General features: G+C 35.3%; 3 protein-coding genes and 1 long non-coding RNA gene across 4 annotated transcripts; 2 read left to right on the top strand and 2 right to left on the bottom strand.

Moving 5' to 3' along the window:
- Positions 1-8,819: 8,819 nt before the first annotated feature.
- Positions 8,820-13,107, bottom strand: LOC123665854 (zinc finger protein 569-like). The gene is made up of 3 exons (XM_045600089.1): positions 13,090-13,107; positions 10,891-12,321; positions 8,820-9,616 (listed from the first exon to the last, which is right to left on the bottom strand). Exons 1-3 carry the CDS (start codon positions 13,105-13,107, stop codon positions 9,140-9,142), a joined length of 1,926 nt encoding a protein of 641 aa, XP_045456045.1. The 3' UTR covers positions 8,820-9,139.
- Positions 13,108-19,120: 6,013 nt separating this feature from the next.
- LOC123665978 (phosphatidylserine decarboxylase proenzyme, mitochondrial) lies at positions 19,121-20,741 on the top strand. The gene has a single exon (XM_045600196.1). It carries the CDS (start codon positions 19,260-19,262, stop codon positions 20,400-20,402), a length of 1,143 nt encoding a protein of 380 aa, XP_045456152.1. The 5' UTR covers positions 19,121-19,259; the 3' UTR covers positions 20,403-20,741.
- Positions 20,742-34,103: 13,362 nt separating this feature from the next.
- Positions 34,104-52,766, top strand: LOC123665979. The gene is made up of 3 exons (XR_006745140.1): positions 34,104-34,115; positions 36,662-36,666; positions 52,559-52,766. It is a non-coding gene; the product is annotated as an uncharacterized LOC123665979 (long non-coding RNA).
- Positions 52,767-54,661: 1,895 nt separating this feature from the next.
- Positions 54,662-63,380, bottom strand: LOC123665977 (solute carrier family 25 member 44). Its single transcript, XM_045600195.1, has 7 exons — positions 63,254-63,380; positions 60,229-60,380; positions 58,686-58,775; positions 58,013-58,132; positions 56,858-57,041; positions 55,768-55,895; positions 54,662-54,875 (listed from the first exon to the last, which is right to left on the bottom strand). The coding sequence occupies exons 1-7, from the start codon at positions 63,363-63,365 to the stop codon at positions 54,681-54,683; spliced, it is 981 nt and encodes a 326-aa protein (XP_045456151.1). The 5' UTR covers positions 63,366-63,380; the 3' UTR covers positions 54,662-54,680.
- Between the last annotated feature and the right edge of the window lie 8,709 nt (positions 63,381-72,089).

The following is a 72,089-nucleotide window of genomic DNA, read 5'->3' as shown; positions in this document are numbered from 1 at the left end:
AAGCATCTTTGTCTTGTAAATCTAACGATGGACGTAAGTTATTGTTTAATCCATCTGAATTTAAAGGTGTCTTATAATTTTCAACACCGTTCGTATCTTTCGCATCCTCGTTCTTTATGCTCTCTTTTCTTATATTTGCTAATTCAGTTTCTGTAACATTTAGTTCATCAGAAACTACATCTTGTTCATATTTTTGACTTTCTTTTATAACTTCCGTTTTTGTATCTTTCCTTATTTCATTATCATCATTAATATAAAAATGTAGAAAATCCTTTAAGAATCTTTCCAAGAAAAGGGAATTTCTGTGTCCTGTTGTCTGCTTGTGCGAAGTTTCATCCTCGCTGTCGATTACGATTGAGCATTCCGTGCAGAAATGTTTGGAAGGAAGGTTTTCGTTAAATTCAATGATATCATCCTTGTTAACATATAACTGGAGTCTTTTTAACGCAGTATCAGCTATTTTTCTGTTGAATTTATGTCGGAAACCGTTTTTGTGTTCGTTAAAATATCCTTTCGGCACATTCATATCACACATATGACAGGTAACGTTCTCGATAACAGGCTCATTTAGATCTGGAAACAACAAAGACTTGAAATAAAAAACTAATTGATTTAAGAAGGGGTCGACCAATTTTGTCTTTATTGACGATTATTTTTTCTAAGTTAATTGAGACCGGATGGAAAGTAAACTATATATACGAGGAATGTCCCCTTTCATAAATATCAAGGAGTTCTGGCGAAAAATAGAGTCATTTAGATTCTCGTCCATTGTAGAAGTCAATTAAGACATAATTATATCAAATGATAATTAAGTACACTCATTTGTTTGTGATCAGTAAGCTTGGTAGGTACTTCCCCAAACGGCTGACCCAGATTTCGGGCAAGATATTTCATGCTGTGCCCAACCTCATTACCAAGGTAGCCTTAACTGATATGCTGATTATTTTTATATAAATAAATCTATATTACTATTAAAAAACAGACCAAGAACGAAATTGCTTGCTCAAAATCTGGAGCAACAAGACTAGGGACTTGCCTCGACATTACAGAAGGACACTAACGGCTACATAGTACTGATTTCAAGCAATATCGTGTTCCTGTGCTGAGTGCAGTGATCAGAGCTCCTAGGGAGGATTGGGGGTAGGGTTGCAATGCTTTTGATGTTGCAAATTTCTATAGGCAATGGTACTCGCTTACCAAAGGTGAGCCATATGTCTGTTTGCAAACCTAGTGGCTAGTTGTATAATAAAATAAAAATAGCAGCATGACTATGGCCCGCAAGAACCTTGGATAGAGTACCTATGATCATGGCTGAATAAAATGAAAATGATCGCTATTTTAAACTCACCTTTTTCGTCATCAGATTTAATTACAAATTCATAGTACTCATTTCTTCTCAAATCCAAATTGCTGTTACTCCACAGCGGCACAGCTTCACCATCCCTGTGTGTCTGTGATATTGGTAGGAAGTTTAAATCCACAGCATCCAGTGATATCACGTAGACGTCATTTGTCGTATTCATTCTGTAATCTACACAAATAAATATGTTTAGTAAGCTAACCAGACCTAGCTGAGAGAAGTTTACATTTAAATGTTGTCACAGGTGGAGATGTGGAAAACATGACTTCATTTGATTTGACAAACACCTTCTAATATAATCAACTTATATAAAACATATTAAGTTTACATAAATGTGTTATAGTCGTCACAAAATAAGAGGCCGTTCGGACTTTTGACAAATACCCTAGAACTTGGTACAAAACTATAAGAAACTTTAAAATAATTATTAATAACATAGTGTTTTTAAAACATACGAACATTTTTTGGTGCGTTAAATAATATGATAGAATATCATCATCATCATTTCAGCCTATCACAGTCCATTGCTGGACACAGGCCTCCACAAATTCGTGCCAAAAATGGCGTAAACTCATGTGTTTTAGTCACCTATATGGGCAGGCGGGTTGGTGACCACAGGGCTGGCTTTGTCGCACCGAAGACGCTGCTACCCGTCTTCGGCCTGTGTATTTCAAAGCCAACAGTTGGATAGTTATCCCATATCGGTCGGCTTTTTTAGTTCCAAGCCGGTAGTGGAACTATGTTATCCCTTAGTTGCCTTTTAAAACACCCACGGGAAGAGAGGGGGTGGCTATATTCTTAATGCCGTAACCACACAACACAGAAGGGCCAACAGCAGTACATAATTCGAAAAAAAAAAGCCGCGGCGTTTTTTACGTTAGTGTAACGGCAATTTGCCACGGGAAGAGAGGGGGCTAGAGAGGGTGGCTATATTATTTACTACCGTAGCCACACAGTAATGATCGAATATATTGGGAGTATTCTTTTCGTGCTTACTTTATAGTAGCATGCAATTTCTAATTATTATGAAACGTCTCAAAAACAGTAACGTTCTGTCTTTTTTAACCGACTTCCAAAAAAGGAGGAGGTTCTCAATTCGCCTGTATTTTTTTTTTTTTATGTATGTTACATCAGAACTTTTGCCCGTGTGGACCGATTTCGACAAATTTTGTTTTAATCGAAAGGTGGTGTGTGCCAATTGGTCCCATTTAAATTTATTTGAGATCTAACAACTACTTTTCGAGTTGTATCTAATAATGTGTTTTTACTTGACGCTTTTTTCGTCGACCTACGTTGTATTATACCGCATAACTTTTTACTGGATGTACCGATTTTGATAATTCTTTTTTTGTTAGAAAGGGGATATCCCTAGTTTGGTACCGTGATAAGGAAACTAGGATCTGATGATGGGATCCCAGAGGAATCGAGGGAAACTCTCGAAAATCCGTAGCAACTTTTTACTGGGTGTACCGATTTTGATAATTTTTAATTTAATCGAAAGCTGATGTTTATCATGTGGTCACATATAAATTTTATTGAGATCTGATCACTACTTTTTGAGTAATCTTTAATAACGCGTAGTTGCTTGACTATTTTTTCGTCGATCTACGTTGTATTACTTGTCGATGTAATTGAAGTCGGTTTTTTTTTCGTTTGCGAGCAAACACAATTATTTTTTAAACACTAGTGCTGGAACTAATTAATTACTGAATTTGACCAGCTTCATTCGATTTTAATCGTAATTAAATGTTGAGTCGTGATCTTTACTGAAAATAATTGTGTTTGCTCGCAAACGAAAAAAAAAACCGACTTCAATTACATCGACGAGTAATACAACGTAGATCGACGAAAAAATACTTAAGTAACTGCGCGTTATCAAAGATTACTCAAAAAGTAGTTATCAGATCTCAATGAAATTTATATGTGACCACATGGCAAACATCAGCTTTCGATTAAATTAAAAATTATTAAAACCGGTACACCCAGTAAAAAGTTATTGCGGATTTTCAAGAAGTTCCTTCGATTTCTCTGGGATCCCATTATCAGATCCTGCAGGCCTAGCATGCGCGCCACGACAAAATTTTGTCTACCCCTTTTCTCGTATTATCTCTCTATGTCTACAGTAGCTCACATGCGTGCACGCGATACTCTTCTCGTTACGTCAAGAAGAGATAATCATTAAATTTTAGTGATCTGTGATATTTATCTCTACGGAAGCTAACATGACATCGTAATTTTGTCGAAATGTCGACGAGAAAGACGATAAATAAAAAATAAATAAAACCGGGTGCCTATTTTTTGTATACCATGGCGTTTCCCTATTATAATTATATAATTTCGGTATACGAAGAGCGGGAAATGCGAAAAGTCGAGTGAAGTGTGCCATATAATGACACAAAAAACGTATTTGCGCCCTGTTGCTTCTTATTCTAAATAATAATAATAATAATACTTTATTTCAGACCAAAGTATAAGTCCATATTGGGTTAGTACAACAAGACAAGACAACATTCAGAATAAAAAACAAAACAAAATTATATTTAAAAAATCAATAACTAAAAATAAAATTAAATAGAATAAAAGTAAAATCAATAATCAAAAAAAAATTCAAAAATTCAAAAAATTTTAAAAATTAAAAAAAAAAAAAAAAAACTGCGTGATAGAATTACAATTATCTAATGTGCGACAAGATATAAAGCACAACACGAGCATATTGTTTTACATATATAATTAAATTCATTTACTTACGCCGTTTTATTTTCCATATTAGATTTTTTAAATTAGATATACACTTTTTATCTTAGCCAAAAGGCCGAGAACATTGTTAAATAAAACATGTGTCACTCGTTTGAAATTGGTCAATAACCTTGTAAATTCAACTTTACGACATAAGAAATAAGAATGATATTCAGTTGTGATTATGGTTGATAATGTTTCTCTACTCGACAAGGCGAAGTCTTCGGAAGAGAATTTTGTCTCTCGTAGTGCGCATGTTAGGGTAATCGAGAAAATACTCGATGTAGACATTATCTCTCTCTCTCGTCAAGAGATATCTCGTTGTATGCATGCTAGGCCGGCTGGTTTCCTTATCATGGTACTAAACTAAGGATATTTTCTTTCCAACAAAAAAAGAATTATCAAAATCGGTACACCCAGTAAAAAGTTATTGCGGATTTTCAAAAATTTCCATCAATTTCTCTGGGATCCCATCATCAGATCCTGGGTTCCTTATCATGATACCAAACTAGGGATATCTCCTTTCCAACAAAAAAAGAATTATCAAAATCGGTACATCCAGTAGAAAGTTATGCGGTATAATACAACGTAGGTCGACGAAAAAAAGCGTCAAGTAAAAACGCATTATTAGATATAGATCGAAAAGTAGTTGTTAGATCTCAAATAAATTTAAATGGGACCAATTGGCACACACCACCTTTCGATTAAAAGAAAATTTGTAGAAATCGCTCCACCCAGTCAAAAGTTCTGATGTAACATACATAAAAAAAAAATCAATAAAAAAATACAGTCGAATTGAGAACCTCCTCCTTTTTTGGAAGTCGGTTAAAAAGAGCTTGGCGCTCAGTCGTAAATAAAATTTTGATTTGGCTAATAAACCGCAATAAAATCTAAAAAAATTGTTTCATTATAATGATTAAAATTCGTGTCAACAATAGAATACATAATAGAAAACAATATAAAAATAGTTATTGTTCTTTGGGACCATATGTCTTGAGAAATTTTATTAGAATTAAATCGGCGATTAATTCAGAGCATGTAATTCTGTTCGGACGTGTCCGTTGTAATTTTAAATAATTTTTAATTAAATAGTTTTAGTGTAATTATTGTAATATTTTTTAAAAAGTCCTTTCGCGCTCCCGTAAACTTTTCTAAATATAAAATAAATACAAATTGACCTTTTGTACCAATGTATTATTTCAAATTACCCTCAATATTAAAGTTTAAGTTAAATTTCTGAAATTTTTTTATCAAATGCACTTTACATTTCAAAGAGCCAGCTTATTAAGTATCATAGTTGGTTATAAGCAAAAGCACAATTAATTTTTTACATAATCTTCAGTTATAAGTATGGAAGTTTTTTTGTTTTTTAATTTATTCAATTAGGGAACGAGTGTATGGCTCAACAATAATAAGCAACTACCGTAGCTTATAGCTTATACCGTCTGCAACACCAGAAGCATTGCTTACCGACAATCTAACAACCCAATTCCCCCTAGGAGCTGGTCCCCTGGTCACCTTACAGGAACTCAACACTGCTTGGAAGCAGTATTATTTACACCATATGTTATTGCTTACTTGATATACAATTTGTATTTATGTTTACTGTAAACGTGATTGTCTGTGTTGATATATTTTAATGGAATATGAAATCAAAAATTACTTTATTCTAGAAGGGTTCAAAAGCACCTGTGAAATCATTTTACAAATTTAAATTATACTAGCGACCCGCCCCGGCTTCGCACGGGCGCAATGCTGATACTAAATATACTGCAGAATGTCTTTATTTATAGTGTGAAGCTAGCTTATAGCATGGTTATTAATAACATAATAACAACAACATTCAAATATGCGTCATTAGATTACACGTTGTTACAGAATTCGTTGAAGAAATAAAGGTTCACTGCTCGTTTCCCGTAGGTGATAGTGTCATAATTTGTAGCCTATATGTTGACCCGACTTCTTAATAATATTCGTGCCAAATTTGAAGTAAATACATGCAGTCGTTTTTGAGTTTATCCCGGACATACATACAGACAAACAGACAAAAATTCTAAAGACAATATTTTTGGCTTCGGTATCGACTGTAGATCACACCCCATGTATTCTTTTAAAAAAATATTCAATGTATAGTTTTGACTTTCCTACCATTTTATTATATGTATAGATTAGTTTTGATCAATTAACTACCAACAAAAGTGAAGCTACCGTCGATACAGAATGTAGATTTTGCAGAGAAAAATTGGCGTAAAACTCAGCAGTTACTCTTTTAATACTTTTCATTATTTATAAGATTCTTAACAGGAAAAATTGGACTATTTTTTTTTATTTGATTTTAATGACGAAACATTAAAAAAACCATTATTTTACCCAGATAATGCTATTTTTCAATAACTGATTGTGAGTGACATGACATAGGCTACATTTATAGCTAGTCATGAAGGGAATTTTGGTATTTCATGCAATGTAGGTAAAGTAGAGAAATTATATGAAACTGTATCATCTATGAAACGATGTATGTTTACAAGTGTAATGAAATTACGTTAGACGGTTAGAGCGTGGCTTCTATCAAAAAATTTTTATAAAATAATCATAAAGAATCATTCTAAAGAAATTCAGAAGTGTTTTTTTTTGTAATTTAAGCGCAAAGATAGCACAAGTTCAACTTTATTAAAAAGTTTGTATATCTCTTGGTACACGTGGTATTTAAATCTTTTAATTTAATTTTTAAAAATTATATGATAGATACTATTACAATGTATACCTTGAAGCCAAAATCACTACACAAACTAGCTATTAACTTTTAAAACTTTAATTACGACACACACTGAATTTACAAGTCGTTATTTTTGTATTAATGTTATTAAAGTCGCTAGCTAGTAGCTCTTTACACGTACCCTTAGCATATGTCAGCAAAGTTTTTGTATTGAATAATTTTCTTACACAGCTTTCTTGATAAAACACGAAAGTTAATATTTCACATTTGAATGAATGGTTAGTACTTAGTCCCCATTTCAACCAATCAAGTGTGGTCTGAGCCAGTGCTGCCAGTTCTAAAAAATATTTTCGGCTAAATTTACGCTTAAATAATTGTGTTTGCTCGCAAACGACGTAGTTTTAAAGATTTAAGCATACATAGGGACATAGGGATATAGGGACAGAGAAAGCGACTTTGTTTTATACTATGTAGGGATAACTAATATATCCGCCAACCCGCATTGGAGCAGCGTGGTAAATTAAGCTCTGATCCTTCTCCTACATGGGGAAAGAGGCCTATACCCAACAGTGGGATATTACAGGCTGAAGTGATAAGCGAGATATAACTCGAAACATATAAAATTAAATGGGACCAAATGACACGCACCACCTTTTGATTAATTTTTTTTTTATGGAAATCGGTCCACCCAGTCAAGTTCATCCATAAAAAAAGTGACATCCCTAAAAACGGTAAAGCTTTAGATTAGGTAAAAACGAATTTCGGAACCGTGGGGGGATGGGGGGGGAGGGTGGGGAACGCTACCCCTGGTACCACTGTCACACCTAGGAACCCCATGGTTATGGAGATATCGATGGTTAAAGTTTTGAGGTTAGAAGAAGAATTTCAAAAGTTAGAGGAACGCTTGGCTCCGGCGCTGCGGGAAGTGCAGCCCTTCCGCCCTTGCGTGCGAAAGCACGCTCACTCATGCTCCGTTCCGCACGCTCCGCGCCTCCGCGGCACAAAAAAAAAACACTAGGGGTAGGACAGACCAAGACCACGTGGACAGTGGGGTGCTCCGATTCTGTTTTGGGTATTTTTCGAATTTCTAAACCTATATTCTAGCACGCAATGTTACTAATTTTATTAGAATATTATGTCTGACGCGTTATTTTGTTTAAAAGTGTCGATTTGTCACACAATGCAAACAGTACGAGCTCAAAGGTATTATAATAGCTTTAAATTCTTCTTCTAACCTCAAAACTTTAACCATGGATATCTCCATAACCATGGGGTTTTGAGGTGTGACAGTGTTACCTTGTATAGATTCCCCTACACCCTCCACCCTCCACACCCAAAAACCCCATAATTCGGTTTTACCTAATCTAGATCTTAGCCCTAAAAACATTCGAATGTAAATTGAGAACCTCCTCCTTTTTTGGAAGTCGGTTAATACGTTTTGACAAATATATATAAGCGAATGCGGCCCGCAGGTTGAGTATAGCGGCTTTATACGCATTGAGAAAGCAAATCTCAAGTTGTTTGAAAAGTGAAGACTATGTAATTTAATTGAGGTAGGGCACAGCAGGAATTTCCTGCTCAAAATATGGAGCAGCCCGACTGGGGTAGTACCTCGACCTGACAGAAGGTCACAGCTATATAATACTGTTTTCAAGCAGTATTGTGTTCCTGTTGGTGAGTAAGGTGACCAGAGCTCCTGGGGGGATTGGGGATTGGGTCGGCAACGCGCTTGCGATGCTTCCGGTGTTGCAGGCGTCTATAAGCTACGGTAATCGCTTACCATCAGGTGAGCCGTACGCTTGTTTGCCGACGTAGTGATATAAAAAAATATGTATTCAACATCCGGATATTAGGGTACTTTAAGCTAAAGCTTTTGAATAAAAACAACAATTATCAATATCGGTACACCTAGTAAAGTTACGACGTAACTCAAGAAATACAACCTAATTGAGTCTTGTCCTTTTTTAAAGTCGGGTCGATATATATTAAAAAAAAAAAAAAACAATATTGTATTAACGTTCTGTAATAATAAAAAAAAAATTGTAATAAAGCACCCAAAATCAGATTACAGATAATTTTACTTAGAAAAAAAAAATTATATCACTGTACTTTTACATAAAATTTAACTTATTTTAAAAACATAAGAATAAAAACGGAATTAATTCTTTTGTTTTTTTTTTATTTCTTACATCTAAAAACATATTTTACAATGTTAAAAAAAAAAACATTTAAAGCAATGTCGATCTACCCTCAAATCACTTACATAATTAATATAATTATATCAATCTATACAGAAAAAAACCTTAGCTTTACATTATCAAAATAGCCTAAAATTCAATCGGTACTTCTTGCATAACTAATCTATAGCCTAAATTATTAATAGTCTTTTCATTACTCAACGGACAGGCTTTATTATTAATTATGTTCAATTGACCATCACCACCGTTGACGACAATGTTCAAATCCTCATACTCGGTGAGCTGAACGATTGGTGCTGCTATTTCAAAGTCCAAGCCGTTCGTGTAATCATCATCAGCAGTATCCATACTGTTTAGAGCATTTTCATTTCCTTCTATGTAATTATCGAAGTGTACTTCCGGTCGTGCATCGTCAAATGGCATTTCCGGTCTATTAATACGTATACATTTGTGATTTTGAAGCAACGATGGCCATACAAAAAATTCTTCACAGACGTTGCATTGAAGGTTATTACCCGAAGGTTTACCCGTTTCCTTGACAACACCATGTACACATTGCAGGTGACGATTCAAACAGTATCTCGATGAAAAGTATTTAAAGCATTTCTGTAATTTAAAAAGAAATAGATTTTCAACTAAATTAATTTAAAAAAGTGTGTCAGCTCCGGCGCACGACTGGAGTTTACTCCTTCAGATCGACTGTCTAAATAGGTACAAAAAAGGCTTACTAGTCTAAGAAAAAGATTATTACCATATGAAATGGTAAATAAACGAATCAAATAACGCAATCAACAGATTGCGTTATTAGAAATGGCGATGGCGTTAAGAGAAAACGTCGTCGTCTATCGGAACCCTTTTCATTCCGATAGATGGCGTTACGAGAAACGTAACAAGGTCATTCGTTCAGTAGATTTTACTTATCACATTTTTTTCATACTGGGGGTCTTATAGAGAAATCGATTCTTAAGAAGTAAAATCCAATTTTTTTTTAAATCTCTGGACACCGATACGACCACTACACCGGTAGTGGTGCGGAACCGTGTGGCCGCTCACAGACCGGCGATTGCAGATTCGATTCCTGCGCGGGATAGAAATTTGCATTTGATTGACCTGATAGTGATCGTTACTCATAATAGGGAATATATTCGCCAACCCGCAATAGAGCAGCGTGGTGGATGAAGCTGTGAATGTACCTTCTCCTATATGGAAAAAGAGGTCTATGCCTCGCAGTGGGATATTACAGACTTAATTGTATTGCATCATAAAAGAGCAACCGGCAACTGTGTATATGTGATACATTTAGGAAGAACCAATTATAACGGGCTTTATAAAAGCAGTGCTACAAAACAAAAATTTTGTCAAAACGAGAATTGCGGTAATTTGTAAAAGAGTTGAGCGTGACTTTGAAAACATAAAAAGTAAAAACTTTTATACTCATTAAATACTATTGAGGTAGGGCACATCAGGATATCCCACACTTCATCCTATACCAGTCCACCGCTGGGCATAGGCCTCCCCAAGTTTCTCTCCCATGTCCCAAGCTTCCTTTTTCTCCGCAGTTCCCATTCAGCCCCTTACCTGCGATAGCCGAGAATAGTGGGATTGCCGGGAACTGAGGGCCGAAACCATTGGGAGTAATACCCATGTCACCACGCTGGGCAAGTGGGTTGGTGACTGCAGAGTAGAACTTAACTAGTATAGTATTCTGTTCCTGTAGTCAGTAAGTTGGCCAGAGCTCCTAGAAAGTCGGTCGCCGACGACGGACAACGGTCTGCTTAAATGCTTCTGGTGTTGCAGACGTTACATGCGACAGTTACCGCTTACCATCACTGTGGTCCATATGCTTGTACATTACTAAAATAATTTTAAGCCTAGCTCACCTCACACTGATGTTTTGATATAAGAGTCTTTTTTGTTAGCGGATCGATAACTGGCTTTTTTGGTATTTCAATCAAATTCAAACGATTACTATCAATAAGATGCGTTTCAATGGGAACATCTTGACAATGACCTTTAAGAGAATCTTTTTCAAGAAGCGCCTTCAATCGCTTGTTGGGTTCTTCGGGAAGTTCAAGTTTTTCTAATACGAGTTTCGGTTGTAACAATGCCGGTAGTTCTTCACCAACTTGGTACGACGTTTTTACTATATTTTGTTTTAATTTTGAATTATCTGACGTATTGAGAAAGTGCGTCCATTTGTGTTGTAGCATATCTGTTTCAGTGCTAAATTTTTTTAAGCACTGGTCGCAGAAGTAATAGTCGTCGTAACCAGTCATTGCTATGTTCTGTAAATCTGGTAGCGTTGACACGTGCTTTTCTATTATGTCTACATCATCCGAACTCTCTTGACAGAAATTGCATTTATATACGTTGTCTATTCCTAATATTTGTTTCGAATACAATTCATCGGTCTGTTTCTTGGTGTGAAGAAACTTTATATGGTGTGCCACCTCACATTTACTAGCAAACTGATCCTTACATATGTCGCATATGAAAAATGTACCAAGATGATCGTAGCTATGATCTTTCAAGTCCATGTAGTTAAAGAAAGACAAGCTGCATGTCCTGCATTCATATTTTTTAATAATTCTGCATACATAACGTCTATGTTCTGAATATTTCTTCTTGCTGGCCAGCAGTAAGCCGCAGGAATCACAGTGTAGTTTTATATGTACTTTCATCAAGGTTCTATCAGCGAAACCTTTCGCACAGTAGCAGCATATGTAGCATTTTCGCTTTTTATGCTTCCGTTTCATGTGGATTTTGAGTGTTTCGTAGTCTTCGAAGATTTTCGGACATTTTCTACAACTGTGGTACTCTTTAACTTCGTGAACGACAACATGATCGGAAAAAGAAACTCGTTTTGGTATTTTGTCGTGTTTCTTGTATACGATGTGCTTGTTTTCTTGATGATTTTGCAGTTTTTTCTCGTTCGAATAAGTCTTATTGCATATTTTACACTTGAAACACGATACGCTGTTTGGTGGCAAAACACTCATTTCTTTGAGCTTGTCTAAATCATCACGTAACAATACAACTGAGCATTTTCGTAGCAACTTATTTACCATTTTAGAATTTTCACAGGTCGTATTTATGTTAACATCAGGTGTTGAGGAGGATATCCTTTTCAAATACGGCGTTATATCTATACGCTGACACAAAACTATCGGAACTTTTTCGAAGCCGCGAAATAACTCCGCGGACGGGTCGTCATCGTAGTCCACATATTCCGCTTCGAAAAGCTTCGATTGACTATTTTCCATTTCATTAGAATTAGTAATATCGCCACCGCAACTTTCGTACATTGAATTCTAAAAAAGGAGGGAAAATTAAACAATAAACACAAAAATTAAAAATATTGACGAAAACGTCAACAAATGCCAATGACATACTAAATGCCAAGCAAGGAGGCGTGCGGGGGCCGGGGATATTCGGGACAATGATAAAATGACGTTTCTAGCAGTGTTGCTAACTCAGATTTTGAAAAAGTCGTAACCCAGATTAGAAAATTACGTGGCATTTGGCATCCATTTAGTTTAATAGACATACTTTTAACACGCTTTTGTTAGCTGTTATGTATTACATACAGATCAAGCTAATAAAGGACAAACTATATATGTATTTATGTATGTATAAATGTTTGTAACAAAATCTTTCAATGTAATATTCACCAATTTAAAGATCGAATCAACGTGAAAATTGTCACACGCGCCAAATCCTGATGACAATAGAATAATTTCATAAATTTGTTGTAAGATTCACTTCAGGATCAAAAAGATAATGGAAAAAACCATAACTCAAAATATATTACATATTATTAGTATTATTTTTATTAAGTATTATGGATTCAAGTTTAGAATCTTAATACACGGCTGACGAAAAAAGTTTATTTGAAAGTCTAGATGACAATTTTCCTACCTTACATTATCTTTTATCAAATGAATTAGAACCTTTCCGAAATAATTTTAATATTTGTCACGTTAACGCCCAGAACATTCCCCGCCATCATTTAGATTTCCTTACTACATTTAATCTTGACTCAATTCATGCTATACTTGTATCTGAATCTTGGTTCAAACCATCGCCTCCTTCAACATCTTTTTCACTACCTGGCTTTATTTTAATAAGAAACGACCGTATTGGCAAAGCAGGCGGTGGAGTATGTATTTATCTCCGTAGCCATTACTCGTTTAAAATACTTCGCCAATCTCCATCTACCTACTGCTCTTCACCTGAATATTTATTTTTGGAAATACGAGTGAATATCGCGTTCAAAATTGTTTTAGGTGTTGTATACTCCTCACCAAACATTAATTATTTTTCTGCTCTGGAGTCAGTTCATGAGGATTTGCTTATTTACTGAGTGTAGACAATCCGTTGTCATGGGTGGTTTTAATACTTGTTTGCTCAAGTCGGATTCTAGAGCAAACAACTTACGTGATCTAGTAAGTTCGTTAAATTTAAATCTATTATCACTTTCACCTACACATCATACTAGCTCATCTTCCTCACTTCTTGATCTTATCTTACGCTCTAATTCCGATCTTATCTCTAAGTATGGCCAATTTCCTGCTACAGCTTTCTCTCACCATGATCTATTATTCCTTTCATACAAAGTCAAAACATCTAAAATTAAACCGAAAATTCTTACGTAACTTCAACAATATTAATAAAGATGACATTATCAATGATGTTGCCAAAATTAATTGGACTATTGAGCACATGGACAGTGTTGATGAGATGGTCAATTTTTTTAATCGTGAGATTTATCGCGTTATTTGATCGACGCGCTTCACTGCGGAAAGTAAAACAAAAACATAAAAGTGTTTCATGGTTCAATGGTGATTTAAAAAAGCGATGGCTAAGCGAGATCATCCTTTCGTAGGTTTGAGAAGGAGCGATCTGCTGTTAACTGGTCTGTCTATAAAGCTACAAGGAATCTATGCAATCAGTTATGTCGTAACTCAAAACGCCGCTATTTTCAGGAAAACATCTGTTCCACAACGGATTTATTAAAACTCTTAAAAAGTTTGGGTATAGGCAAACAACTTACTCCTATAGAAAATACCACGTTAGACATCAACACTCTCAATTCCCATTTTTCATCTTCATCTGCTCTTGATCAACAAATTAAATCCTACACTCTTTCAAACATCCATAGTTTGCCCAAGCCCGATATTCCTCCATTTACTTTTTCGCCTGTCGATGTGACTAAGATACAAAAACATCTACGGGCCATTACCTCGAAGGCTTCCGGCTGTGATGGGATCAGTCGTACAATAGTAATGTTTATCGCTCATATAATCCTTGCTCCCTTCACTTCACTATATGATAAATTCTTCTTTGTCATCAGGTTTCTAACCGGAAGAGTGGCGTAAGGCCTTATTCTCCCACTACCAAAAATCCACAATCCGTCCTTACCTACTCACTACCGCCCCATTTCTATACTACCTTGTAACGTTGTGCTGGAACGTTACTCTAATAAATAAGATCTTGTAGTAAAGGTTAAGTTTTTTCACTTTATTTTTATCATGCTTCTACACACGTGACTATTTGTGTTTCATATCGGCGTTTTTTCTCTAACAGACTTGATAGATGCCGCTGATGTTTTTTGGTAATCATTGATCTTTCTTTAATAAAATCAATTTAATTGTAATTAGAAATTCTAAATTTAATATTCCTGTCTACTCCTTAAATTATAAAATATTTTAATATCTAAATTTAAACTTAATAATTTATAAAAATACAGACTATGCTTAACGCATAGACTTTTGCTTGTCAATATTCCCGAGCGCGGGAAGGAGCGCCTTGCTCGCGTGTCTTTGTTTTTTTTTTCTTTGCACTTCGTTGCCGCCGAACCTCGAGACCTAACCTCGACCCTAACTCGGCTTAAATCCCGCTGGGATAAGTTCTCATGATATCTATTAGAATTACATATTGCTGGTGTTCTTAACTTAACGAGAAAATTGTAATTATTTATTATTTTGCTAATTGTGACACTGGTTTCTGAATTGTTCTTTTCCTGACTCGGAACTTTCTTCGTTCCAGGATTTATTTTTAGATTTATATCTTTAATTATACTTTGCTACAAATCGAGTCACTGCCCTCGATTAATAACGGGCTGACTGATTACCGGCATTTACACCGGTGGAGATCTCCGCCGGTCATCGGACGAAGACGGAACTGAAGACCATCATCGCCGGGAAATTAGTCAGGCCAGTGTCCTTCCATTTCACTTTCTAAGGTACGTTGTCGCGTCGTGGGCCAGCTAAGGAAATAAAGGCTGAAAATCAGGTGCCTAACGCGCCTGATTCCGAACATACCCCGTTTTCTGACCGCGTGCTACTAAAATTTTATAACTTTAAAATTAGTTTATTATTCTATTTCTACCACTCCTAAACACAAAACGCGGCAACCTTTTTTATCCAAGATTATTGAATCCGTTGTCCACCTTCAATTATCCTCATATTTAACTGAGCACGATCTTTTTGATCCACTGCAATCAGGTTTTCGAGCGGGCCACAGTACATCGACAGCTCTTTTAAAGATCACTGAAGATATAAGAGAGGGTATGGAGAACGAATGTGTAACGGTATTAGTAATATAAAATAGATTTCAGCAATGCATTTAACGCTGTCGACCATGATCTGCTTCTAGCACTCCTGACTCGTTACTCTATCTGGGCTTCCGCTATTAAGTGGTTTTCTTCCTATCTTAGCGGGCGTAGGCAGGCTATTCGTACTGACGAGGGAATCTCCGACTGGTGCGAAGTGGGTGCTGGTGTTCCTCAAGGCGGTATATTATCTTCTCTATTATTTTCTCTTTTTATTAATTCAATTACTTCTTATTTAAAATGCCAGTACCACCTTTATGCCGATGACCTGCAGCTTTATAAACAGACAAAGGTTAGCGATCGACATTCTACTATTCATCTTATAAATCAAGATCTAATGCGTATACATAACTGGTCATTGAATCATGCTATAGCTGTCAATGTCGCCAAGTGCCAAGCGATTATTGTGGGCAGTTCTCGGCAACTGGCCTTGATTGATACAAATTCTTTACCGAACCTGATTTTTGATAGAATTCCAATACCATTTACTTCAAAGGTTAAGGATCTGGGCATAATTATTGATAAGTCCCTTTCCTGGTCCGATCAAGTGAATGAAGTTTCGCGTGAATTCTACTCAACATTACATCCCTTACTACACTCTAAGCATTTCTTACCAACTAAGGCCAAGCTCCACTTGGTGAATACCTTACTTTTGCCCAATAATCGACTACGGCGATGTGTGTTGTCTGGACCTCAACCAGGTCCATTTGAACGAAATTAATCGATTGCTCAACCCCTGCATTCGTTCCGTTTTCGGCTTGCGGAAGTATGATCATATTTCTCTTCTTTTTTTTCTTTCTCTCCTTAAATGGCTACCTATCTGTGAGCGTAGGAACCTGAGAGTTCTTTGTTTACTCTTTACTATTCTATCCCATCCAACTAACCCTTCTTACTTTAAATGTAAGTTTACTTTCCTTTCCGAATCTCATGAAAGATCTCTCCGCTCTTCAAATAATCTATTTCTTTCTATTCCTATTCATCGGTCTGGGTTTTTATCTGATTCATTCGCTGTTTCTGCTGTTCGTCTCTGGAATATGTTACCTGAGTCCATCCATAAAACTCCTTCACGTGACTCATTTAAGAGGCAAGTTAAAAGGTTGTTCTTAGCCAAAATTTAACCTAATTTGGTGAACTCAATAAACACTGTAATTGTGTTTTGATTATTATTGTCGTCAGCTTATTAAGTAATTATGTATGTATGTATCTATGTATGTAGGCATGTAGGTATGTATGTATTTATGTATGTATCTATTTATGTATGTATGTATGCAAGTTTGTATCAGTTTTTGTATTTTTATATTTTTATGGTATTTATATATGAATTATTTGCTCATGTATATACTAAGCTACTAACGTTACTCTATATTTCCTCTCAGCAATTAGAAATGAAGGAAGTCCCTTCTAACGAAGCTCCACCTGCTAGCCCAGAAGTAGAGAGTACACAAGTTCGTCTCGCTGTTCGAGAACACAGATCTTCGGCCCACTTTCAAGATTACGTCTCTTCATAAAGGGGGGGGGGGAGGGTGAATGATGTGATGTCCTTGTTAAGTATGAAGGTTATATGTTATTTAATTACCTTCTTTATAATATTAGATAATATTATGACACTGTCATCAGTGTTATTCTATCAAATTATCAATACCTAATTATTTACTATGTCTTATTTTATTGTTGAATAAAGCCGATATTCTATTTGGTTCTGTCTTTATCTGTATCACTTACAAACGAATAAAAACCGACTTCAATTACATCGACCAGTAATAAAACGTAGGTAGATGAAAAAAATAGTCTAGTAAATCATTACAGCCTATCACAGTCCCCTGCTGGACATAGGCCTCCATAAGTTTACGCCAAAAATAGCGTGAACTCCTGTGTTTTGCCCATAATCACCACGCTGGGCAGGCGGGTTGGTGATCGCAGTGCTGGCTTTATCGCACCGAAGACGCTGCTGCCCGTCTTCGGCCTGTGTATTTCAAAGCTAGCAGTTGGATGGTTATCCCGCCACCGGTCGGCTTTTTAAGTTCCAATGTGGTAGTGGAACTGTGTTATCCCTTAGTCGCCTCTTACGACACCCACGGGAAGAGAGGGGGTGGCTAAATTCTTTGGTACCGTAGCCACACAGTACTAGTAAATAAGCATTCTTAATGATAACTCAAAAAGTACTCGTAAAATATCAGTACTACCTTTCAACTAAAAAACAAATCATCGAAACCGATCTACCCAGTAAAAAGTTTTGAGGTAACACACATAAAAAATACACTCAAATAGAGAATCTCCTCCTTTTTTTTTGAAGTCAGTAAAACGTAAAAACTGTATTTCAAATGCATTAATTGTGAAAACTTAGTGACCGCCTTGTCCCAAGTTGTTCGGACATTGGCCGTCCTCAACAGCCATTAAAAGGGCGTGGCAAGCCGCGTTGGTTTCAAAGACCTCAGGAGAAGGTAAAGTTGTAGGCGTAGACACTAAAGATTATTCGGTGTAGTTCAAAATGGAGGTTGACTATTAAATTTGGGAAACATTTTAAGCAACACAAATTTTATTGTTATCAATAACTAACTATAAGGTCTACGCATTCATACGTCACAATTAAGCTTATAATGTAGACATAAGCATCAAAAAATTTGTAAAATAGTGGTGGTAATGTAGACCATTGGTATCTTTGTATATAGAATTAACCTACTCAGGGTCGGTTCTAGGCTGGATAGCCTGTCAACTAATTTCGTAGCGCTTCGTTGACGAAAAAGAAAAAAAACGGACAGCAGAGAACGTTCTGACGTTCATCTTGAAATAAAAAAAGTATACACGTACGAAGTTACACTTCATTGGCTAGCTAATTTCACGTTGCTAACTTCTTCTTCGTTCACTAGCTAACTTCGGGGTGTCGGTTTTTGTCGGTCGTGACGATTTGCGCGCGAATCGAAAAAATTTACTATCATCATTCTTGCCTATTGCGCTAAAAGAAGTGTAACTTTAAAAAAAATTGTTGTCTGTTTAAGGACCGAAAATTAAAGGAGCACTATCTCAAGTCAATACAATACAATCATCTACTTAGTGAAAAGTGGTGTTAATTTATTTATATCAATTAGTTTGTATAACTATAAAGTTATAGTTATTTACTACAGTTGATTGAAAAATGTTGCATAAAAACAAAATGCTGCAATAAGCCACTGGGATCCCACCAAAGTTGTTTTGAATTTCCCGCTTATCTTCAGATTCAATTTTCGAATGTCAAAATTTAATATTTCTTTTTTCTATCTAGCAACATCATATCACATGTGTTCAGAAATCGATATTAAGGCAATAAAAAAATACAATAGATTTTCCATTATAATTCCTGTAAGTAACGTATGGTGAGCATGTATTATGAAAAAAAAGTATAAAATATTTTTATAATATTATATGATTCTTGGCATTAATTATAATATTTATTTTAATTAATGGAAATTTTTTGATAGATATCCGAATTCTGAACATTAGTATAGTGTATTTTCGTAATATGAAGTTTAAGGTACCTATATCGTTAATTCGCTATTCCGATATTGAACGCTCTCATAATAGTACGCAAATCGATTATCGAATTTAATTAGATAAACATTATTTATTTTTGTATAACGTCGGCGGGTGCTCGTGTGCAAAATGTTCCCGCCTACGCGCATTCGGAGCTGCCTTCCAGTCATAAATCCAATGTTTCGACGACTAAAACCGCACAAGCCTTTCAGACCGTCGACCATACAAAATCAAACAAAGAGTCTTAACACCAGCGTCAATACACAGCTCCAGAAGACGAAATGGATGAATTTTCGCGCGATTTTCACGAGATGGGTGCCTCTTGGAAGTGTTATGTATGTGAGTTGGTGTTATATACGTGCGAGTGTGAACTATGAAGTTTCAAAAGTGGAAATCAAGTTTTACGAAATGTTTCCGTTCCGAATTACTAGTCGATTGTGGGGTAAACTTGCGGCCTGCGAACTCCCTACGTCAATACGAAGTTTCGTCTACGGTACGTACGTTAAAATATTCAATGTTAATCTAAACGACGCGGAAGTGAAAGATTTAACATACTATAAAAGTTTATCGGAGTTTTTCACGAGACCTTTGCGTCAGGGTGCCCGGTACATATCCCCGGCGCCTTGCGTGTCCCCTTGCGATGGCGTTGTCCTAAACTGCGGTCCAGCGGATACTGATAAAATAGAACAAGTGAAAGGAGTAACCTACAGCCTCGAAGAGTTTCTTGGTGAAAACAAATGGTCGACGAAAAAGGAAAATAACTATTACAACTCGTTATTGAAGAATAAAAGCAATATATTACACCAGTGTATAATTTATTTAGCGCCCGGTGACTATCATAGATTCCACTCGCCTTGCGACTGGACGTCCAGCTTCCGAAGGCACTTTTCTGGTAAACTATTGTCCGTTAATCCTTGGATGGCTCGTTTGATACCAGGACTGTTTACGATGAATGAGAGGGCCGTGTATGTTGGAGAATGGAAGCACGGCTTCTTCAGCATGACAGCGGTTGGAGCAACTAATGTAGGTTCAATCGAAATTTACAGCGACCCAGAGTTAAGAACGAATACGAAAGGTAAACGAAATCGAATCGAAGAATTCGCAAACACAGTCACATACAAAAAGGGTGAATTGTTCGGTCAGTTTAATATGGGAAGTACGATCATTTTGCTATTTGAAGCACCCGCAGATTTCAAATTTGAACTAAACGCGGGTGAACGAGTGTTAGTGGGTCAAGCATTAACTGTGACGGCAAAGGAGCAAGCCAGATGACCGATTTACACTGACCTCGTTCACATAGCTCAGGCTGCCATAATTTTCTACGTAATATTGCTAACGCTTTAGAAGCCTTATGTAAATAGTAGTAAATGATAACTAAAGTGTATTTAGTGATATATTAAGTAAAAGCTACATTAGTAGCAGTACTGTATCAGTATAGCTTTTGATACGAAAAGAATTAGGTGTATGGTTAGTTGTTGTTTTTTTAATAGTTTAATACATATTTTTTGTTGTCAAACAACAAATACTACGGATTATGTGATGGTTAACTAAAAAGCGGAATATTTATTTTGTCGTTTATATTACAATACTGTAAATATACAATGCTATTTATTTTTAAGTTTATTGTAATAATACATACAGTCATCACCAGGGCCGGATTTAGGTCTTGAGATCTCAAAGGAGTGGAGGCCTCTTGGCCCCAAATTTCAAAATAAAATGGACAATTTTTTTTTAAAAAAAAGGAAAAGTTGTTTACTAGTATTACTAGTGTGATAGTTGTGTTTGAATTTGATTTTTTTTCTGAAGTATATTGTGGGGGCTGTAGGGGGTTTGTAGGGCAAACGGCTGCCCTCCCCTAAATCTGGCCCTGGTCGTAGTCATCAACATAGTTGATTACACTGAAGATTACTGAGATAGACAACCTAAAAATAAATAATAATCTGCTAAAAAATCCTGCATAAAATCTAGAGCAGCCCAACTGGGGAAGTACCTAGACTTGACAGTCAAGGTACTTCCCCAGTTGGGCTGCTCTGTTAAGAAGATCACAGTTAAATAATACTGCTTTCAGGCAGCCTTGTGTTTCTGTTGTAAGGAAGATGGCCCAGAGCTCCTGGGGAGGGTTAGGTAATAGGGTCGGCATGCTGGCACTGCTCCTGGTGTTGTAAGGTATCCACTTACCATCAAATGGATTGTATGCCAGTTTGCCACCTTAGTCTAGAATAAAAAAACAAGTAAATTCATATGAATATATATTTACTGGGTTGTAATATAAGCAACAATTTATTTAAAATAGTTATTGCAAAGTATAAAAATATGTTTATTTAATTTAATGCTTAAAGCATTCAAAAAAATTGTCCCTAAATTTAATTGTCTCTATATAAAAAAATTTATTATCGTCTTTTGAGTTTGTACATCATACTGCTTTAGCTATCCTATATGTTTGCAATACTAGCTGACTCGGCAAACGTTATCTTGCCGCTAAACGCTATTTAAAAATAGGGGTCTGTGGTAGAAGGGTGAAAATTTAGGGTTGTATGTATTTTCAACGCCAAATCATTATAAAATAAAAAATAAATTATTTATCTAAATATAAAAAAAAAATTAGGGTTGGACAACCCTTAACATTTAGGGGGATGAAAAATATTTATTCGATTCTCAGACCTACTTAATATGCATACAAAATTTCATGACAATCGGTCAAGCTGTTTCGGAGGAGTTTAACTACAAACACCGCGATACAAGAATTTTATATATTAGATTGCTTATTTCACGTTTTCTAGCAGAGTTCTAAGTGCCTATCTATACTTAACTGGACTATTGGTCTGTTTCACCAGTTACCGATAACACTATTTGATATATGACTATCCAATGCACCTAAATCCATCAAATTCAACTAACTTTTAGGATATATGGTATTCGCAATTCGAAACAGTACCCAATACCGTACAGTACCTAGTACCAGTACCTAATAATTTATTTTACATTCTGCTTTTTGAATCTATTCGTAACATATATGCAGGATAAATTTTTGTCCAGAATGGGTGTAACAGGCCCTTTATATGCAATGTACTTGGGTGCTTAGATAGCTTATTTTGGAATAGCCATATAACAAAAAAGCCTTTGACTAGGCAAGTAATTAAGTAGCTAAAATAATTATTTCTCTAATTTTGTAGCCGTAGTAGACTAGCAGTCAAGATCAACTGCTAAATTCTTCAAATTTCAATCAACTTCTAATTTCTTTGACAGTTGGCGAAGTGGTCAAACCAACTTGCTACAATACAAGTAAAATTGATAAATATTTGTATAAATATACATTTTGTAGTGTTTTAAGTGTTTGTGCTTGTGTCTCTGGATCCCACAGATTTGTTCTCCCACTGGGTTGTTGAGCGTGAGGCGTTTATTTATCTTTTGCTGCGCCTTGTGGTTTCGAATGCCTGGATAAAAGTAGCCTCCGTATTATTCTGGTTTTACAGTTATTTACGTATCGAGTTTCTCATAAAACAGTTGTGTATTTTTACGTAAAAGAGTAAGAAACATCCACCCATCTTCACAAACTTTGGCCTCTGTAATATTAGTTGGATATTTAACTCAAAGTGGGTCAAAAGAAGACATTTGACGCGTATGTAAATTTCAGGCTTTAGCCAAAACCTCCGTAAACTATTTTTGAAGTAGTTTAGATTGGATGAAAAGTTGCAGTATATTATAATAAAGTAAAATAAAGTATTTTCTACTACTTATCGAGTTGTTACATTTGTTTGTTTTGCCCCACCCTTAAAAATTTTTGGGTACGCCTAAGCTACCAACTTATTAATCCTTAATTTTTATATAAGCAGACTGTTATTCATTAAAATGCAAACTAGCTTAATTTTATTGAATGAGCCAGTCTGTGACATACCACTGTTGGTCATAAGACTTTCTCCTTGCAGGGGAAGGGTCCCAGCTTCCACTGTACGCCTCCTTTGTGGACTGGCGGATATATATTCCCTACTATAAGTAACAATCGCTATCAGGTGTCTTTGATAACCGACAGCTTAACGTGCTCTCCGAGGCCCGATGGGGAGACCCACAAGTAAAGACCAGAAACGAATATTTGTAGCTGTTGCTTTTAAAGCTCGAACTTATTTTATCACGGAGTTAGTATTTAATTGCTTTCATATGATTATTGTATGTTAAAATATAATTTTCCAGTGCTTAGAACTTATGATGTAATTTTTATCAAGCGGATCTTCTTCTTGTGCCTCTCCACTACTGGAGGTTGGCCGTCAGCTCAGCGAATCTTTCGCGGTCTCGCGCCAAGCGAAATAGCTCATCCACGCTGGCGATCTTCATCCATTCGCGGATGTTGCGCAACCAGGACTTTTTTCTTCTTCCAAATCAAGCGGATACATGTTTGAAATATAGAGTGGTTGTAGGTTAGAAGCTCCTTTAGATGTTTGAGAGAAATGGGTCTTTTTATTTAAGCAAAATAAAATTCACGATACAGTTACCGATATATAGGTGTGCTTTAAGTTTCCAACTTTACCTCTGGTAAAAATCTCAAAAGTCCCACAAAACATGGACAAATGTAGACCAAATTCTCATACCGAGATATGAGTTCTGTGAGAATTTCTTCCATATGGATATGTAGTATGTATGTAGTATCCTTATATTGACTTCCAAACATTTTATAGTTTTTTTTTATAAGCCTGTTTTACTGCCTAATGATATCTGATGTGTAAGCTGTACCTAGTAGATAAAATCTAATGTTATACTTTTCTTTTATACCATCAAACACTAGATTATTTTCAAATATATTTGCCATTTGTGAATTCAAAAACAGCTTATTAGTTGAGGTGGAATCTCTGATAAGATCTATCTGTAACTTAAGTACGTGATAAATTTTATTAGTAAACCGAGGAACAGGTCAAGGCTAATAACAGTGATTTGTAATCCAGTGATTTAGTAATATATAATTTAAAAATAAATAGTAACGAAAAGATAATGTTGCTTGTAGTTTCGGCTTGTTACTGTCATATTTTTGTGAATATATCGTTTTTTTTTTTTTTTTTTTTTAATAGAATCATCCAATTTAGTGTAGTTATTCGGAACATGTCGGATTTTCGTTTTTATTTATATACAAACTGACTCGACAAACGTAGTAAAGTAGTAAAAATAGCCTATGACCTATTCTCAGACCTACCAGATATACAAAAAAAAAAAAAAAAAAAACAAGCCGTTTCGGAGGAGTTCGGTAACAAGCACCGTAATACGAGATTCTTATAATACATTAGTAAAGAAAAGCCTTATGGTAAAACCTTATAAACATCATAAAAACATGGACAAATACATACTATTTTTTAATACCGAGTGATGAGAGGTATCAACAGAGGGCAAGCCTCCTTACAGAAGACCACAGCTAAATAATAGTGTAGTGTAGTCTCAAGCAGTATTGTGTTTTTGTGGTGAGTAAGGTGACCAGAGCTCCTGATTGGGGGTAGGGTCCGCAACGCGGTTGCGATGCTTCTGGTGTTGCAGTTATCTGTCGATAGGCTACGATAATCGGTTACCATTAGATGAGCCGTACTCTTGTTTGCCGAACTTGTTTTATGAATAAAATAAAATAAATATGATATCTATGACATACGGTCTACATTGACCATGTTTTATAAGGTTTATGAGATTTTTTTTCCCATAGAGAGCTATTACTTTGTTTTTTCCTACCAAGGCCACTGTGCAATAGTTTTAGTAAGTAAATTTGAAGTCTGCATTATGATGTTTCAAATAGTTTTTTTTTTATTAATTTGTACTTTTTTGTGTATAATATTTTAATGATATGATTTTAGCAGTCGCAAAATATAATTTGAAATTTTTTATTTTTCTCAATCTTTTAATAATGCGTAAAGAATAGTACAAAATAAAAAATATGTTAAAGTTTACAAAATAAATGATATTTTAACAAAATATAAAATTATTTTTGGAAATTAAAATTGATAATGTTTTTAAAATACCTACTTACATTCAAGTCATAATTTATTGCTTGTCATGTTAAAGAAAAAAAAATTGGCAAAAATCTTGTATCTCAATAAAAGTTTGAATAGAAATTTCATATGTATTTTTATAATATTGTAAAATAACAAAATATATTATTAAAGAGATTCTTGCCTTTGAGTACGTTTTAAAATTTTGTGTATTGTACGTAAAGTTAAAGAAAATTAAAAAAAAAATTGTTCATATAGTGTATTTTAATTTTTTTTTTTTATAATTTATTTCTTGTTTGTATGTCCTAGCTAAAAAAGAAAAAAAACAGAAATATCTTTTTTCAAGTATGCTTCAAAAGCAGCTTGTGAATCTTCATTTTATCATTTAAAATTATTTCATTTTTTTAAAATTAACTGATTGATGTGAAGCAACCACAGATTCAGAATGTAGAGCTGCATAGAAGAATCGACACGAAACTTTACAATTATTAAAAAAAAAATAGTGTCAATCATGTCAATAATAATTAACAAAGTATAACTAGGCTGTATAATTATAGTCCTTTGACTTTCCCTATTGGGGATAAATTTTAAAACAATAAAAAAGTCTAATGCAGATGTTTTGGCCTCAAATGTCCTGATGTCTAGTCCTGAACATTATTTTAGATATTCCTATAGGAAAGTTAGAAGATACTCCAATTCTTATGCCTTTTGACGTATTTAATGTAATAAATGTTTGTATGTAAAGAATACTGTTTTTTTATTTAAACTCAATTACCTATTCCTTCTCGACTTTACAATTTCATGCCTCTAAACAATAATAATCAAATTTGATTAGTAAAGTAGATTAGTAAAGTACTTTGGATAAGTTATTTTACGAATTGAAATTAATTTATTTTTAATTAATTATAAATAGTTAAATTAATCATCAATTATCGTGCAGTTAATGTATATGTGATTGCTATGACAATTGTAATTGTAATGCCAATAGCATGGGACCTGGTACTGGAAAAATAACTCGACCTTACAGAAGATCACAGCTAAATAATACTGCCTTCAAGCAGAGCTGTGTTTCAGTTGTGAGTAAGGTGACCAGAGCTCCTGGAGGGGTTGGGGGTAAGTGGGCAACGCTCTTGCGATGTTTCTGATGTTCCAGGTGTCTATAACCTACGGTAATCGCATACCATCAGGTGAGTCGTAGGCCTAGTTGTGACTATATAAAAAAGCTTAAATATAGTATAAAAAATAATTGTGTTTGCTGGCAAACAAAAAAAAAACGATTTAAATTACATCGACAAGTAATACAACGTAGGTAGATGAAAAAATAGTCAAGTAAGTTATCAAAGATTACTCCAAAAGTTGTTATCAGATTTCGATGAAATTTAAATGTGACGTGATGTGATGTGTGTGTATCATGTGATAAACATTGGCTTTCGATAAAATTAAAAAACATCAAAATTGGTACATCCAGTGAAATGTTATGCGGTATAATACAACGTAGGTCGACGAAAACATAGTCAAGTAAAAACGCATTATTAGATATAACTCGAAAAGTAGTTTTTAGATCTCAAATAAATTTAAATGGGACCTAATGACACACACCACCTTTCGATTAAAATTAATTGTCGAAAACGGTCCACCTAGTCAAAAGTTCTGAAAAATAAAAAATAAAAATAATCTAATTGAGAATCTCCTCCTTTTTTGGAAGTCGGTTAGTAAGGTTAGTAATATAAGTAGGAAGAAACTCAGAATAAAGTGACATGTATCATTAGTTGTACCTACGTAATGCAAAAGTTGATTTATTTAATCTTTCATCTGAAAGCCAGCGATGCGCGAAGCGATTACACGTACCTATTAGGTACTGTTTTTTATTTTGTTATTTCAACGACATAAATATCGCTGTTTAGATTTTTTGCTCATGATTTATTTATATAAAAATGAATTGTCTCAAGTATTTACGCGTATAACTATCGGAAACAACTAGCTGAACCCTGCGGTTCACGCGCGTTGATTTGAGGAAAAAATAGCCTGAAATTGAACAAAAAAATTACCGACCGTCAATCATGTTGACTTTGTTTCAAAATTAAAGCCGTCATATATATAATTTTAATAATTCATTAATTTATAAAAACAAAAGCAATAATAGATTTTATAGTTGTGGATGCCGGTAGAGCAAGCAATTATCTACAATGATATTTTATAATTTATGTGGAGTAATAGTGAGGTATTTTCTAAAAAGGGAGGCAAACATCAGCATACCGGCTATTTCTCCATACAAACGTAGTCGACTGTTTCCTCCCTGGATAATGACACTAGATCAAATATTTTTGTAACATAAAACTTTTACTGCCATGACCATGCCCCTATGTCTTGTTTTTTTTCATATTCTTATTATCATAGGGAGGAGTCTTCAAAAACTAGAAATATTGCCTAAGTTTTTATACATATTCAGACACTCATTAAAAAAAATTACGCATATTTACAAAAAACGAGACCATAGCTGACGTTTTTTTAGTTACATAAAAAAACTAAAAAAAAAACTGGCATGTTTTGGGGAGAAAATAGTCGACTATGAAATGCTGTTTTGATCAATAATTATCTACCTAAAACGGTCTGAGCTGCGCTGCAGTTGTCCCTTTCTTGGCTCGGGGCGCGGTGACGGTATACAGCGAAACGGGAACATTTTATTCAAATACCTATTTTTCAAAAGTTTCTCAAGTACCCTTTCCTTTTAACCTTAGCGTATTTAATATAAGAGAAATATGATGAAAGAATAAATAGATTTGGTGTGGCTGCAACTGTTCCAAATTTGATTTTTTTTTATTCGTTCGAAAATATGGCCCGCTAATTACTTAACTTTTTTTTTTGTTTAAACCTACTAAAATACTGCCGTATACATGAAAATATGAAATTTAATAATATTAACGGCTCAAAAATAAAAATAAATGTTACTATCATGACGGCTAATTCAAATTTTACAAACATAGGCAAAATTGTGAAAAAGATCTTTAGTAATACATTTTAAAACGAAAATTTCACAGGAATCGCTCTATTTGATTTTGAGGTTAATTTAAAACGTTTAGTTTTTTTTATTAGCTTGAGAATATATGTACATATCATGTTATATAATGTTGTGAGCAATCTTTTGCATATTTAAAAACGGTCAAGGTCAACTGTGATTAGCGAATGGTGCAAAAATATTTTATCTTTGACATTTGATTTGGTTGTTTTTTTTTACATATAATGTAGGTTTGATGTCATGATGCTACTGAATTAGGCTGTAAACTTTAAATGTAATACCAGAAATAATAGTTAGAGCGTCAATTAGTTCTAATACAAATTAATGTATATATGGCTATTATTGGATAATTTTTTATTGCAATCTTTATTAAAATAAAACGTCACAAATAAAAATTTCACACGACTGGGCGACGACCTCTATTTTTTCACAGCTCTAAGGGATAAGTAGACTTGAGTATTTGATATAAATTTCAGCTTGATACCTCCGCGCGTTTCTCCGCGCTCCGCTCAAAACTTCAGCTTACATCGACAAATGTATTATTTTTAACGCAACCACACGACAAGCGCCAGCTTTCAAATACAAAAAGGAATCATAAAAATCTGTACAACCAGTAAATAGTTTCGAGGTATCGCGAAAAAAATAATTCAGTAGAATTGAGTACCTCCTCCTCTGTCTGAAGTCGGTCAATATAAAAAACGTAATATATCGCTCCTGTTCTGTAATCTGTACGTTACCTATTTAACCCTAGAAACACAACGTTATTGTATTAGTACGGAAAAGATAAACATGCGCCTGAGAGGCGCACGATTTTTAATACCGATTTTCTTACAAATTGTAGTTCGTTACCGCTTATTAAAGAAAGATCCATCGAAATAGAACATGTGTACGATTTTATTTTTGTGTTACCCACACAGGAATTCTAAACATTTTTGAATATCATATCAAAAATTGACCGTTCCAGCGGGGATCGAACCTGCGTCTCCGACTAACCGTGTCGGCGCTCTAGTCAATTATGCTATGGAACGATGTACCCGCTAGATCGAAACCTTTTGATCTGATGATTTTATTTTCGGTTTAAGCGAACCGTGGCGCCGTCTATAGTGCAGTTCTTTGATATGATATTCAAAAATTTTTAGAATTCCTAATGTGTGGGTAACACAAAAATAAAATCGTACATATTAAAAATAGCATGGTGTCGTCTCCTGTCAAAGATTTTCATTGTAATATGAAACTTTGAATAGTTACGGGTTTCTGTAAAGAACTCATTATAGACGGCGCCATCATCATATCAAAAATTACGATCTAACGGGTACATCGTTCCATAGCTTAATTAGCTAGAGCGCCGACACGGTCAGTCGGAGACGCAGGTTAGATCCCCGCTGGAACGGTCAATTTTTGATATGATATTCAAAAATTTTTAGAACATAAATGTACCAACGGCCTGAGAACGGGTGTTTTTCAATTATTCATTAATGTTCGATTGTTTAATTGACCTTACGATCTTAAAACGTTCTTAAAAACTATTTAGATTATAAATGATGATAACTAAATACTATGTTAACGACATATACATGTAAACATACGTGACAAGTAACAAAAACAAAATCACAAAAGATTAATAATCAAAGATAAACATGCGCGCTCAGACGAAACGCGTTGTCATAGCAAGTAAACTGGTATTTACCTACTGAACAGCAGGGGTCATCATTCGGGCGTGTTGACCTACGATGATACCTTGATAGAGTTGTCACGGAAACACAAGCTTTGTCTCGAAGGCGCACGTTATCTCTTTAGGGTTAATTCATCGTACGATTTTTATCGAAAAGGTCAATAAAATCGTTAAGATTTTTCGGCAGTATTATCCGTATTCCTACAAAATTATATAACAGGTCATATGACTTTATGTAAACATAATTTTATTTATACAAAATATTATACATATTTACAATTCACAACTTAAGAACTAAATATTTACAGATAGTTTTGGTATAAATCATGTCCAATGTCTTTATGTCGGAGTGTTTATATATGTCTGTACTAATACTCTAAAGCTGGAAAGTTTGTTTGTATGTTTGTTTAAAATCGCTTATTTCAGGAACTATTGGATCGAATTGAAAAATTATTTTTGTGTTGGATAGCCATTTCAAATCAAATCAAATTATATTATCATCGTACCCGCGGCGGCAGATTTGCTTCTCTCCTGACGATCCCTCGTCTTGTGCGAATGCTGTGGCTGGTGTACTGCGTCAGGGAATGGAGTATTACATTCCACTCACTGACGCATCAGCCTGAGTGGCAGCCCAACCCTGGTTTAATGCTGACTGTTCTCGCGTTGAAGCACAAAAGAACATTGCTTACCTGGCCTGGGTCAGCGTAACCACAAGGCAACAGATGTGGGTCAGGGAAGAAAGCCTATAACAGAGCCGCCAAGTCCTGCAAGAAAGCTCTACAGAAGGCTCGGTTTGACCACATAGTCAGGATTGGGACTAGACTTGCATCATAAAAATTTGACTAGATATTGTATTTTGACATTGTTGTAGGTATATTGTAATTTCTACATATGAATTTCTTAACCAAATTATTGATATGTACGATTTTTTTTTTGTGTTACCCACACATTAGGAATTCTAAACATTTTTGAATATCATATCAACAATTGACCGCTCCAGCGGGATTCGAACCCGCGTCTCCGACTGACCGTATTTTAATTATTGTATTTTGATAAGATTGTATGTTTCTAATTCTACATTAATCATTATTTTCTTTATTTGTTATACCTGTGTTTTTGCAGTTTATATATAAATTGACTTACTTGTGTCTGGAACAAAGCTCTGTAAATTTATATGTATGAAATAAATAAATAAATCTACCCTCAATTTTGGCTCATACATAGAAGCAAAAGCTCGAACAGCTGCCAAAAAACTGTGCATCCTCTCGAAGGTGAGACAGTACTTCACTCCGGAACAGCTTTTTTTATACCAAGCTCAAGTTCGCTCATGCATGGAGTACTGCTCTCATCTTTGGGATGGTTCTGCCAAGTACCAGCTGGAGCTTCTCGAGTCAATCGAGAGGCGACCCAAGAGGCTCATTGGTGATGATACTCTGGTCGTTGCAAAGCTGCAAAGCTTGGATCATCGGCATAGGGTGGCCGCTCTGTCGGTTTTTTATCGGGTACACTTCGGAGAGTGTGCGCAGGAACTTCACGACCTGATTCCTCCCTGCCCCTTCCACCTTCGAACAACCAGACGCAGAGCGTTACGCCACCCTTATATGGTTGACATACCCACTATACGCACTAAGCGATCAGTGGCGTAGCTAGGGGGACAAGGGCCCTGGTGCATAGGGAAAGAATCGGGCCCTCCTCCCCTCTTTCCGCGTTGTTTGAACTTGTATTGGCCTTTAAAATTATTGATAGGAACAAGAATAGGAAGCAGTGAGTTGAACTTATCCCTAGTTTGATAGTTGAGTTTAGAAAAACGTTGTTTATTTTTTGTTGTCGATCATGTTGAGAGCTATCATAGATTATACGGTTACCGTTGTGCTGCAACCTGTATCATACATATTTTGTCATCGGAAATTTTTTTAGCGAAAATGAGTTCTAGCAGAATTTGATGCCAGATGGATGGATGTGTGGAATAGAAATCATAGCATTAGTGGTGATACTTGATGAAATAAGGCTGATAGTAGGGAATTACGAATTACAACAGTCAGCGACACGCCTAGCGTCAACTATTGTAGTACGTCCCAGTCCCAGATCCCAGAAAGTTGAAAACATCGCCACAAATATCATAAATGAGAACTGATGCAAGGCAAGAGCGAATGAAAACTTCCCTAAAAAGTTGATGGGTGGAATTGGCGAATTGATCTCACGACCGTCAAGCACGTGAGCTTAATCGCTGATCCAATGTGCTACGGGCGTACTCATCCAAACTACCAAATGACTGAAATAACGATAACAAACAGCACATGCTTATCGAGGACGCTTGGCGCATGTGTTGAAAATGTTGAATAAGGAGTTCTATAATTGGTGATGTTGATTTGAAAAAAAAAAAAATAAAAAAAATCTTGACTCGAGGCTCGAGCCTGCTCACAAGATTTTTTTTTTAATTTATTTTTTTTTTTTTTTTTTTTCAAAGCTGAGGTTAGAGGGCCCCCTGAGCTCCGGGGCCCTGGTGCACTGCACCACCTGGCCCTATGATAGCTACGCCACTGTAAGCGATTCGCTAGTACATTCTTGATGCGTACGGCTAAAGAATGGAACTCTCTACTAGCGTCTGTGTTTCCTGATAACTACAATCTGGGGATCTTTAAGTCTATCTAATTATTAAAAAAAATATATTGAGCCTACAGGAATTAGTCGCGATAATGGCAAGAGACCTGATAGATTGACGTTGGCTCCCTGGGAAAAGGGACGGGCGCTTTTGTGGGACGCAACCTACGTTGACACACTTGCTCCGTCTCATGTCAGGGAAACAGCCTTAAAAGCTGAAACGACAAAACGGCACAAATATTCGTCACTAATTCCAAATAACATCTTTGTGCCGTTTGCAATCGAAACACTTGGACCTTGGAGTAGTAGTGCTAAAAAAATTTAAATGAGATAACTCCTCGTCTTATTGCCTCCACTGATGACAAGAGAGCTGGTGGATTTTTTGCCCAGAGAATCAGCATAGCGATTCAATGGGGAAATGCTGCCAGCATTCTTGGCACGGCTTACTGTGCTCTCCGAGGCACGGTGGGGAGACCCACAAGGACTGCACAAGCACCCAGACCACGGCAAACACCTATATGGCGAATACTAATGTTTGTCATGTGCGGGGATCGAACCCACAACCGCCAGTGCAATAGGCACAATCCATGGCTGCGACTGTTGCGCCAACGTTGTTATCATGTACACCTGATAGCGATCGTTACTCATAGTAGGGAATATATCCGCCCACCCGCATTGGATTAAGATCTGATCCTTCTCCTGCATGGGGAAAGAGGTTTATGCCCAAGTAGTGGGATATTACAGGCTGAAGCGTTATTCTTGGCACAATTCCACGCGAACATGATTCGTACCAAAACTATCTGTAAATATTTAGTTCTTAAGTTGTGTATTGTAAATATGTATAATGTTTAATAATCTATTGGTTTTTTACATTCATAGTGTAGGTTTAAAGTAATTTCGGGTTGTGTTAAACTCGTTCGTTCAATCCATAAAAGGAAGATAAAGTTGTTTTTTCATTCAAATTTGTATTAAGCTTAAAATTGTGTTTCCTTGTATTAAATTACTTTCTACATTAGTCTAATTTAATTTTGTTCTCCAATCCAATCTGATCGCTAACTTTTTTTTTAAATCTATATTTATCTCTCTGTGACTTAGTTCGTCGCGTTAAGAAAGAATTAATATTCTCTAATTCTATACTCTTTTAATTTAATTACATTTACATATATTTATTACATATTTTTTTAACGCGCGACATGTACATAAAAAATATTTGAAAAATCAAATAAAAAATTATAACTAAATAATAATAATAATAATAATAAAATTAAGAAATAAGTATAATAAAACTGAACTCGAAACATTAAATGAAATAAAAATATTTATTTCGTCATAAGGTGATTTAGAAACACATAAAGATTGTAAAAAAAAGTTGAAATTCACAAAAAAAAGAAGAATAAAAGTTAAGATACCAAAAACATCAATTAAATATATAAAAAATTACATATAATCATTAGGTACATACCCGTGTCTGGGTATAATATAAATATTTATATATATATATTATTTTTAAGAATGTTTAACGAAAAAAAAATGTAGCTATATACCAGTTGGCTGTTACCTATAACACAAGCATTAAGTTGCCTACTTTAGAAACAGACGACTGTGTGTGTATTATGTGGATATTTATTTAAAAAAAAAGGTACATCACAAACTTAGTTTATGTGCCTAGTGTTATCCAGCTATCACTAATTCACTACCGCTATATCTATACTAATATCATAAAGAGGAAAGATTTGATTGTTTGTTTGTTTTTTTTATGTCACTAGGTCGGCAAACAAGCGTACGGCTCACCTGATGGTAAGCGATTACCGTAGCTTATAGACGTCTGCAACACCAGAAGCATCGCAAGCGCGTTGCCGACCCAATCCCCAATCCCCCCAGGAGCTCTGGTCACCTTACTCACCAACAGGAACACAATACTGTTTGAAAACAGTATTATTTTGCTGTGATCTATAGATTAGCTATAAAAGCGTGTTTTTTTTTTCAAACTGTAATTTATTTTTAAGTTCATCTGCACTTAGAAGTGACGAACATCCTTCGACATTCTGCCTAATCAAATGTACATCATAATGGTTAGTCATGTACTATTTTTTAAATAATTTGCAATAATATACCCATAAACTGTGATATTGTATGAATCATATCAAATCATTTGTGAACGAACTACAATTTGAGTTGCTCGATGACGCAATTTCCAGTAAACCATGGTGGCAATCCAGCGTACGGTACGCAGTAAGTGCATAATGTAGCCTATGGACGCCTGCAACACCAGGAACGTGGCAAGAAAGCCAACCCTGTCCAGGAGCTCTGGCTGCATTACTCAGCACAGGAGCACACCACTACTTGACAACAGTATTGTTTGGCTGTGATCTTCTGTAAGGTTCAGGTTCCACTTCAGTCGATCTGCTCCAAAATGGAGATAGATATTTCCTGTTGTGTCTATCTCCATAACATAAGCCCCAGTCTAATGGATGCATATTAAATAAAGTGAACTTGATTGTTTTAATCCTGAAATGTAGCTGATCTCTTTTATATGTGAAAAGTTTTTTCTCTACAAGTAATTAAATTTATGAGAACAAAATAAAATTGAAACTTTGGAATTTCGATGTGTATTTATTGCGGTGATACGTAGTAATAGATAGAGTATACATATAATTTACTATTATGTGTAAATAATAATCGACATCGAAAATCGGCTAGACTTTTTTTCTCAAAATTTTAAAGTGAAACTTATTCTATCACCTGAAAATTTTGCGTTCTTCTATCGCATGTCGCATGTCGCAAGTGTTCCACGGTATTTGTGTGTTCTGATCTGTGTATTAATGCAAATTTTTTTCTGAATTTTGGGATAAAAAACTAGGTATTCATTTAGCTAAACATCTTTAGTAGGTGCTTTCAGCGTGATGTTTGTCCAAGAAACAGAAAGACAAGAATGAAAAAAAAAATTATTAAAAAATAAATTTAGCTTCAGGATGATTTGAAGTTTCTTCTAAAAATTTCAAAAATACTTTCAATATCTTATCTTCAAATGTACCCTACAATTATACACAATTACATTTTTGATTTGAATTTTTGAGTGCTTCAGTTCGCAGAGGCTATAAAATAAATAAATGTCTAAAATAAAAGTACCCTAAGTTACTCCTTACGACATCAGCTATCTGCCAGTGAAAATCCCGTCAAAATCGGTCCATCCGTTTCGGAGATTAGCCGGAACAAACAAACAGACAAACAGACAGACAGACAAAATTGTAAAAAAATGTTCTTTTGGTATATGTACCGTGTATACATACATATGCATTTAGTTAAAAGCGGTTATTTTAATATTACAAACAGACACTCCAATTTTATTTATTTGTATAGATTACATGATTTTGGTTATAAGCTATCGGTCCCGCATTCGTCACGAGTTATTATATCTGGACAAACGCAAATATAGAAGATCACGAAAAGAACATTAATTAAAATCTTTAGGCGTTTAATAGTCACAAAACTTTGGTATAATATGGTACGGTACGGTATAAATATATGATAATATGGTATGCGACGCTTGTCCAGATAAGCTCGAGTTTTCGCGGCAGGCTTATGAATGAGTGTTAAGTATGTGTTTTTTGTATTTTTTAACAAATAAATAAAGGATTAACGTCGAGTTGCACGAAAAGAAATTAAAATTTAAGTAATGATTAAACTAATTTAATCGCAAGAATTGTATGAAATTCTTGTGTAAAGCAAAGTTTAAATACTCTGATATTGGCAAATCCGCGAGGGAGCCATTTCAAGAATAATAATAATAACGTAGCATTATTCTGGTGAAAGAGTAAAATTAGTCCAATAACTCTTGTTTGTCCATTAAAATCAAACGAATATACAAATATTTAAAAAATATATATATATAAACCACGGTGCTCTACTGATATGTTTCCTACTATGAGTAACGATCGCTATCAGGTATTTATGATAACAACCGGGACCGACAGCTTAGTGTGCTCTTCGAGACACGGTGAGGCACACGGACAGATAACCAAACCAGATCAGATTTGTTGCAGCGTAATCTATACTCATATTATTAAAGGTAAAGAGTTTGTTTGTTTGTTTGAACGCGCTAATCTCAGGAACTTCTGGTCAGATTTGAAAAATTATTTCAGTGGTAAATAGCCCATTTATCAAGGAAGGCTATAAGCTATATCATCACGCTAAGACCAATAGGAGCGGAGCACCAATGAAGAATGTTTCAAAATCGGGTGTTTTATTCTTTCGAGAGCTTCCGCTACGTGCGCTGCGTAAACAGTTAAAGTTTCGCAAAAATAATGTACGACAGAATTGTTCCCCTTTAACAGTTCCACGCGGACGAAGTCGCTGGCAGACGCTAGTAAAGTATAAGCGTAATAAATATAGTAAACAATTCTTTGTACCGATAAAGATTTTTAAGAGACTAGTCTCTAATCATCATAAAACTGTTACATGATATTATTTTAAAGTAATAAAGATAAATTAATACGACTACTGAGACTTAACATTGTAGAAATTGTTTAGTTACATACAAAATCAACTGACGCAGCGAACAGACATCAGTCATAGCTGCCACGTGTGACCCCAGTAAGGACATCGCATCAGATTTACTTATGATATATCAGATTCATTTACTAATTTATTTATTTATTTATTCTTTTATTTATTTATTTATTTATTCTTCTTATTTATTTAATTATTATTTCATAAAAGCAACACAGTTCGGTTTGACACGCGCAAGCGGACGGTTGTTAATTCCTGAGCTAGGTGACATGTCTATCAAAATGTCGTCAACTGTAAAATGTGTATCATGTAATATAGTAATTAATGAAGTGCTTGCCTTCATTTGTAATAAAATGGACGTAATGGACGAAGAAAGTATCAGCCGCATATGCGTCACAGCGTTTTCTCAAAGTGATATTACGACTGCTAAACGTCTACTGTATGAGTCCCTATCGAAGCAGATGAAGACCAGAAAGCGTGATGGGAAGACTTTGAGAGACATAGATGACATCCTATGTACACTGAAGGAAGCTGATCCTGAAGTTTTACCGATATTTGTCGCTCGGGAGTTGCAAAAACTACCCCCGGTTCTTTTCGACCATGTAGATGTAACGCAAATCCTTAAGGATTTGGTGAAAATGCGCCAGGATATCAATAATATCTCTCAGTGCTGTGCAAGTAAGGAAGATTTAAATAAATTGAAAAAGGATATTGAAACACTAAAAGGAGTATCGTTTGTAAACAATTTGTCTAGACATATAAATCCGAAGAGGGGAGCCTGTAGATTAGAAAGTTTTGAATGTAACAGTGGACCTATGGGATTGCATCCTATTAGTCGTGAGATGGATTTTTGTGAGGGTGTTTAATCATTATCACCGAAAGCAAAAAACCGTTACGAAAATATACACCATGATGAGGGTAGAAAGGAAAAAACGTCAGCGACTGAACAGGTGAATAATGCTATGTCGCCGGTGAACGTCATTGAGTCAGCTGTGAGCGAACCGTTCGAAAAGGGAAAGCGCGGGAACTTTGAAGTGAAAAGGCGGTCTTTTTTTTTCAAAAATATTTTATTAATTTTATAATTCATTCACTGGAGTTTTTTATAAATAAATACTTATAAATTAATCAAGAGATGGGGAGAAGTAAGAAAAGGAAAAAGAAGGAGGAAGATAACGCTGAGGACGACTCGTTGAGCTCCGACTCCGAGTCCATAAAATCTGTTGAGCTAACAGACGCCGAAAGGTATGCCCCGTTTCGGGTAGCCGATTACGTGCGGCACTACCCTGAGAACGGGGGTAATTTTGACTATATTGTATTCCTGGAGAGTACAGAGGCTGACAAGCCAATCGGAACAAGAGACATGATGACACTCGCTAATAGCATAAAAAAATATAATAAAGGCGTGAAACAACTAAAACGCATTAATAAAAGTAAAGTTGGAGTTATCTTTGATAGACCTGCTTTTGCTAACGCGGTCTTAGGCAACAAAAAATATCTTGATGGGTACAAACTTAAAGCTTCCCTTCCGGCTGCCGCTACAGAGGTCACTGGGGTAATTTCTCATGTGCCTATAGAATTATCCAATAAAGAAATATATTCAGCTCTAACTAGCACGAAAAATATTATATCTATACGAAGATTTATGCGACGTGTAAGAGAAAATGGAGAAATAAAATTAATCCCCACAAAAACAATTTCTATAACCTTTTCCTGTCCCAATTTACCAGATAGTGTGGACCTCAACAGCTGGCGGTTCGAAGTACGGCAGTACATCCCGCCAGTAAAGCAGTGTCTAAAGTGTTTAAGGTATGGTCATATTGCAAAATTCTGTAAAAATTCACAAAGATGCAGCATTTGTGGCGAAGGTCACAATTTTAAAGATTGTCAGACTCCTTATACTGCAGCCAGTTGCTGTCACTGCTCTGGCAATCACATTGCCATATCCCCTGCATGCCCTGTTAAAAAAGAAAAAATCCAGCTTAACAGAGATAAATTTCAGAAAAAAAGCTTTGTTGATGTTTTAAACAGCTCTCACTTTCCATCATTAAACAAAACTGATCAGTTCTTATCTCTTTTAAATTCCGAAATAATACTCAAATCTATTACAGAAGCTTTAGTAAAACTTATAACACTAAACAAAAATAATGAAATACCTATCTCTTCCCAAAATATTAAAAATATCCTGCAAGATACATTAAAAAAGGTTACTAATAAATAATTTGTACTTTATGGATACTTTAAATATTGTGCAATGGAATGCTCAGAGTATTCTACACAATCAACATATTTTTAATTATTTCCTTTTGGACAAAAATATTCACATTGCGTTAATTTGTGAGACTTGGTTAAAGCCTTGTCAAAAATTTAAGATACGTCATTACAATGTAATTCGTCTTGATTCAGGAAACACCCACAATGGCGTAGCCATATTAATACATAGCTCTATTTCTTATTCTAAAATTGATACTTTTTATGATGACTCCATTCAAAATGTTGTTGTTCGTATAAAATACTCTAGCAACAAAGAACTTACTATCATAAGCTTTTACAGTCCAACTAATTGCAATCCTGCTTTTTCTAAATCTAAACTAGACAGGTTAATTAAAAGTTTACCAGAACCAATCTTCCTAGCAGGAGATTTTAATGGCCTAAACTCAGCCTGGGGCTGTTCTACTTCTAATTGTCGAGGCAAAGACATTTTAGAGTCTATCAATAACAATAATTTGGTTATACTTAATGACGGAAGTATGACCACTGTTGGTTCGCACATATGGAGACAGAATGCTCTTGACTTAACCATAGTATCACCTTCATTGGCTCTAGAGTGTGACTGGTCAGTACATGACGATCCCTTAGGCAGCTACCACTTTCCTGTAATCACAAAAATTTTACTTAATAACAATCATTACAATGCCACTCCTATTCCCAATAGTAGCTCACTACCCTGCTTCCCTAACCTGAACAACGTTGATTGGAACATTTATAATTTAAATGTCCAACTATTGCTCACTGAATTTTCTCTTGATACACAAGACCCCCTTCATAACTACACAAAATTTACAGATATTTTACACTCAGCACTGTGGAAATCATCTTCTATTTCTAAGCACTCTTTGGTTAATACAGCTTTATCTTCATGCTCTCCTTCTAACTTAAATAAAAAAAAAAAACTTCTTCCTTGGTGGAATTTCAATTGCACCAAAGCCGTATTAAATAGCAAAAACGCTTATTTGACTTTTAAATCTGATCCCACTGAGGCTAATTACATTAATTTTAAAAGACTACAAGCCACCAAAAAATATATTATCAGAAATGAGAGAAGAAACAGTTGGATAAAACTTTGTGAACAATTTAACAGATCGACTCCTATATCAGTCATTTGGACGTATATGCGAAAATTTAACAAAAGCTATTCTCCACCTTCCCATAACAACTCTGACTATTCTTGGATCTTTGATTTTCTCAAAAAATATACTCCAGATACTGTAGAGCCAGCCTTTAATCTTAATTCTTTCTGCCATATTCTTCCTAATCAAAATTTTATTATAAAATCTTTTACCATTGTCGAATTAAATTCTGCTATTTCATCCAGAAAAGACTCTACACCTGGCCTTGACTACATTTCATATAAAATGCTTAAACACCTGTCTTCTCAATCTAAACTAATTTTATTAAATATCCTGAATCTTCTTTGGGAGCATAATCTTATTCCTATGGATTGGAAGGTTGATTGTTTAGTACCTATCTTAAAACCCAACAAGGACAAGTTTAACTTTGATTCATATAGACCTATAGCATTGACTTCTTGCATGGGAAAAATATTTGAACAACTTTTAAAACAAAGATTGGAACATTTCATAGAGTCTAATCATATTTTACCTTCTAATCAGTTTGGTTTTAGAAGAGGCAGGTCTTCAAGGGAGAGCATTGCTCACTTACATCTTGATATTTATAATGCTATACAATCAAAGCAAGCTCTCGCTGGAGTTTTCTTCGATGTAGTTGGAGCCTTTAATAATGTTAACCATCATATTCTATCCACGGAATTAGCTGCGATTGGTTTACCTGTAAAAGTTATACAATGGATTTTTAATTTTTTGCACAGTAGGAAGGTATTTGTTAAGTATAATAATAGACTTATTGGTCCAAGGCTTTCTCATAAAGGTACATGTCAAGGTAGCATTTTGAGTCCATTGATTTTCACACTTTATATACATAGATTAAACTTAATTCTAGGCTCTCATATATACAATTTACAGTTTGCTGATGATTTGGTAGTCTATTGTTCTAGTAATAATATAACTACCCTAAATCTTAAGTTAAACGAAGCTTTAGTTAAATTAAATTCTTATTTTAATTATCTTGCATTGGACATTAGCTTTGAAAAGTCTAAAGTCATAGTTTTTAATAAAGTAGGGTCTGAAAGAATTAAAATAAACTATAATAATATATCTCTTCTTATCACAAATGAAGTTAAATTTTTAGGTGTTATATTCATGAATAACTTATCATGGAACAAATATGTAGACCACATAGTTGATAGAGCTCTTAAGGCTCTTAATATTTTAAAGTCTCTTGCAAAAACATATTGGGGTTCTGATCCAAAAATCCTTCTTACCCTATATAAATCTCTTGTACGCAGTCATTTTGAATATGGATTTCTATGTTTTTCTGCTAATGACAAGTTGGTTAACAAATTAAATATTATTCAAAATCACAGCCTGAGACTTATCACTGGCGCCATGAAAACAACCCCAATTAATTCGTTACAGGTCGAGTGCAACATTTCCCCTTTACACCTTAGATTTAAATATTTGAAATACTGTTTTTTGCTAAAACTGTTTTCCATTAGTAATCATCCTCTAATTAAAAAGCTTAATTACTTACATAGTAAATATCCTGTAAATGCTCCATTAACTTCTAATAACCCATTTATTCTCTTCGAATATTCATTCATGTTAAATCTAAATAACCAACACAAAATACACAGTTCTAGCAATTGGATGTGTTACGAAAAGGAGTTTGACTGTCTTATTAATCAAATCGATATTATTATTGACCATAAGCTAAAAGAGCGCCAGGAAGTTTACAACCTCATAGCACAATACTCTGATAAGTTCAAACAAGTTTACACAGATGGATCAAAAAATGATATAAATGTTTCCATGGCCTATTATGTACCTCATCTGAAGTTTGGCCAAGGCGTCAGATTGAAAAAGGAGATATCAATATTTACAGCTGAAGCTCTAGCAATTACTGCTGCCCTAGAATTCATTAAAAAACAAACTAATCAATATTGGCTGATCATTACTGACAGTATGAGCGTTCTAAAGGCTTTAGATAATTATCAATTCAGTGCTAATACAAACTTCATCATTTTAGAAATAAGACATCTCCTTTATCAACTATCCAGAAGAAACTACAACATCAAATTATTGTGGACACCTTCACATATAGGAGTAAGGGGAAATGAACATGTGGACTTTCTGGCACGTTCAATTGTTGACAGTGACAGCGGCAGCCCTGTTGATGAGAATGTTGCCGTACCATACACTGATCTATTAGTTGCTATTAAATCAAAAATCCTATCTGATTGGCGTGATCTTTGGCGACAAACCTTGTTAAGAAAAGGATCTTGGTATGCTCAGATAAATCAAGATATTGGAAAAAGTCCTTGGTTTACTAAATCGCATCAACATAGAAGCAGAAAATATTATACAATATTATGCCGCTTGAGATTTGGACATTGCAGATTTAATGCACATTTGAATCGTATGCGTATCATCTCATCGCCCGTTTGCCCACATTGCACCAACAACTCTACACAGTCTTTAGATCACATATTTTTTGAATGCTCCGCTTTTAATCTGGAACGCCTCTTATTTATAGCCAACTTGTTATCAACTTCTGGACCAAAAAATGTCCCGCGCAATACACAAGATTTATTGACTAATTTGGATAACTATACTAGTATATTTGAATTTATTTGCAATACTATCAATGATATTTGAAACAGGATCAGGACCTTCATTCATCGGATGTGAAATTTTATTTTGATATTTCAGGCTTCGGCCTATTACAGACTTGGTTTCGACCTCGCCTATCACTTATAGACAAAGAAGAGTAGACGAAAATATGAAATTTCAGACTTGGTTTCGGCCTTACTCTACCAGTCATCGAATCAGAAGAACAATAAAGTTACTTCAGACTTGGCTCCGGCCTTTTGATATATCAGAACGAAACTTACAAATTCAGACTAGGCTGTATGGATTATAGTCCTTTGCCTTTCCCTATTGGGGATAAATTTTAAAACAACAACAACAACGTTCGAAAAGGTAAACAACGCGATGGCAGTGACGAGCGAGAGCGTGACTTGTACGTCGTTTACTCCTTTGCCTACAAAACCGAAAGACGGGCCGTGCTACAATGACCGCAGGTCGCAGGAGATAAAAACTTACACTCAAGTTTTAAATCACGGTGAATGGAAGCCCCAAGAAGAAAATAAATGGATATTAGTACAAAAAAAGAAATTTAAAAATAAATTTGTTGGAAACAAAGGAAAAGCCGTTGTCGAATCCAATGTAAATTTTAAGGCTGCGGACATACGAATCCCATTGTATATTTATAACGTAGCGAAAGATGTGACGAAGGATGACATTCTAACTTATGTTAAAAATAAAGCAGACGTTTATGTTGACTTAGAAAAAGTTATTATGAAAACGCCAAAGGAATATAACGCATACAAAGTCTATGTGCCTAAAAGTAAGTTAACATACTTTTTAAAGGATGAATTCTGGCCGGAAGGAGTCTCGTTTAGACGTTTTATAGACTTTAAAGGACGACATAAAAGTGGCCAAGTGCCAAGGAGTACATATGATCAAATCAATCAATAATGGCTGTTTCAACTAGAATAATAAGCTTCAACTGTAAAAATGTACGCCGGTCTGTTGCTTGCTTGAGGTCACTCTGTCGAAACTCTGATATAATTGCCTTACAAGAGACATGGCTCTTACCACATGACATCGACTTTCTGGGAAGTATAGACAATGACTTCGCGTTTACGGGAAAATCAGCTGTAGACACTTCTCAGGGTATCCTCCGTGGACGACCTTACGGAGGAGTGGCACTATTGTGGAGGAAGTCTGCGTTCCCGCGTGTGTCGTTAGTTGAGTGTCATAGTGAGCGTGTGGCGGCTATTAAAATTAACCTCGACAGCGGTAAGTCGATGTTAGTGATTACTGTGTACATGCCTACAGACTCGGCGGTGAATCTTACGGATTTTACAAACTGTATGGGTGAAATAAGTGCTATAGTGGATACGAACAGTGTCGAGACTGTCTTTATACTTGGGGACTTCAATGCACACCCAGGTGAGCAATTTTCGATAGAACTTTTAACTTTCTGTAGCGAAAATATGGTCATGTGTAGATATGGAACTATTACCTAGCGACACCTATACATATATTAGTGATTCACACGGCTCTCGCAGATGGCTTGACCATTGTGTTGTTACCAGTGCCGCGCGGCATTCTGTATTTAATGTTTCTGTTCTGTATCATAACGTTTACTGGTCTGATCACTTTCCCTTATTAATTGAGTGTAATATTAATAATATCCAGTGTAAAATTGTGACCCCCACGCAATCTTATAATAAAATAAAATGGGGAGAAAGGGACAGTGATCAAATACAGAAATATACCGATTATTGTAATAATAAACTACGCAGAGTGGAATATCCAGCGGATCTTTGTGCATGTACCGATAAAAAGTGTTCCAATGTCGACCATAAAATTAAAATAGCATCTATGTATGATGAAATTATATGTATTCTGAGAGACTCAGCAAAATGTAGCTATAAAGATAAAAAAGTTAAGAGGCACAGGTGTATAACGGGCTGGAATATGCACGTTAGTGCTGCTCACAGGGAGGCTCGATTTTGGTATCAGTCTTGGTTACTATATGGTAAACCATACTATGGTTTTATTTATGATAAGATGCGTGAATCGAGAAAGCTATTTAAAACGAAGTTAAAATATTGTCAAAATAACGAGAAACAAATAAAATTGGATATAATTGCACAAAATCATGCTGACAAAAATTTTAACAAATTTTGGAAAAATACAAATAAACTTAATCCAAAGTCGAGTCTCCCCGTGAGTGTAGATGGTAAGTTTAATCCTACCGATGTAGCGAAAGCCTTCCGTGAGCACTTTAAGGTGGAGTGTCCCCTCCCTCTGGCGTCACAGGAGTTCGATGCTGGGTGTCGCGACGGGGACCTTACTATCAAATTTTCTGAGTTCGAGGTCGCCTCGGTTATCAAAGGAATGATCGGAGGTAAGTCTCCCGGTCACGACGATCTCAGCATCGAGCATCTGAAGTACGCGGGGGTGCACTTGCCTCGAGTGCTTACTATGTTATTTAATTTATGTTTAAGCCATTCTTACTTGCCGAAAGAATTGATGTTTACTGTTGTTGTGCCTATTATAAAAAATAGAACTGGGGATGCCTCCGACATGTCCAATTATAGGCCTATATCATTGGCTACGGTTATAGCCAAGGTGCTTGACGGTTTGCTTGACAGAAAACTGACCGAAAACATTGACATCCATGACTTACAGTTCGGTTTTAAGCCAGGTCTGTCCACAGAGAGTGCCATTTTCTGTCTCAAGCAGACCGTGCAGTACTACACGGCTAGAAAAACTCCAGTCTATGCTTGTTTTTTGGACTTGTCGAAGGCATTCAATTTAGTATCATATAATTTATTGTGGAATAAGCTAAGATGTGAAACCAGTCTACCTTCGGATGTCATATCAATATTTAAATATTGGTATGACAACCAAAGGAATTGCGTTAAATAGGCTGGCTCGAGGTCGGATGAGTATGGGCTAGAATGTGGAGTGAGGCAAGGAGGGTTGACCTCACCAAAGCTTTTCAACTTGTATATGAACAAACTGATCGAGGGGCTCAGCAGCACTTACGTGGGATGCCATGTAGGCGGGACGTGCATAAATAACATAAGCTACGCAGATGATATGGTGTTGCTGAGCCCGTCGATCGGTGCCCTGACTAAGTTACTTAAATTATGTGAGGAATACGCAGTGGCTCATGGGCTCAAATATAACGCGCTTAAAAGTGAGTTCATGGTTTTTCAGGCTAAGGATACGAGGAGTAGGAGAGTTGCTTGTGTTACACTAGGGGGATCCCAGCTAAAAAGAGTAGACCGATTCAAATATCTGGGTCACTGGGTCACTGAGAACTTGTCAGATACGGTTGACATTGAAAGAGAGCGTAGGACGTTGTCTGTTCGTTGTAACATGTTGATTCACAGATTTGCACGCTGTAGTAAACAAGTCAAACTGACGCTTTTCAAAGCTTACTGTCAATCTTTCTACACTTGCAGTCTGTGGGTCGACTTCACGCGGCGAGCTTACAGCGCACTGCGCGTCCAATACAATAACGCGTTCAGGATGTTGTTCGGTCTGCCACGCTTCTGTAGTGCGTCGTCTATGTTCGCCGAGGCGCATACTAATTGCTTCTACGCGATCATTAGAAAGCGGTGCGCCTCACTGTGGAAGCGAGTGCGTGGAACATCGAACACCGTCCTGAGCGTGTTGGCCGACCGATGGGACTCCCCATTGATTCATCGCTGGATACAGCTCCATGCTCCCGCTGCGGACTACTATTTTTAGTACGGGAGTCTCACCGGAAACCACAAATTTTAATTTAGTTTAATTTAATTTATATAATGTAATTGTTACTAACCCTCTTTTTGTTTTATTTTATTTGAAGTCTATTTGTTACTAACACCTAATTTAATTTAATTATTATTATGGATTTTTTCTGAAATAAATGATTATTATTATTATTATTATTATTAATAAAAAACACTCCAAAATAATGATAAGCTAGAATAAATTAATGAACATCAAAAACTCAAAAAATAAGCACCAATCATCAATATCAAATTCATTCCACATAAAATTGTTTTAATGAAATTCGACAACTGCTTCTTATATTCAGCTAAAGATAAATGAAATAAATCAAAATTCTCAAAATGCTCATTGTATTCACGACAAGCTCTGATCAAAAACGAATTAGCGTTATAGGATGTACGACAAGTTGGAGTATGAAAACACCTCGGATGACATGAACCAGACCGTGGACAGTTCAAAAGTAGATTTCTAATGAAGAGTCTGTGTGATTATTAGCAATTTTAAATAAAAATATTTGGTCTCGAACAGAACGGCGTCAGACAGACTCAATGGATTGTTTGGTAAGTCAGTTTTATACGACAAATACTTCAAAAACTTATTTTGAATATTCATAATGTATAATATTGTGTAGGTTTAAATCTCATATTCTATTATAATATAAGTTGACCCGCTGGCGCAGTTCATAGTGACCCTGCTTCCAGCTCCAAGGTTGTGGTACCGATTCCCTCCCCGAGTCCGAGTCTAATATATATATTCATTTATATATGCCTTATTGCGTCGGTCACCAACCCGCCTGCCCAGCGTGGTGACTATGGGCAAAACACATGGGTTCACGTTATTTTTGGCATAAACTTGTGGAATCCTATGTCCAGCAGTGGACTGTATAGGCTGTAATGATAATGATGATATGCCTTATTGCCTCCACTGGTGACAGGAGGGCTGGTGCATACTTTTTACTAAATGCATATGAATGTATACACGGTACATATACAAAAATAATATTTTTATAATTTTTCTCTCTCTGTCCGTCTGTTTGTTCCGGCTAATCCCTGAAACAGCTCGACCGATTTTAACGAGACTTTCAATGGCAGTAGCAGAGTAACTTGGGCTAGGAGTACTTTTATTTTAGTTTTTTTTTTGTTATTTTATAACTGCGAACTGAACAATAACTATTTTGTTAAATTCCACGCGGACGAAATCGCGGGCACAGCTTGTATTATAATACTTCTTTTAGAACTAATTTAATTCCTGTTTTAACCAAACTTGGTACATGTTTGAAGTTCACATAATATATGAGCGGTATGGAAAAAAATATGGCGACGAATTCGTATGACAAAAAAGAAACAGAAATGACGCCGAAAGCGACGTTTTACAGTGCTTTTTAACCGACTTCCAAAAAAGGAGGAGGTTCTCAATTCAACTGTATTTTTTTTAATCTATGTTACTTCAGAACTTTTTAACCGTATGGACCGATTTCGACAAAAAATTTTTTAATCGAAAAGTGGTGTGTGTAAATTGGTCCCATTTAAATTTATTTGAGATCTAACAACTACTTTTCAATATATGCGTTTTTACTTGACGCTTTTTTCGTAGACCTACGTTGTATTATACCGCATAACTTTCTACTGGATGTACCGATTTTGATAATTCTTTTTTTGTTGGAAAGTAGATATCCCTAGTAAGTACCATGATAAGGAAACCAGGATTTGATGATGGGATCCCAGAGAAACCGAGGGAAACTCTTGAAAATCCGCAATAACTTTTTACTGGGTGTACCGATTTTAATAATTTTTAATTTAATCGAAAGCTGATGTTTGTCATGTGTTCACATATAAATTTTATTGAGATCTGATTACTACTTTTTGAGTAATCTTTGATAACGCGTAGTTACTTGACTATTTTTTCGTCGATCCACGTTGTATTATAGCTTCAGTATTACCTAATATGTATTTTTATGTTTTGTTTTTAGAATTTTTCTTTCTTTTTTTTAATAATTAATAACAATTTGATTAACGTAATAGAAAATTTTAATATTTAAATATCATTATAATCGTACTTAAGGAGTAAACTGCAGTCACGTGTGCCAACACACTTCTTTTTCCCTAAGTAGCTTATTCTTATATAAATTTGTTAATCAATTTATAGTAATGTTCTTAGTATTATTATTAAGTTTTTTGATATTGAACTATTGTTGTGAAGCATCTCTTCTGAACTTTGTCATATGTTCTTTTTTAATATCGGAAACTATTTTTGGTTAAGTGATACTATTTTGTTGTGTATTCCTGTATATTTATGTAATACCGTTTGTTTCCAAAATAAAGTAAAATAAAATAAAAATAAAATAAAATACAGAAAACTACCAGTATAAAGATGTATCATTGAGGTACAGTACGACAGGAAATACATGCATAGAATCTGGAGTAGTCCGACTGGGGAAGTACCTTACAGACGATGACAGTTTAGTACAACTAGTTTTTTTAGTACAACACAACACTACTTTTGAGCACAGCTATCGATGACAGTTTAATAGCTGTGCTCAAAAGTAGTGTTGTGTTTCTGTGGAGATATCTATCAAAAATAAATATATATATATATATATACATATATAAACCTCGCATAAAACCAGAAACAAATGCAGAAAAAATTCCTATAGAACTCATTGCCTCCCATATCTCGGTATGAGAATTTGGTCTGCATTTGTTCATGTTTTTGGGATTTATTTTTATTTAATTATTGATTCACTTTATGAGACAAGGATTACTGTAATGAGGTAATGAGCTATTTCTAAATATCTCTTAATCTTTTACGTAAATACTGACTGGTATAACATGGAGTATAGATAAGTTTGAATCATAATCTATGACTCGTGTTAGCAATTTAACCAATGCCACGTGTTTGATATCAAATTAAATTCGCATGTTGTGTCGAATATGGTGACATTTCTAAAGTGATAACATTTGTTGGCTATTCATTTGATTGATATGCTTTTAGGCTTATCTACGTAAATATGTAAAAGATCGTGTAGTAGGTACTACACGATATTTTTTCGAGGATATACCGACTTTAATAACGGAAGTGACACACGACTGTATAATATGACGTTTGTAAAACTAAAAAATTACTAGTAAACTTTTTTTAAAATTATTTATGTAATATGATACTGTCGACAAAAATAAATGAAGACGTTTTTTTATTTCACTTAATAATTTAAATTATTATTATTATTATTATTATTAGTTTGTTTGATTTATTTTATTTTACGGTATTTGTTATTTTCTAAAATACTAAATTTTCTAAATACTTTTATGTACTTAATTAAAAACCAATCAACAAAATTAAAAAAAAAATCAAGAACTATAAATATATATAAAATTCAACATTTTTTTTCAAATTGTGTTGCTTCTATACTATCCGAAGAAACTTCGTTCCTACCTAATGTCCCATGACACCACATAATTTTGTATATACTTTATTGCACTCAAAAATACATATAGAAACAGAATAGTAGTAAGGTTTATGGCAAAGGTGGACTTATCTCTGAAAGAGATTTCTTCCAGTCAACCCATGGTCATGAGTAAGTGTTTCATATAGCGAGGCAAACTGTGCAAGAAGTATTCATTAAGAAGAGAAATAAAAAATAAATAAATAAAAAACACCAAAAAAATAAATAAATAAATAAAAGATAATAGAATTTATATATATACAAAAATGTAACATACTACATATTAACAAATACATATAAAGATACATACCAAAATATAGGTATCGGTAAATCACCTATCCTTTCACCTAGCGTTTTTGACTTAGATGCTCTCAATTTTTTTTTCCCATTCTCCTACGCGACTGTGTTCTAACGTCAAAAAAAGCACTCTAAAATATTTATTAACATTACCAATACCCAACACTCCATTCTCCTTTACACCTATAACTGATTCAGATATTAAAACTGCAGTCCTTTCAATTTCATCACAGGCCGCTGGCAATGACAAGTTATGTTTGAAAATGATTACGCTGATTCTTCCTTTCTTATTACCGATTCTTAACCAAATTTTTAACTACTTTCTTACCAACCAACTAGCAACAAGAAACAACAACAAACTAGCAAATGTTATTCCTTTGCCTAAAGTTACCAATCCCTCTTCTTTAGCTAATTTCCGACCTATTTCTATATTGCCGACTCTCTTCAAAGTTTTTGAATGCATTGTCCACAAGCAGTTCTCTTTCTTTTTATACTCTAATGATCTTCTTAATTCATATCAATCTGGCTTTCGTCCATGCCATAGCACAACTTCGGCTCTTATCGACGTAACTGATGACATTCGCTTAGCCATGGAGAATAAATCGCTTACAATCCTTATACTTATTGATTTTAGTAACGCTTTCAATTCTATCGACTTCGATATCCTTCTTGGCGTTCTAAAATCTATTAATACTTCTATATCCGCGTTAACGTGGTTTGAATCTTATCTTCGGAACCGTTCACAGCATGTTCAAGTTAATACATCGTATTCCAACTGGTGCAACCTTACTGTGGGAGTTCCCCAAGGAGGCGTTCTTTGCCCTCTTCTTTTTTAAGTTTTTATTGACTCGATCACTAAGGTCATATCTCCCAAATACCACTTATACGCTGACAATCAGCAAATATATCGCCATTGTAAGTTACATGATGTCGCGTCTGCTATTATCTCCATCAATGATGATCTAAGGCTTACTGATAGTTTCGGTCTTACTGTTAACTCGGGAAAGACTAAAGCATTAATCATAAGTAGTAAACGCATTCGCTCTCGACTTGATATAGCTGAACTACCCCCTATTACCGTCGATGGCGTTTCTATTACTTTTTCTGACTCGGCTAAGAACTTAGGTGTTGTTTTTGACTACAATTTTAATTGGAATGCTTATATCAATGAGATCAGTCGTAAGGTATTCTTTTCGCTCCATTCTCTAAAGGCACTACAAAAATTTTTACCCTTCAAGACTAAAGTTTCTCTCGTGCAAACTCTCATACATCCGATCATCGATTACTCCGATGTCACTTGTTTAGATGTCACCGAAGAATTACTTAACAAGCTTGAGCGACTACAAAATTTATGCTTGCGTTTCATTTTCGGCTTAAAAAATATGATCATGTAAGTAACTTTCGTAAGCAGCTTCAATGGCTAGCTATCCGCCATCGTAGAAATTTTAGAATACTTTGTTCCCTTTTTGAGACGGTTTTTAATCCTCGTTCTCCTTCGTATCTACGGGACCGCTTTTCTTTCTCTCACGATGATGATTCTCCGTGCATATCTCTTAAACGTTCTCTTCTTCAGAACCCACCGTACCGATTTTTATTCTTACTCCTTTACTGTACATTCCATTAGACTTTGGAATTACCTACCATATGAAATTCGTGATTGCAAAACATTATCATTATTTAAGAAAAGAGTGAGAAAATTCTACCTGAATCAATCCTAGACTAAAATCAGTTTAATTACGTGTCCTTATGTGTATTGGAATATATTATCGTATATATTAAATTATGTAGGGTAAGGTGGGGTACAGTGTTACACGGGGTACAATGTTACAATGCATATATCTCCGTCCCTGTCCTTTACTTTTATGATGCTGGTATAGACGTTTGTCAAGCTCCCAAGCAGCCATCTTTAAACAATTCTCATCGCGGCAGTTTGTACCGTATTTAAAAAATAATAAACAAAAAAGGTTTTTATGTGATAAGACGACGAAAAAATAATTTCAAAGTTTTTAATTTATTTCCGGAGGTATTGTATTTAGGTAAGTGATGGTAATTTTCCTTTATTTAATGTATATTTAGCTAAAAATTACTTGTAAGCAGTTTGTTGTAAACATAACCTAAAATACGCTACGAATTTTTTTATTTGGTTTACCTCTCTGGGACAGTGTGTTACATGGCACTGTGTGACACTGTAACAATTAAAATTTTTATATACTATTTCAAGGTATTAAAAGAAAATGGTGCGAAATCGTAAGAGGAAGACGGATTACGGTCTTCATAGTGAAAAAGATATGGCAGAAGCGATTATTATGGTTGAAAGTGGCGTGAGTCTTCGAAAGTGGCGTGAGTCTTCGAAAAGCAGCAAATGCAAAGCATGTCAGACAGATGTCTATAAGTTCCCAAAGGATATTTTAAAGAAATTTAATATTTGTTAGGACTTTTTCTTTTATTGTTAGTTTTTCTATTACTTTTTTAAATGTTGTAACATTGAGCCCCTGACCCTGTAACAGACTACCCCAGATACGGGGCTAAGTGTTACAATCGACTGATTTAATTAATGTGCAATTTAAATTAAGTAGTTGCTAATAATGTTAATGTTTGAGTTATTTTAATTAAAGAGAGATTGTTAAAGTTTATTTCCTTGCCAAAAATATGCTGATTAATACAATATTTTTGATACTATATTCTAGTTTATTTTTTTTGTAACACTGTACCCCACCTTACCCTATCGTACCTATATGTGTATGCGTGTATGTATAAGTATAAGTATCGTATTATTTGTATCTACGTGTGTATACATTATTATGTATGTGTGCATTTATATATTGTATAATTATTTATTATATATTATATTTTTTTTCTCAATATGTTTAGATTGTACACGCTAATTTTGCGACAGTTTTATAAGTTTCTTGTGGCAGGACTACTGGAAGAGATTCCATTATGGTTTATGCAATGCCTTTGTACTGGCATTGTTTATAAGAGCTATTTCCTTTTGCTATCCTAGTGTACATAAAATTATTAAATAAAATAAATAAATAGTTTTCTATAAATATGACGAATACATTTTTGTGGGTTTTCTTTTTTCATTAAGAAAGAAATGCTTGTGCCGGTATATTTTTCCATTATTAATTGAAATGAAATGATTTGAGCAAATGACACTGCTGACAATGGACTGTTTTTACAAACAAAAAAAAAACATGTATGCCTTAAATTTGGATCTTTAGGATACCTGCAAAAATTAATATAAAACATTATGGTCGAAGTTCACACTTAGTAAGGCGACCAGAGCTCCTGGGGGGGATTGGGGATTGGGTCGGCAACGCGCTTGCGATGCTTCTGGTGTTGCAGGTGTCTATAAGCTACGGTAATCGCTTACCATCAGGTGAGCTGTGTGCTTGTTTGCCGACCTAGTGATATAAAAAAAATAAAATAAAAAAAATAATAAGTAATTCTAGTAAAATGTGTTAATACTCGTAAGTATTATATTATATTTAATTTAATGCAATTTTATTATAAAAATATGTATATTAAAATTAAGCTCGGATATATTATATTATAAAGTTTTCATTGATAACTATCTACAAACAAACCGGTAACAACACACAACACGCTTGGCGACAGCGACTTCTCGGAAATAGACTCGGATCAGTCATTCATCACTCGACCGATCAGCATATTGTATGAGGGCGAACGGCCTGTGTTGGTAAACAAATCCGAAACAACACGACCGATAACATTTGTAATTTTTAAGTTTAAAAAAAGTTTAAAAGAAGTATACAGTAATAATGTGATTAAAAAATACTTACTTAAGAAATATAACGCCATCTTTTAGTAAATTTGACGTGGCAAATCTCTTTTTGTAGCAAAAAAAAAATAGAACAATTAGGCATTTTTCGAAGGACCTTGATTCAATCGCGCAACTAGATTTAGTCTAGTGATCAGTGCGGCTGTTTTATTGTACTCGTAGGACCATTTGGACTTATATCTTGACAGAGGGGAACGCCTGTGCATGGCTTCTCCCCTCCGTGTTACTCTATGCTAGTACGCATGCTCGGCTTGTGCCGCCACTCGCAAAATGTACCGGGCGATGTACCAGGGGCTGGAAATCAGTATTATTTAGCTGTGATCTTCTGTAAGGTCGAGGTACTACCCCAGTCGGACTGCTCCATATTTTGAGCAGGAAATTCCTGCTGTGCCCCACCTCAGTTAAAAGTTCAGTATATCCCATTCTCTCCAATACATTTATGTTTCTCTATCGTGACGCAATTTCGTTTCATCGATTATTCTACAGAAGTTTAACTTCAAAAACAAATAAAACAACAAATTCAACATCAATATTTATTTCACCAGCGGACCCTCGTCCTATACTCATCGCTAAGCGATACTCTTTTAATACTCTCGTAGCCCAAAATTATTGAGAATGAGAAACAGGCTGACTGGACCAGTCTGGCTGACAGGCCCTTCGCGTAGAGCCCTATAAGCCCTTCTTCCCGCCATAGCTCCTTGAAGATATCCTTCATTGTACCCACGCCTTCGACCTGGAAACCATTTTTTTTTTGTTTAACACACACACGGTCGGCTTCTTAAGGAGGTAACTTAATGCTTGTCTCACACTCACATTCCTAATACATACACCTAATAACCTGTGTCTAAGTGAGGTAGGGCACAGCAGGAATTTCCTGCTCAAAATATGGAGCAGCCCGACTGGGGAAGTACCTCGACCTAACAGAAGGTCACAGCTAAATAATACTGTTTTCAAGCAGTATTGTGTTCCTGTTGGTGAGTAAGGTGACCAGAGCTCCTGGGGGGATTGGGGATTGGGTCGGCAACGCGCTTGGGATGCTTCTGGCGTTGCAGGCGTCTATAAGCTACGGTAATCGCTTACCATCATGTGAGTCGTACGCTTGTTTGCCGACCTAGAAACATAATATATATATATATATATATATATATATATATATATATATATATATATATATATATATAAAATCAAATAAACAATTTTGCGAATGTCTCAACATATATTTATAGCGTTTATTAAAAAAGAATTAGTAGATAGCGTTCGGTGCAGGATTACATACTTAGTTGTTATAGATGTGTGGACTTAGTGATGCTGTATTTTATGCAACATGTTACTAATTTTGTACTAAAACACAGTTTATATATTATTTTTCGAAAGAGTAACTGCGGAGTTTCTTGCCGATTCTTATCTGCAGAATCTACATTCCGAATCGGTGGTAGCTTCACTTTTAAAAATAATAATCACTTTAAAATTTTAATTTGTAAAATGACGTATCGAGGGTGCTTTTAAAACCTATATGAAGAAAGTTATTTTGAGACTTCGCTTTTGGTTTTTTCCTTTAATTTATGGGGCGGTAAAGTTTATTGTCCCGGGGTGCTGAATTATAAAATACATCTCAGTTTGATTACCTGTAACCTCGCCCTCACGATGTCGAGAGGGTTGGTCAGTATAGTGGTGGTGAAGCCTCCCAGAGTACCCGCCACGCACTGGATGAATAAGTGCGACACCCACGACGGACTTATCTTGAACAGCTCATCTGTTGACAATGTATTATAATATCGTTATAGCACACGATCGCTTTAGATCGCTCTAGTGTAATGGTGAATTACCCTTATCGACGGCGCCTAAACTAAATATTTATTTCCGTTCAGGTTGTTAGTCGTTGTGGGTCTTCCCACCGTGCCTCGGAGAGCACGTTAAGCTGTCAGTCCCGGTTGTTATCATACAACTGAAAGCCGTAGTAACTAATAGTAAGGAATATATCCGCCGACCCGCATTGGAGCAGCGTGGTGGATTAGGCTCTGATCCTTCTCCTACATGGGGAAAGAGGCCTATATATTGTTATTTATTGCATTCATCATTACAGCCTATACAGTCCACTGCTGGACATAGGCCTCCACAAGTTGACGCCAAAAATAACGTGAACTCATGTGTTTTGCCCATAGTCACCACGCTGGGCCGGCGGGTTGGTGACCGCAGACTTTGTCGCACCGAAGACGCTGTTGCCCGTCTTCGGCCTGTGTATTTCAAAGCCAGCAGTTGAATGGTTATCCCGCCATCGGTCGGCTTCTTAAGTTCGAAGGTGGTAGTGGAACCGTGTTATCCCTTAGTCGCCTCTTACGACACCCACGGGAAGACAGGGGGTGGCTAAATTCTTTATTGCATTACCTAATGTTAAATTGTAGCAATTTTGAAATGGTTAGCCGATTTGCTACTATCTCTCTTATTTTTTAACAGACTTCAAAAAAGGAGGAGGTTCTCAATTTGACTATTTTTTATGTATGTTACCTCAGAACCTTTTACTGGGTGGACCGATTTCGATTATTTTTTTTAAATCGATAGGTGTTGCGCGCCATGTGGTCCCATTTAAATTTAATTGTGATCTGACAAATACTTTTAGGGTTATATCTAATAACACGTATTTACTTGACTATTTTTTTCGTATACGTTGTATTACTTGTCGATGTCAAAGTCAGTTAAAGCATTTAATGGGCTTACCTTGATAAGCAGTGTACAGAGCCCACCACAGGGCCGAATTCGGTACGTAGGCGGCAAGTGAAGCCGCGTAACCCCTATAGTATCCCAGAAGACCGTGGAGCCTGTACACTCTCACCGCTACCTCCTTAGCGAGGGCCGCTTTGGACATTTTCTGTTCCAAATCAATGCCGAGAGGATTGATTCTCTGTAAAACAAAAGGAATTTAGAATGTTTTTATATAGATCAGGGGTTATAAACCTTTTTTTAAGTAAAACTTTTTTACGTCAGCTCAACTTGGGGAGTAAGCTGGAGGGTGCGTGAGGAGGGCGTTACGAAAAGCGTGATCGGGTGAACGGACGTTGAGACGGAGATTTTTTTTGTTTATTATAATTATGTCAGCAAACAAGCGTACGATTCATCTGATGGTAAGCGACTACTGTAGCCTATAGACACCTGCAACACCAGAAGCATCGCAAGCGCGTTGCCGACCCAATCCCCAATCCCCTGGAGCTCTGGTCACCTTATTCACCAAAATAACACAACACTGCTTGAAAACAGTATTAATTAGCTGTGGTTTTCTATTATATATATAGCAGGGATGTCAAAGATACGGCCCGCGATGGCAATGTGTCGCAGAAAGAAGAATCATGACTTAAATCGATTCCTCTACGGAAGTTTTAAAATGCGTACACTACTTTTTTTTTAACCTGGCCCGCCTACAGGTTCTAAATTTAATATATGACCCTCTGCAAAATTGAGTTTGACACCCCTGATATACGGGCTATCGCGGTAAATGGAATATACAATGCAACTTTTATTTATTTATTTCGAACCAGTAGCTCTTGAGATTTAAGATACGAACAAAATCTTCAACTTTATAATATTGGTATAGAGATAGCCAAAAATATAGTATTGAAATCAAGTGGTATAGGCACTAAAATGAATGCAGAGAAATCTACAAATGATGTATTTGTAGATTAAGCCAACACGATAACAGTATACAAGTCGCTGCGCTGACTAATTACCAACCGCAGTGGCGATAACTAGTGGAATAAACTACCCTCCATTTTTAAGATAACTACCCTCCATTATTAAAGAACGTGCTCTTTACCAAGCAGTGCGCTTTTACTAGGCTGATTTACATCAAACAGTAGCTAACAATGTCAATAAACTTACAGCATTTTTAACTCCAGTCCCTTTAACCAGACCCAGAACCATGAGATGCTGGCTCAACACGTCGAAAGGCACTATGACAGTCTGACCCACTATAGACGCACAACCGCCGCCAATGAACGACTGGAACGAGAGAAAAAAAACAAATATGGTTTTAACCGACTTTAAAAAAGGAGGAGGTGCTCAGTTCGACTGTATTTTTTTTATGTGTGTTACATCAGAACTTTTATTGGGTGGACCGATTTCGATTATTCTTTTTTCAAATCGAAACGTGGTGCGAGTCATGTGTGTCCATTTTTTTTTGCATTTATTATCGCTTGTTAACCGACTTCAAAAAGAAGGAGGATCTCAATTCGGTTGGTATTTTTTTTTTAATACACAATATATAAAATAATAATAGCAACAAAAAATCACTACGATTTCAACGTGTGATATTGTAGTATACTTATACATAGACATTACTAGCTGTGACCCGCGGCTTCACACGCATTTTATTGAGGAAGAAATTAGCCAGTAGCCAACCTCGGTAAATGGGTTATCTAAGACATAAAGAATTTTTCAATTCGAACCAATAGTTCCTGGGATATTAGTATAGATATACAAACAGAAAAAATAACCGGAACCAGTAGTGTATGTTGTGTGTGTGTTTGTTTGTGAAATGTTGTCCATACAATACCTTCATCCTCGGGTTGATGTCATATCTGCCGAGCTCATGTCTGACCCCCTCGTACGTTGATATATAAAACACTCCTGAGATTATTTGAAACTGTAAACATAATTATTTATATAAACACAATATATACAACGTGTTATTAAACTAACGTCCTTCCGTTTGTGCCATATAGATACACGGAGGCATACCATTTCAAATATCCGTAAAAAAGTGTGTGTGTTAGCTCCGACGCACGACGGGAGTTTACTCCTTCAGATCGACTGTCTAAATAGGCACAAAAAGTCTTACTAGTCTAAGAAACAGATTAATACCATATCAAACGGTAAATAAACGATAGATGGCGTTAAGAGAAACGTAACGAGATCATTCGTTCAGTAGATTTGACTCCTCATATTTTTTTCATACCGGGGTCCTTATATGAAAATCGATTATTAAGGAGTTAACACCAAAAAACTATTGAGAAAACATGGGAACATTAGCTGTAAGTCCGACTTAATTGTAAGACTCAGGTGACTCGGTCATTGAGACGACACTAGCTAATTTCATTATCATCATTTCAGCCTATTGCAGTCCACTGCTGGACATAGGCCTCCACAAGTTCGCGCCAAAAATAGCGCGAACTCATATGTGTTGCCCATATCCACCACGCTGGGCAGGCGGTTTCGTAATAAACAACAATAATAATTTTTTTTTCACTCGAAATCAAAATTTTTACTATTTACTTTTGACAGAACGAAGTCTGCCCGGGCAGCTAGTTGTAAATAAAATAAACAAAATAAGATAATTTTGTAAAGTATTTTTTTTTATTTTTATCGATGAAAAATCATAATAAAAATGCATACACGAATAATTATTTTCTTTATACCTTTTTTTATGACACTTGGTCGGCAAACAAGCGTACGGCTCACCTGATGGTAAGCGATTACCGTAGCTTATAGACACCTGCAACACCAGAAGCATCGCAAGCGCGTTGCCGACCCAATCCCCAATCCCCCCAGCAGCTCTGGTCACCTTACTCACCAATAGGAACACAATACTGCTTGAAAACGGTATTATTTTGCTGTGATCTGTAAGGTCGAGGTAATACCCCAGTCGGGACGCTCCATATTTTGAGCAGGAAATTCCTGCTGTGACCTACCAGACCTCGAATAGAACGTGAAATTAATATTTTTATAATAAGGAACATCGTTCCTATCTGGTGTCCCACGACACCACACGGTATTTTTTTTTTGAGTTTTTCGCTTTAAAGCACATTTAATAATTCATTTGTATTAAAATATATTAGTTATTATTATTATTAAAAATATTCCATACATTTTTTTAATATCATATCAAAAATCGACCGTTCCAGCGGGGATCGAACCTGAATCTCCGACTGACCGTGTCAGTGCTCTCGCAGTCGCAGTCGGGGATGCAGGTTCGATCCCCGCTGGAACAGACGATTTTTGATATGATATTAAAAATGTTTAGAATTTCCTAATGTGTGGGTAACACAAAAATAAAATCGTACAAATTAAAATGTTCCATATGATAAAGGACTACTCACACTAGACAGCCAAAATCCTCTATAGAGACCGGAAACACCTTCGTTTCCGTAGATCTTGCTTATCGCGTCTGAAACGCCTTTATACGCCTCCTTCTTCCTTTGAACTTGTATTTGAGTTTTTATTAAGGTTAGAGGGTAGAGGGCGCAACGTACTGGAAAAGAAAAGACATAAAAAATACAGCCAGTGTGTAAAAATGTTGGTCTACCCTCGTGAGACTAACATTTTAATACAAGGACCAAACCATTTAGATGTTACAGGCGACCAATACAGTTCGAAAAGTCATAAAATGACGGTTCAGTGACCTAAAATTATGAAACTGGGTGAAAACGAAGTTTTTTTTTTATTTAACCCAACAATTATAACTTCTATCTATATATTATCGACTTTAAACACACCATCACTTTTAACAATTTCAACTTATCATTTACATAATAATGTTTTTTTTATGTCACTAGGTCGGCAAACAAGCGTACGGCTCACCTGATGGTAAGCGATTACCGTAGCTTATAGACACCTGCAACACCAGAAGCATCGCAAGCGCGTTGCCGACCCAATCCCCATTTCCCCCAGGATTGCTTGTAATCGAAAAAAAAAAAACGAAGTTTAATTACATCTATTTATGTAAAAGAAAAAATCATTATACATATGTAAACGACCGCGTTCATACCACGCGCTTTATGTTTTCTTAAAGTGTAAACTTGCAAAAAAATACATAACTTACTAAAATACTATTGTGAAAAGAACAACCACTCATCATTATCATCATATCAGCCGATCGCAGTCCACTGCTGGACATAGGCCTCCACAAGATCGCTTTAAAAATGGCTTGAACTCATGTACGTTGCCCATGTTCACCACGCTGGGCAGGCGGGTTGGTGACCGCAGGGCTGGCCTTGTCGCACCGAAGACGTAGGTAGAAGAGAATAAAATCATAGTCGAAGTCGGTTATTTGAAGTTATATTTCTTTGGCGCGTTAGGGAAAAAATATGAGAGTAAACGTTTACGATTCACGCAAACCGACACCCTGGAGTTAGCTAGTGAACGAAGAAGCCGACTGGTATAGCAACGTGAAGTTTAACCAATGAGGTATAACTTTTCATGTGCGTACTGTTAGGATAGCTCTCCGTTGGTCCTTTTTTAAAAAAAAACTCTTTATTTACTGCTGCTAAATAATTTAATTATTGACAACAACTGTTCTAAAACAAAGTCGGACTCGAACTGAACTGAATACAATAGTCTTTTTATATGAAACTAGCTGACCTGGCAAACTTCGTATCGCCTTATTTTTTTTCTTAAATATAATAATTACATATATCAAAACAAAATATACCCTATCTTTCAAGTTGGATCAAACTGCACACGGTGTGCAAATTTGATTAAAATCAGTTAAGTAGTTTAAGAGTTCATCGCGAACAAACATTGTGACACGAGATTTATATATATTAAGATAATAAAAATGGAAGCGACGGGGTTTATCGCTGACTTGCTGATGTGTGACTGATGTTGCATTTTATTTATATAATATTTGTACATAACAGTACATAAGTACACACACACACTTTAATTTTTGTTTTCGATTAAACTCCAATCAAATCAAATCAAATTACGTTTCAGGAGCTTACACTAATGACTAACATTTGACTAGTTCTGTAGAGATCCAAAAACACTTGAAAACTTTCGGAAAAGCGTTTAATATGAGAACATGATGAGTAGTTAGAAAAGAGGCGTTTGGAAAAAGTGCCCAAGTGTACAACAAATAATTGTGTTTGCAGGCAAACTAATAAAAACCGACTTCAATTATATCGACAAGTAATACAACGTACAACATAGGTAGACGAAAAAATAGTCAAGTAAATACGTATTATCAAAGATTACTCCAAAAGTTTTAATCAGATCTCGATGAAATTTAAATGTGACCACATGGTAAACATCGGCTTTCGATTAAATTAAAAATCATCAAAATCGGTACACCCAGTAAAAAGTTATGCGGATTTTTGAGTTTCCCTCGATTTGTCTAGGATCCCATCATCAGATCCTCGTTTCCTTATGACATGATCAGATCAGTAATCCTTGCGTTACAGGTAACAGCCGACTGGTATAGCTACATTTTTTTTCAATAAACATATATATATGTATACTAGCTGACCCCGCAAACGTTGTTTTGCCATATATTTTATAAACCTTCTCAATCCCCCCCCCTCCCTCTTATAACTCAGGGGAATGAAAATAGATGTGGACCGATTCTCAGACCTACCCGATATGCACACAAAATTTCAAATTTTATTAACCATCTTAAGCCCCCCCCCCCCGTTATAACTTAGGGGGATGAAAAATAGATGTTGGCCGATTCTCATAGATATCGGATAAGCACAAAAAATTTCATCAAAATCGGTCAAGCCGTTTCGGAGGAGTATGGCAACGAAAACTGTGACACGAGAATTTTATATATTAGATATTACACCCAGATTAATAGGCTGGAAAACTACTGAAATTATGGTATAACATTTATGAAAACTATTTAGAAACAAATGTCTACAGACAAATTTCCAGGATTACAGAACATAATTCTAACAGAAACTTTCCTTATAACATTACTTATAATCAAATTCCTCTTGATCCTACTTGTTTATTAAGCAGCTGACTCTAGGTATATATACAATTGTTTGTATGTATTTTTTATTATTATTATTTTCTTTCTCTCTATTAACCTCAATTTTCTGGTTGACCTTTTGGGTCTTTGTTGGCAATTACCATAAATTTGTAAAACAATTTTATATATACCATCATCTGCGAGGCTTGTCTCCATTTGGACTAGTTGTGTACATGATCCTGTATTCTTAATTCAACTGGTGACTTATAGTACAGGTATTTTATACCCTTTTTTGAGCACCACTCCTTCGCTAATCGTGTTGTCAAACTTTGTGTTGTAGTTATATCATAAATTTAAAAAAAAAAGAAAAAAAAACAGAAAAAAACAGAAAAAAAAAACAAATCATAAATAGAAAAATATAAAAACAAATTTACCTGTGAAACTGCTCAACGTATACAATGGATAAAATTTACTCTTATCCATCATACCCCACTCTATGTTGGTGATCAGTTGTGGGGGAGGCGTCTCGACCATAGTAGCCGCCATCTTGGCCTCTTTAAAATCCTTCGCGTTCCATACCCTCAAGAACATTTATATATAACCTATTCCGATATAATCTTTGGTAACTAAACTATTATTGTATTTGATACAATATAAATGGAATATTTTTACAGTTTTAAACTTATTTAAATAAATAATATTAACAAAATTTCGACTAGATTTACGATTAAAGTTTAAGATACTTTAAAATTTTTTGAATGTGAAATTTCGGTTTCTTCCATTTTCAACATTCGATCGTCACAAGCTTACACTGCACCTGGAAATAGAAAATTGAATATCGATAATTGTTTTACTAGCAAAGAGAAAAAAGGCGACATCAATTTATATCAACACTAGCTTTTACCCGCGGCTTCGCTCGCAATGAATTTTATTTTTGAAATAAAAGGTATCCGATGTTACTTCTAATATCTCCAAGAATATGTGTGAAAGTTTCATGATGATCGGTTACGTAGTTTTCGCGTGAAAGCGTAACAAACAAACTTACATTCACATCATATTTTGCTCTCTTTTTAGAAAAAAACTCACAATTACTCCACATAAATTATATACCATTTTATAGATAATTGCTTGCTCTACCGGCGTCCACAACTAAAAATTGATTATTGCTTTTGTTTTTGGAAATTAATTAATTATTAAAGATAAATATATATGATTTTTGGATATGATATTCAAAAATGCTTAGAATTCCTAATGTGTGGGTAACACAAAAATAAAATCGTACAAATTATAAATAGCATGGTGTCGTCTCCTGTCAAAGATTTTCATTGTAGTATGAAACTTTGAATAGTTACGGGTTTCTGTAAAGAACTCACTATAGACGGCGCCACGGTTCGCTTAAACCGAATATAAAATCATCATATCAAAAATTTCGATCTAGCGGGTACATCGTTCCATAGCTTAATTGGCTAGAGCACCGACACGGTCAGTCGGAGATGCGGGTTCGATCCCCGCTGGAACGGCCGATTTTTGATATGATATTCAAACATGTTTATATATGACGGCTTTAATTTTAAAACAACGTCAACATGATTGACAGTTGGTAATTTTTTTATTTTTTTTAGTGCGAATTAATCGCACGGGTATTGCTATTTTACACTATTAAAGTACGAAAGTAATAAAATTAACACAGGCGTTGTCGAAAATTATTAGATACTCAAAAAGTACTCGTCAGATGTCGATTAAATTTTAATGGCACAATATAACAAACACGACCTGACGATTAAAAAAAGCATCGAAATCGGTCAGCCCAGAAGTTCTGAGGGTAACACACTTTAAAAAAAATACAATCGAATTGAGAACCACCTCCTTTTTGATGTCGGTTAAAAGCCCACAAAATAAATCAGCGCGGCGACTTGTATACTGTTATCATACATACGTGCATACATATAATCACGCCTCATTCCCGCGGGGGTAGGCAGAGCCCACTTCTTTCCACTTGCTACGAACCTTACATACATCTTTCGCTTCGTCCACTTTCATTATTCCCTTCATACATGGTCTTCGGTTTAGGGTACTCTTGACCTGGCCTTTTTTCAAGACGTCCCTTATTTGGTATCGAAACGTCCGCCTAAGTCTACCCCTTCCACTCCTTCCATTCACACTCGCCTTATATACTTTTTTCGTCAAACGTTCTTCACTCATTCTCTCGACATGACCAAACCATCTGAACATACCTTTCTCAATTTTTGTCACTACATCTTCTTTCAGACCACAACGTTTCCTTATCTCACTATTTCTTATCCTGTCACTCATTTTAACTCCTATCATACTTCTTAACGCTCTCATCTCAACTGCATTTATTCTGCTTTCATGTTTCTTCTGCCATACCCAACTTTCACTTCCACATGAGTGTCGGAACCAACACCCCCTCATGCACGCCAAACGAGGCTTGTTAGACACCTTCCGACTGCTCATAAAGGAGTGCAAAGCTCCATTCACCCTGTTTCCTGCATTCACTCTTCTTTCAATACCACACTCACAATTTCCATCCCTTGTAAACTTTGAACCCAGATACACAAACTCATTCACCTGTTCAATTTGTTCATCTCCAATGACTATTCATTTTAGTTCCTATACCACTTCATTTCAATACTATTTCATTGGCTATCTCTATACTAATATTATAAAGCTGAAGATTTTGTTTGTTTGTTTAAACGCGCTTATCTCAAGAGCTACTGGTGGAAGGCTTTGTATATAATATTTTAGTAACTTTTTTCGACAAACGACGAACGCAGAAGTTATCATTACTTAGTATAAAACAAAGTCGCTTCCCCTTGTCTGTATGCTTAGATCTTTAAAACTACGCGACGGATTTTTATCCAGTTTTCTTTAGTAAATAGAGTGATTCTAGAGGAAGGTTTATATGTATAATAAATAAATAAATATCCACATAATACACACACGGTCGTCTGTGCCTAAAGTAAGCAACTTAATGCTTGTGTTATAGGTAACAGTCGACTGGTATATGTATAGCTACATTTTTTTTTCGATAAACATACGTATAAATAATACATATATAAATAAATATTTATATTTACACCCAACTCAGGGTGGGAATCGAATGCACAACCCTCGGAGCAGAAAGCAGGCTCACTACAAACTGCGCCAGCGGGCTAGTCATAATAATACATTAATACATATAATACATGCACAATATAATAGAGGAACTGATAGTTTTATATAAGTTATCTAACTCGGAGCAGTCGACCGTCGTTAGGCGCGAACATACATTTCTTCAATTCTTTTTTAAACGGTTTTATTTATATCTTTAGGTCGGCAAACAAGCGTACGGCTCACCTGATGGTAAGCGATTACGGTAGCTTATAGACACCTGCAACACCAGAAGCATCGCAAGCGCGTTGCCGACCCTAACCCCAATCCCCCAGGAGCTCTGGTCACCTTACTCACCAACAGGAACACAATACTGCTTGAAAACAGTATTATTTAGCTGTGATCTTCTGTAAGGTCGAGGTACTGCCCCAGTCGGGCTGCTCCTTTGAGCAGGAAATTTCTGCTATGCCCTACCTCAGTTAGACTGGTTTACTTTTACTTAGATTAAAATATGGATTAAAAGAAGAACGTATATAATATGTTTCAATACACATTGTACGTACAGAGATAAGATTTCAATGACCTTACATCAATTTAAAGTTTCAATTTTTATCATTATTCTTAATTGTCAATTTGACATTATATTATTGACAGTTGCTGTACAAAGTCGACGTATTACGCAGTATTACACACGCGAGGTAAAAATTAATTCGATCAATTCTTAATTCGATTGTATTTTTGTAATGTTAATGTATGTTACCTGGAATTAATTTAATGTAAGAATATAGCCACCCCCTCTCTTCCCGTGGGTGTCGTAAGAGGCGACTAAGGGATAATACAATTCCACTACAACCTCGGAATTTAAAGCCGACCGATGGCGGGATAACCATCCAACTGCTGGTTTTGAAATACACAGGCCGAAGACGGGCAGCAGCGTCTTCGGTGCGACAAAGCCAGCCCTGCGGTCACAAACCCGCCTGCCCAGCGTGGTGACTATGGGCAAAACACATGAGTTCACGCCATTTTTGGCGTGATTTTGTGAAGGCCTATGTCCAGCAGTGGACTGTATTAGGCTGAAGTGATGATGAATGATGAGTGATTCGATGTTTTTTTAACCGACTTCCAAAAAAAGAAGAGGTTCTCAATTCGACTGTATTTTTTTTTTATGTATGTTACATCAAAACTTTTGACTGGGTGGAGCGATTTCGACAAATTTTCTTTTAATCGAAAGGTGGTGTGTGCCAATTGGTCCCATTTAAATTTATTTGAGATCTAACAACTACTTTTCGAGCTATATCTAATAATGCGTTTTTACTTGACGCTTTTTTCGTCGACCTACGTTTTATTATATTGCATAACTTTCTACTGGATGTACCGATTTTGATAATTCTTTTTTTATTGGAAAGGAGATATCCAAAGTTTAGTACCATGATAAGGAAACCGGGATCTGATGATGGGATCCTAGAGAAATCGAGGGAAACTGTTGAAAATCCGCAATAACTTTTTACTAGGTGTACCGATTTTGATAATTCTTTTTTTTGTTGGAAAGAAAATATCCCTAGTTTAGTACTATGATAAGGAAACCAGGATCTGATCACCACGCTGCTCCAATGTGGGTTGGCGGATATATTCCTGGAACCACATATTCATCTCCCGTTTCTATTTGTGACGCTTTCGCTGATCAATTCTCACAGGTTTACAGAATCACAAGAGTGCCGTCTACCTTAAGTACTGCAAATTTACACACAGATATAAATAATCCGCATAACGCCCCTTGTCGTTGCATTTGCGATGTTACCATCAAACAAGATGCAATCGAAAAATTAATAAAAAAAATAAATAAAAATAAAAGTTCTGGCCCGGATCATATTCCGGCTATTTTTGTTGTAAACTGTGCGTCAAGTCTTTCCCGGCCCCTAAGCATTATTTTTAACAAATCCCTCTACAGTGGAATTTTTCCTTTAACATGGAAGAAAGCTAATGTCTCTCCAATCCCGAAAGGTGGGGATGTCAATAATATTCAAAACTACAGGCCTATTTCACTTTTACCCATTTTCGGTAAGTTGTTAGAGTCAGTTGTGTGTCCAATTTTAACCAATCATCTTAAACCTATATTAGTGTCGGAACAACATGGGTTTCGTGATAAAATGTCCACGATGACTAATCTCGCCACATACGTGACTGAAGTAACAGAAGCCATCGACAGAGGTGAACAAATTGATGCCATTTACGCTGATATTAGTAAGGCTTTTGATAGGGTAGACCATTCTTTACTTCTGAACAAATTAAGCCATGGGGGCATCCATGGAAACTTACTAAAATGGTTTTCATCATATCTGTCACCTAGGTTCCAAAAAGTTGTGGTTTGTGGCTATGAATCTAAGGAATTTGAAATAACATCTGGTGTTCCACAGGGCTCACATTTAGGTCCTATTCTTTTCTTGTTATTTATAAACGATTTGGCAAATGAAATTCGCCACTCAAATTTCTCTTTATTCGCGGATGATCTTAAAATTTTTAAAACGATTAAATGTGCATCTGACGCTGATTTGCTTCAAGAGGATTTGAGTCGTATTTCTGACTGGACATTAAATAATAAATTACCCCTTAATATTCAAAAGTGCAAGCATATTACATTCACTAAACAACGCAAACCTATTTTAACAAAATACCATGTCCAAAATGATTATTTAGACGTAGTCGATCAAATTCGGGATTTAGGAGTAATACTAGATAAAAAGTTATCCTTCACTGCTCACATTGATTCTATAGTCTCCAGGTCCTTTAAGATGCTAGGGTTTATATGGAGAAACTGTAAGAACTTTAAAAGTATATCTGCTCTAAAATGCACCTATAATGCCCTAGTTCGTTCCATCTTAGAATATTGTTCTAGTGTTTGGAACCCGCACTACCATTGTCATATTGGTCGAATAGAGCGTATACAGAAGAGATTTCTTTTCTACCTTGCGGTTCACCAAGGAAAAATAAGAGAACTGCATTCCTATGAGGATCGGTTAAAACACTTTAACATCACCACATTGGTCGATCGCCGTTGGATAGCTGACCAAATCTTGTTGTACAAGATTTCTAGAGGCCTATTGGACTGTCCACGACTGTTGTCTCGGATTGGTTTTGTTGTTCCAAGGCGTAACTCTAGGATTGTTAACTTTAAGCCATTGTATGTAAAAGGATATAGAACCAACTTGGGCTTCAATAGCTTGTTGCCGAGAATCTGTCGGGATCATAACGTTTTTTATCAAAAAACAAAGATAGACATTTTTCACAGTAGTTTTGGCGCATATAGAAAATTAGTCAAACATTTTAAAGCTCGTAACTTAACCTAAAAAATTATTCTCTAAACTTATCCTATAATTATTATTCTCTCGCTTTCATTATTTTGACTTAATGACTAAATGAGGAAGCTGTGTTTGCCTGTAATTGGATCTACATCCTAACATGACGATTTTTATATACTGTACTCTTAATACTATATTTGATGTATATCTGTTGGTAAACCATTAAATAAAATAAAATAAAATAAAATTCCCTACTATGAGTAACGATCGCTATCAGGTGTACATAATAACAACAGGAACCGACGGCTTAACGTGCTCTCCGAGGCACAACAAGTATATACTAAGTAACTAACATTGAATTAAACTATAATTATTAGAATATATATAACAAAACACTCAATTAGAATAACATTGATTAATACTTAATTATTATAACTAAATGAGAATATAAATATAAATAGACGGTATAAGCTAGATTGAATTATAAATTAAATATCCCCATTCCCCCCAGGAACTCTGGTCACCTTACTCGGCACAGGAACACAACACGCTTGGCTCCCCCAGATTTTGAGCAGGTTATTTCCTGCTGTATCCTACCTCAGTTTATGTGCATTGTTAGCTAATGATTCGAGACCAAAAGTGTTAAAAAAAAGTAAATAAATCATACAAAGTAATGTAGGTGTTTTAAATATAAAATTAACACTAAGCAAAGGTTGTAACTTTAGTTTTTATTTTATTTTTAATGTAAGAAGATTTTTGATTTGTAGTCCGAGTTTTTCAGGTCCTTTTTTAATTTTATTCTTGCGTAAATATTGAGAGTTTAAATTATTATGTTTTATAGCATGCTTTTATTCTTTGAAAGGCTATCTAAAATCTAAGTAATATAGTATTATTTAACATTGTTCATTGTTAAATGGTAATTTATCTTGTTATAATGTGTATTTGCTTGTCTGTCATAGTGAAATGTCTGAGATGCTTTTATGTATCATCTGTAAAACTACATTTCTATCATAACTGATGTAGGGCACAGCAGGAATTTCCTGCTCAAAATATGGAGCAGTCCGACTGGGGTAGAAGTCTACCTTACAGAAGATCACAGCAAAATAATACTGTTTTCAAGCAGTATTGTGTTCCTGTTGGTGAGTAAGGTGACCAGAGCTCCTGGGGGATTGGGGATTGGGTCGGCAACGCGCTTGCGATGCTTCTGGTGTTGCAGGCGTCTATAAGCTACGGTAATCGCTTACCATCAGGTGAGCCTTACGCTTGTTTGCCGACCTAGTGAGATAAAAAAAAAAAAATTCTTGCAATGAAATAATTTTGTTAATTTAAACAAATAAACAAAATAAAATATACTTTTCACATACTCATATTGTCAATATTATACATCATATGATGAATTCTGAGCACGCAAAGCCACGGGTTCAAGCCAGTTTTATAAAAATAGTTAAATACATAATCGCTGTTTAGTTTACCTATCAAAGAGATTGATAATGTTAATTATTTGACAGTGAAGTACCTTTCAAGGTTTTTCCGTGTTTCAGGCGAAAATAAAATCAAAATAAACACGATTTAGGAAAAGTTTTTAGTAGAGATAAGTAATATTTTCGATAATTTAAACAATTACATTTAATATTAAACGTTCTTCCGATATAAATGTAATTAATTGGCAACGTCAATTGGGTTAATAAACAATGATTCATGATTTTCGTTATTCAAGATTTTATAGTAACGATATAAACAAATTATGTTATTAATTATTATAAATATATAAACAATAAATCAATTTTTGACATAATTACACACAATAACAGTTTCAAACAAATTTTACAAGACAATATATATATTGCAAATAATATTTTTTTACTCACCTCATATAATCAAAATTCATTATAGTTTGTATCACATGAACAACGATATTAACTGTAAAAACACCGTGAATATATTTGAAAAGTGTTTTATGTAATAATTTACTCAATTTAGATAATTACAATATGGAAAAATAAGTCGTTCGTGGCTGTCAGTCAGCTGATTGGTCTTCGTCGTATTATCTGTTATCACGAACCACAGCTTGCTTATATTGACACAGATATTATAGTGCAAACTGCAAAATATTAATTATTGCCACTTAAAATTACTAAAAGTTTGGTTTGAATTGAACTAATGAATATTTAAAAGAACTATTTAGTAGAAGAAAAAACAATAAAATAAGATATTTTATTATAAATTTTTACGAAAAATTAAAAAGGTACTTAGTGCACCTCGGAGACAAAGTGTATTTCTTTGAAATATTTTTAAGGTAAGATGTGATGACACTTCGTTAAGCAAAGTTGCTCCGTCTAAAGAATTAAAAGCATTCTTTACTTCAACTTTCAGCAGAACTTCAGCCTCATTACTTTTTAAAAAGCACGAGTCACATGAACTACTGTTTCACAGCCTCTTTTACTTCCAAAGCCTACTTGTATTTATTGAAAATTAGTTCTTAGGGTGGAGACTATATATGTATGTACAAGCCAATCAAATTTGGTCCCAATAGTAATTACCTTATGGGCCTGTTTCACCAGTTGTGGCGCTATTTGACGGATAACCATATCCAACAGACAAAAGTTTATTCTTTTTCACCGTCGAAATCCACTGTATTTATGAGATATATCTATTCACAAGTATTATCTAAATCTTGTACTTAATTAATAGAGGTGAAACAGGTCATTTATTATGTATATTATAAACAAGTAGGTATATTAAGTTTACCAAATAATACATAAATCATGTATATATATTACATTTTGCTTTTCATCCAATCCGTTAATCATTAAAACAATTTATAAGCAAATGCCACTAAATGGCGTTAGTAAACATTTTTTTA

Source organism: Melitaea cinxia, chromosome 25 (assembly GCF_905220565.1).
Source record: "Melitaea cinxia chromosome 25, ilMelCinx1.1, whole genome shotgun sequence".
NCBI classification, from domain to species: Eukaryota; Metazoa; Arthropoda; class Insecta; order Lepidoptera; family Nymphalidae; genus Melitaea; species Melitaea cinxia.
Note: the sequence above shows the minus strand (reverse complement) of the source record. Positions and strands in the feature narration are given on the sequence as shown.

Excerpts from the sequence above, each read along its gene's own strand:
- LOC123665854 (XM_045600089.1), bottom strand. Across the intron at positions 9,617-10,890 it reads TATCAAAACATCAGTGTGAG|AAATGCTTTAAATACTTTTC; the intron begins GTGAGCTAGGCT and ends TTTAAATTACAG.
- LOC123665978 (XM_045600196.1), top strand. The coding sequence starts at position 19,260 with ATGTTCCCGCCTACGCGCATTCGGAGCTGCCTTCCAGTCATAAATCCA.
- LOC123665977 (XM_045600195.1), bottom strand. The coding sequence starts at position 63,365 with ATGGCGGCTACTATGGTCGAGACGCCTCCCCCACAACTGATCACCAAC. Across the intron at positions 60,381-63,253 it reads TACGTTGAGCAGTTTCACAG|TACGTTGCGCCCTCTACCCT; the intron begins GTAAATTTGTTT and ends TTTCTTTTCCAG. Across the intron at positions 55,896-56,857 it reads TCTGTACACTGCTTATCAAG|ATGAGCTGTTCAAGATAAGT; the intron begins GTAAGCCCATTA and ends CATTGTCAACAG.